The following is a 70,141-nucleotide window of genomic DNA, read 5'->3' as shown; positions in this document are numbered from 1 at the left end:
CTAGGAGTGACGTATTTAAAGTTTGGACCCTGTTCTACACATTATCTGTGAGGTATGGTGCTAGGGCATTTGTGTTTATTTTTTATTTTTTGCCACATTTTGTAGTTTTCACGGTGTCAAATGTCGGTGGCGAAAGGAGGAGAGAATAAAGATACACCAGTCGAAGCTCCGAGCATTGTTTGTGTGATTAATCCAAGTGGTCCGCTACACGGATGACTAAAGCGAACATACCAGAGAACGAGTACAGATAAACACGAAAACACTCAAACTTACCCGTGCACAGTGGCGTGCACAATTAGACCCCAACTCTGCCTTTTATCAACGAAAGTGCCCTTTTGAAACTTCGTTTTTTATTATTATCATTTTACTGAGGTCGGTTTGAAATGATCTTTTGAAAACCTGAGCGATTAAAAACAATGCCCTGAAATGCGCCACCACCTCGCACACACCCGACCTCTCTCTTCCTTTGTCACACCAGATGCGCTGCAGCAGCAGTTCAGTTCAGCGAGTGGAAGGAAGCGTCTTCAGCACAGCACGCACGGTCACAGATAGACTTCTTCTCCCGTCCCCACCAGCCAGGTCACATACAACGTTTTCTGTTGTATACGTTTTGTTAGGCAACATAAATTAACACATTCGTTTGTGAAAGAAGAAACGGGAAGTTCCCCATTACCTGTGAAAAATGTCCATCTGCATTCGTGTAATGACAACAGTCAGTAGCCTATAACTCATTCTCGTACTTTTTTATCTTTTTACTGTCTTAATTGTAGGCCTATATTGATTTACTAATTGCAAAATATATGCAACAATGCCTGCAGACAGTGGAGGGTAAACAGAAGTTAACTGAAGGACAATGACTGTATAGTTAATATTGGATATGGATTTTATCAGTTGGCGGTGTGACTTTTTCCATTGAAAACTCACGTTTAGAGAATGTTACTAATAAAAGTCAAATTTCATTCAACATGCGCTTGTAATTTTTTTTATAATGAATTGTTCCACGTGCGCTAAAAAGTGCCCCCCCTTCCCCCCAGCACTTGCCCCCCAAAATGTCTGTGCACGCCACTGCCCATGCACACACCACATACTCTCATACAGAACACATACTCTTTAACGATAATGTCGAATTTAGATTAGTGGTAGACAATGAGTGGCAGTAGCCGCTCGGTGGTTGATGGCTGATGCTGCGGTGTTACGTGAACTGTGGATTTTGGGGAGGTTATTTTCTCTTTCGGTTAATTTTGGTTTAACAGGTGGATTGCCTCGGTACGGGTGGATTCTGTCGGCCAATCGAAGATCGTGATTTGGATGAGGGGGAGGATATTCGGCTTCATAATCTGCATGACGGAGTTGCTGGAAGTTGCCGGGAGGCGACGCGAGCATTTACTGCCTTTACGGTTGTGTGTGTGACTTTTGAGAAACTGTAGCTCATGATTCTCATGTGAGAGGTGAGGGTTTGTGCGATAGCTTTTGTCATGAATTGTCATGAATAGCGTTGTGAAAATCGCCACCATGTAGTAAGAACGTAGTAGCATGTGCACAATTATAGACACCCATGCAGGGATGTTTTATAAGAAACACCAGTATAGAGGCGGGCACCGTGTATGTATATTTGTTTGAGATTATCGTCGTAGATATATTTTCTTTATTTATGTTAGTAAGGTGTGAGTCTTGCTTTGTTAACTTAGTGTAGTATATTTTGTTTGTTTCTTTTCTTTGGTTCCGTCTACTGCTCCTTTCCTTGGTTGGTTTATGGTCAATCGTGTATTTTTGTACGTACGTGTCTGTTCAGTGTTTTGCTGCGTAGAAAAGGCTCTTCTACCCATTACCACTCTGCAGTAAAGAGTTTTCTTACGTATCCGTCTGGTTTTCGCGTTCTTCTTTAATTTCATCTTGTCCACTATGCACATGCTACTACCCCACACACCCCAAACCTAGACCCATGACATCGTGGGGTTGTAACAGACGCAATCTAGACTAACAATAGAAACCAATACAAAGCGAAATATACTACAAATTGCATAAATACTAAATGCGATGCCATTCGCTCGCAGAGGTTTAAATGACGCTGATGGCGTGTAGGAACATTCACTGATAACCATACATCTATAATAATAAACCCTTTAAATTTAGTGCCGTCGTTAACGGTCTACCACTGTAGATTCACGTACCCTCCTATAATAGACGTTATCGCTAAACAGTATTCTGAACTAGTAATATAGAGCTGTCTAGCTGGATGTCGGCTAGTATTTCACTCAACATAATTTTTAAACAAAAGTTATGAACCATCTTCATTTCAACAAATGGCGATTCGGAGCTCGTCGGGATGATTTTAAGCGAGTGGCCGATACGCAGAGTCACCCAAGAGTCTTTAGATGTCTGTCAGCAGAGGCAGGCGGCGTTTCTGGACAACGGAGACCACAGTCACGCAGCACTGGTCACACTAAGTGCCACGATTATGTGGCAGCTGCCACAAGGTGCCATTTCTGGGTGGCACAGTGGTCACTTTCGTGCTGCTTACATGCTACTTACACGCCAAACAGGGACCGCACTCTTACAGGAAATTTAGCAGAAAGACGCGCCTCTTAATGACCTCTGATATGTTTTGTGATTGGCTAAATGCAGTTCGATTAGCTCTGAGTTTGTTTGCTCATCCTACGTATCCCGGATGAACCGCATTTCAACCTGAACCTGAATTTCAACCTGAACCTGAATTTCGACCCGAACCTGAATTACGACCCGAACCTGAATTTCGACCCGAACCTGAATTACGACCCGAACCTGAATTTTGACCCGAACCTGAATTGCGACCCGAACCTGAATTGCGACCCGAACCTGAATTTCGACCTGAACCTGAATTTTAACTCGAATTTTTGCATACCTGCGAGGATTTTACAGACTGTTTTTTCAAGTAATAATGATTTCAGGTTCAGGTTCTGGTGACACTATAATAGCTCCATACGGGTAGTTTGCGCCCGTGTTAAACGCGAGGTCAGTGATAAGAGCAATGAATAGCCAACCATATGACCATAAAATAGCTTTATTGCAATGTGCTGTTATGGTACCAGACTAGGAGGGTTTGGGTTAGCTAACGTTTATATTAAAACTTGTCAGAAAGCTCCCTGAAACATAAAGTTACATTACTCTCTGGCCACGTCCAAAACTGCTACTACACTGAATGTGTAAAAAATAAAATATAATGAATAAAACAAATAAACGAATAAATAAAAGGACACCATGGTTTGAAGTGTTTTCAGTAGTGCAGTATGTAATGTTCCAGAGTGTGCTGTTTGGGACACGGACTGTCCAACATTAACGTTAGTCTTGTCTAGTCAGGAAACCTTAACATACATTTTTTGTCATTTCATTTCAGCATGCCACCAAAGAAACAAATAAAACCACAGGACACAACACTCCTGAGTTTTTTTTTTTAAGAGCGGAAATAGTTTAAGTAAATAATAATAATCAAACCTGTTATATTATTTTAAATATTATGTATCACCTTATTAGGAGAGTACTGGTACAAAGATACAGTAACAGTGCAGAAGCTGCAGAGATCATTCATGCTTTGCCTTCAGAGGTACATGGATTATTTGGGCAAGTGGAAGCTCTGGTTGCTTTTAGTAGTCCATGTTTCATCCTCTGAGGCAGAGAGAAGTTTTTTGGTTATATCTGAATATAATCCATACATTGCATGCATAATTTATTTAAAGTTTGTGGACAACAGTCATGTTGTATTTTGTTTATTATTTGCAATTTACCGTAATTCCACAAATGTTCTATGTCACTATACATACAGTGATTAACTACCTTACCTACAGTGGAATCAGTTTATATTAATATTTTAGAGGATAGGGTGGGCTTTGATTTGACAGCAAATGTATGTCTGTCTGTGGGTTAGGAGGCGCCGAGGCCGCTGGAGCATCTGGGGAGGAACATGGACATGCCCTTGCGCCGCCCCTCAGTCCCCTCTTCCTCCCCACATTGCCAATGGGGTCGGTCTGATGAGACATGAGGGCCCGACGCATAGGCTCATAGCACCCCCCCCAAAAAAGTCTTAGGAAAATCCACCATACTGGTGGAGAAGACCACTCCAGGAAGAGGTGTAGTAGCACCTACAGTCTCAGACATGCTGTAGGGCTGGGGGGCAACACCGGAGAACCTAGCCTGTAAGAGTTTGAAAAACCCCTCCACAGTCCAGGCTTCCCCCGTCCGGTGCGCAAGGATGAGGTTTGCCCACTGAAGCGCCTTTCCCTGTAGTCTTGCCCTCATAAAGAGCACCAGAGCCTTTTCCGGTGGCATAGGGCATGTCAGGAACTGAAAATACAGGCTACATTGTAGAACAAAGGCATCAGCATTACGCTCCTCTCCATCGTACATGTCTGGGGAGTCAGTTAAAGAGGGCATTGCAACAGGTTTACCTGCAGTGTCCAAAATGAAACATGACTGCAAATAGTCCAGCTGTACCTGAAAGTCCTCATCATCTTTGGGAGGAGGCAAGCAAGCAACATGCCTCACTCCACTGTCCGCTGCGTTCATTGTAGGTCGGTTATTCTGTAACAACTAGGAGAGAGGGCTGAACGCAAGTGCGGACTGAACAATGAATTAAATGACAAAACTGATACATATACACAAAGCACACAAAACATACCCCAAGAATAATCAAACACCTAACTTATGAACCAAACAACACTAACAGAAATAGCTGGGTGAACAAGGCTAAATAAAAGCAAAGACATCAACAAGCAAAATCACTAGAGAAACCAAAGTCACACAAAGTACATCTAATAGGGAATACAAAATACAAGGAGTACATACAGACTAGTATTACAGACACAAAAGACCAAGATACCAAATCGCATACAAACAAGAGATTAAACACAAGACTTAAATACACTAACCAACCAAGGGACTCAACAAGACACAGCAGAAAGCAATAACGAGGGGGCAGGGGAGTGAAGACAGACACAACTAGGAAATTTCAAAATAAAAGACAAACAGAAGACATGACCGACAGGAGGGAGGCAGGACTGACACTGACCCATTTTCATGCCTGTTTAAAGACTGGTTTAGGCCAGTGGTTAGCAACAACCGAGAGGCCACTTCAGTCGCCGCTTTAAGTCATGCTGGTATTAAAAAATATTTTGTAGGTATTAAAAAGGTATTAAATTCAACTTAAGAATCTTTGTATATACCCTGATGTATTAAATCTGTATTTATATTACCAGCCTGTTACCTTAATTAATGAAATATGCAAACATTGTGTAGAAAAGGAACATTTAATAAACATTAATCATCAAATGAAATGTATTTATATAGTGGTTTTTACACAAAGCACCCTTATAGAAGTCCAGAATCATCAACAACAAAAAAAAAACCCTGGTGAGCAAGCCAAAGGCAACAGTGGTCAAGGAAAATCTCCTTCAAAAACTATAGGAAGAAACCTTGGGAGGAACCAAGACTCACAAGAGGAAACATCATCCTGGTGCCCTTAATACAGGTAATGAGTGGAGGACAGAGAAGCCTCTTAAAGAAGTTGTTACAGGTCTGTAACAAAAAAAAAAAAAAACATAATATAAACAAAAAACCTTCATTCCATCATTAAACATGAATAGAACTATAAATAATTTTGTATCTTTGTTTCTTCCAGTGTTACAAGAATAATTTAGACAGGTACATCACTGTTTAAATCTAAGGGATCTTGGTAGTTGGTCATTACAACAACCGGTAGTCCACAGCAGATTCACTGAGCCTGAAAGGGTAAGAGGAATGGTTGTGTGCCAGATGTGGTATTCTTTGACTCTTCTGATAGCTCTCTCCACCAGGATTCAGAGACGAGCTATGGCTTGTGTTTTCTCCATGTCCTCCTTGCTGAAGCAGGTGGATTTCTTGAAGGGGGGGATGATGAGTGTTGCACCAACATCAGACAGCATCTGGTCAATGACAAAGCCCTTGTCTGCCATGCATGCATCTCCTGGTTCCAGTAGGCTGAGAATTCCAGACTGTCTTGTTATTTCCAGTCTTGTTGTGCCAGTCTTTGGCTTGGACTTGGTTTCTCAATTTCCATCACACCCTCGTTCCTCTGTGCTTTACTCCAGTACACCAACCTGGATGCTGAGGGAGCAACCGACTCCCAAAAGATCAAAAATACCTTCTCTGATGGAAAACGGGTGTAGAATCTGAACTTCTCATCAGTTGCACAAAATCTGTTGATTTGCAGGCCCCTGAGCTGAGATTCTAATTCTCTGACCTTGGCCTCCAATTCTCTGATTTTTTCAGCAGCAGCATCCAGGGCACCTGAAAAATGCCGACAAAAGCATCAGGGTAAAATGTCGTCTTTACAATACAGACATTTATATGGAAGCCCATTCCCACCACCTAAAGTAAAAAAAAACAGCACATATATTTTTTTCTCATTATTAAGTAAATTGCTATCTCATTATTTCGAGATACTAAGTCATTATTTTGAGATACTATAGTATATAATGACTTAGTATCTCAAAATAATGAGATAGCAATTTTTATTTTTTATTTTAGGTGACGGAAATGGGCTTCCATACATTCCATTTATCTTCTTTATCAGAGCACTGTGTTTTAGAGCAGTATTGTGTAGCTCTTGTCGTGATAAAACGTTTAAAACGTGAGTCAGCTGCCCTCTAGTGGCTGGCTGCAGTACAACTTTTAACCCCGCCCATTCCCATGTTGGTGAACGGGCCGGACGACAAACTTTGAATTTTTATTACACGTAAAATAAGTTTTTTGAGCAATTATATTTTGTCAATTCTGTAAGACCCCATTGCGTTAGTATCTCTTCCAGTGTTTTTCTCTATGATAAACAGATTTTATAGAAGTTATTAAGTGTTACTTAAAGGGGTGTGGCGATAAGGTGATTGACAGTTAATAGCTGCGTTGGTTGACATCTAATACCAGACGCTCAAACGTGAACGCGAAACTCTCGACAGCAAAACTCTCGACAGCAATATTAAAACCTTTTACCTTTGTTTATTTTGTAAAACGTCAAAAGTGTCTATACTGGTGGGCGTATCCTAACAAATGTCGGAGCGGAGATAGGTCTCTGGCGGAGATACTGTCCTGCCTACCGGTTCTAATGCGCATGCTCTGGCTGCAATTTTCAAGATGGCAGCGTCCTTGTGGCCATCTTGGTGGCTTCAAAAACTCACAATGGGAGTCAACGGTGACGTACCGTCCATTATATATACAGTCAATGTCACTGACCCGAGCTCTCGCCTCGCTGGAGCGGCGGGTAGTTTGCGCCCGTGTTAAACGCGAGGTCAGTGATAAGAGCAATGAATAGCCAACCATATGACCATAAAATAGCTTTATTGCAATGTGCTGTTATGGTACCAGACTAGGAGGGTTTGGGTTAGCTAACGTTTATATTAAAACTTGTCAGAAAGCTCCCTGAAACATAAAGTTACATTACTCTCTGGCCACGTCCAAAACTGCTACTACACTGAATGTGTAAAAAATAAAATATAATGAATAAAACAAATAAACGAATAAATAAAAGGACACCATGGTTTGAAGTGTTTTCAGTAGTGCAGTATGTAATGTTCCAGAGTGTGCTGTTTGGGACACGGACTGTCCAACATTAACGTTAGTCTTGTCTAGTCAGGAAACCTTAACATACATTTTTTGTCATTTCATTTCAGCATGCCACCAAAGAAACAAATAAAACCACAGGACACAACACTCCTGAGTTTTTTTTTTTAAGAGCGGAAATAGTTTAAGTAAATAATAATAATCAAACCTGTTATATTATTTTAAATATTATGTATCACCTTATTAGGAGAGTACTGGTACAAAGATACAGTAACAGTGCAGAAGCTGCAGAGATCATTCATGCTTTGCCTTCAGAGGTACATGGATTATTTGGGCAAGTGGAAGCTCTGGTTGCTTTTAGTAGTCCATGTTTCATCCTCTGAGGCAGAGAGAAGTTTTTTGGTTATATCTGAATATAATCCATACATTGCATGCATAATTTATTTAAAGTTTGTGGACAACAGTCATGTTGTATTTTGTTTATTATTTGCAATTTACCGTAATTCCACAAATGTTCTATGTCACTATACATACAGTGATTAACTACCTTACCTACAGTGGAATCAGTTTATATTAATATTTTAGAGGATAGGGTGGGCTTTGATTTGACAGCAAATGTATGTCTGTCTGTGGGTTAGGAGGCGCCGAGGCCGCTGGAGCATCTGGGGAGGAACATGGACATGCCCTTGCGCCGCCCCTCAGTCCCCTCTTCCTCCCCACATTGCCAATGGGGTCGGTCTGATGAGACATGAGGGCCCGACGCATAGGCTCATAGCACCCCCCCCAAAAAAGTCTTAGGAAAATCCACCATACTGGTGGAGAAGACCACTCCAGGAAGAGGTGTAGTAGCACCTACAGTCTCAGACATGCTGTAGGGCTGGGGGGCAACACCGGAGAACCTAGCCTGTAAGAGTTTGAAAAACCCCTCCACAGTCCAGGCTTCCCCCGTCCGGTGCGCAAGGATGAGGTTTGCCCACTGAAGCGCCTTTCCCTGTAGTCTTGCCCTCATAAAGAGCACCAGAGCCTTTTCCGGTGGCATAGGGCATGTCAGGAACTGAAAATACAGGCTACATTGTAGAACAAAGGCATCAGCATTACGCTCCTCTCCATCGTACATGTCTGGGGAGTCAGTTAAAGAGGGCATTGCAACAGGTTTACCTGCAGTGTCCAAAATGAAACATGACTGCAAATAGTCCAGCTGTACCTGAAAGTCCTCATCATCTTTGGGAGGAGGCAAGCAAGCAACATGCCTCACTCCACTGTCCGCTGCGTTCATTGTAGGTCGGTTATTCTGTAACAACTAGGAGAGAGGGCTGAACGCAAGTGCGGACTGAACAATGAATTTAATGACAAAACTGATACATATACACAAAGCACACAAAACATACCCCAAGAATAATCAAACACCTAACTTATGAACCAAACAACACTAACAGAAATAGCTGGGTGAACAAGGCTAAATAAAAGCAAAGACATCAACAAGCAAAATCACTAGAGAAACCAAAGTCACACAAAATACAAGGAGTACATACAGACTAGTATTACAGACACAAAAGACCAAGATACCAAATCGCATACAAACAAGAGATTAAACACAAGACTTAAATACACTAACCAACCAAGGGACTCAACAAGACACAGCAGAAAGCAATAACGAGGGGGCAGGGGAGTGAAGACAGACACAACTAGGAAATTTCAAAATAAAAGACAAACAGAAGACATGACCGACAGGAGGGAGGCAGGACTGACACTGACCCATTTTCATGCCTGTTTAAAGACTGGTTTAGGCCAGTGGTTAGCAACAACCGAGAGGCCACTTCAGTCGCCGCTTTAAGTCATGCTGGTATTAAAAAATATTTTGTAGGTATTAAAAAGGTATTAAATTCAACTTAAGAATCTTTGTATATACCCTGATGTATTAAATCTGTATTTATATTACCAGCCTGTTACCTTAATTAATGAAATATGCAAACATTGTGTAGAAAAGGAACATTTAATAAACATTAATCATCAAATGAAATGTATTTATATAGTGGTTTTTACACAAAGCACCCTTATAGAAGTCCAGAATCATCAACAACAAAAAAAAAAACCTGGTGAGCAAGCCAAAGGCAACAGTGGTCAAGGAAAATCTCCTTCAAAAACTATAGGAAGAAACCTTGGGAGGAACCAAGACTCACAAGAGGAAACATCATCCTGGTGCCATTAATACAGGTAATGAGTGGAGGACAGAGAAGCCTCTTAAAGAAGTTGTTACAGGTCTGTAACAAAAAAAAAACATAATATAAACAAAAAACCTTCATTCCATCATTAAACATGAATAGAACTATAAATAATTTTGTATCTTTGTTTCTTCCAGTGTTAGAAGAATAATTTAGACAGGTACATCACTGTTTAAATCTAAGGGACCTTGGTAGTTGGTCATTACAACAACCGGTAGTCCACAGCAGATTCACTGAGCCTGAAAGGGTAAGAGGAATGGTTGTGTCCCAGATGTGGTATTCTTTGACTCTTCTGATAGCTCTCTCCACCAGGATTCAGAGACGAGCTATGGCTTGTGTTTTCTCCGTGTCCTCCTTGCTGAAGCAGGTGGATTTCTTGAAGGGGGGGATGATGAGTGTTGCACCAACATCAGACAGCATCTGGTCAATGATAAAGCCCTTGTCTGCCCTTGTCTCCTGGTTCCAGTAGGCTGAGAATTCCAGACTGTCTTGTTATTTCTTTGTCAGACACTGCCCCTGTGAAGAGCTTTGAAACAAAGGTGATTACACCACATAGGGCAACACCTATCAGTGCTCTAAAAGTTGTGTGATTCTTGTACACTGAAAATGTTTCAGACTGGAGTGTAAGCGATGATGGAGTTTTGCATCTGATTTCTGTACAGTCCAGGATCACTCTTAACGTTTGAACAGTACTGTTTAAACTTCTCTGGCATGGTTGCTTGGACCTGTTTCCTTTACATCCAGGTTGGCACTGACCCCAAGACCAGGTATAAATAGTTGGCCCATGTGATGAGAACTCTGCTTACAGTTGTTGTGCTGACCCCAAAGATGTCTGCAAGAACCTTCTCTTTCAGGCCAACTGCAACACAGCAGCAGTACATGAACAATTCATCCACAAGTGCCAGTCTTTGGTTTGGACTTGGTTTCTCAATTTCCATCACACCCTCGTTCAATACTGTTCATTTGTTAAAAAACATCTGCAATACATTAGCGTATACCCGATTATTGGTTATGATTTTTTAAATTCCTGTTTGATTTTTGGGTCTGGGGTAAAAAGTAAAAAAAAAAAACATAAACATTTTAGGTTTATATACTATATGTATTTTATACACACACTATGTTTTATACACGCACTCCTTTATAATCGTGTGTCCTGTAATCAATAGATTAACATAAATACTGCGTCCTGCTTTAAAAATGTGATTTGCATATCTGTCACGTGCTGCATGCCGGCGTGATGTTTGTTGGACACGCCCCCACGCGATGCGATGCTGGCGACTCGGCGACTGAGAGCGATTTTATCGCTTTCGGTGTGAACGCACAGTTAAATGCGAGGTCAGTGATAAGAGCAATGAATAGCCAACCATATGACCATAAAATAGCTTTATTGTAATGTGCTGTTATGGTACCAGACTAGGAGGGTTTGGGTTAGCTAACGTTTATATTAAAACTTGTCAGAAAGCTCTCTGAAACATAAAGTTACATTACTCTCTGGCCACGTCCAAAACTGCTACTACACTGAATGTGTAAAAAATAAAATATAATGAATAAAACAAATAAACGAATAAATAAAAGGACACCATGGTTTGAAGTGTTTTCAGTAGTGCAGTATGTAATGTTCCAGAGTGTGCTGTTTGGGACACGGACTGTCCAACATTAACGTTAGTCTTGTCTAGTCAGGAAACCTTAACATACATTTTTTGTCATTTCATTTCAGCATGCCACCAAAGAAACAAATAAAACCACAGGACACAACACTCCTGAGTTTTTTTTTTTAAGAGCGGAAATAGTTTAAGTAAATAATAATAATCAAACCTGTTATATTATTTTAAATATTATGTATCACCTTATTAGGAGAGCACTGGTACAAAGATACAGTAACAGTGCAGAAGCTGCAGAGATCATTCATGCTTTGCCTTCAGAGGTACATGGATTATTTGGGCAAGTGGAAGCTCTGGTCAGGTTGCTTTTAGTAGTCCATGTTTCATCCTCTGAGGCAGAGAGAAGTTTTTTGGTTATATCTGAATATAATCCATACATTGCATGCATAATTTATTTAAAGTTTGTGGACAACAGTCATGTTGTATTTTGTTTATTATTTGCAATTTACCGTAATTCCACAAATGTTCTATGTCACTATACATACAGTGATTAACTACCTTACCTACAGTGGAATCAGTTTATATTAATATTTTAGAGGATAGGGTGGGCTTTGATTTGATAGCAAATGTATGTCTGTCTGCGGGTTAGGAGGCGCCGAGGCCGCTGGAGCATCTGGGGAGGAACATGGACATGCCCTTGCGCCGCCCCTCAGTCCCCTCTTCCTCCCCACATTGCCAATGGGGTCGGTCTGATGAGACATGAGGGCCCGACGCATAGGCTCATAGCACCCCCCCCAAAAAAGTCTTAGGAAAATCCACCATACTGGTGGAGAAGACCACTCCAGGAAGAGGTGTAGTAGCACCTACAGTCTCAGACATGCTGTAGGGCTGGGGGGCAACACCGGAGAACCTAGCCTGTAAGAGTTTGAAAAACCCCTCCACAGTCCAGGCTTCCCCCGTCCGGTGCGCAAGGATGAGGTTTGCCCACTGAAGCGCCTTTCCCTGTAGTCTTGCCCTCATAAAGAGCACCAGAGCCTTTTCCGGTGGCATAGGGCATGTCAGGAACTGAAAATACAGGCTACATTGTAGAACAAAGGCATCAGCATTACGCTCCTCTCCATCGTACATGTCTGGGGAGTCAGTTAAAGAGGGCATTGCAACAGGTTTACCTGCAGTGTCCAAAATGAAACATGACTGCAAATAGTCCAGCTGTACCTGAAAGTCCTCATCATCTTTGGGAGGAGGCAAGCAAGCAACATGCCTCACTCCACTGTCCGCTGCGTTCATTGTAGGTCGGTTATTCTGTAACAACTAGGAGAGAGGGCTGAACGCAAGTGCGGACTGAACAATGAATTTAATGACAAAACTGATACATATACACAAAGCACACAAAACATACCCCAAGAATAATCAAACACCTAACTTATGAACCAAACAACACTAACAGGAATAGCTGGGTGGACAAGGCTAAATAAAAGCAAAGACATCAACAAGCAATACCCCTAGAGAAACCAAAGTCACACAAAGTACATCTAATAGGGAATACAAAATACAAGGAGTACATACAGACTAGTATTACAGACACAAAAGACCAAGATACCAAATCGCATACAAACAAGAGATTAAACACAAGACTTAAATACACTAACCAACCAAGGGACTCAACAAGACACAGCAGAAAGCAATAACGAGGGGGCAGGGGAGTGAAGACAGACACAACTAAGAAATTTCAAAATAAAAGACAAACAGAAGACATGACCGACAGGAGGGAGGCAGGACTGACACTGACCCATTTTCATGCCTGTTTAAAGACTGGTTTAGGCCAGTGGTTAGCAACAACCGAGAGGCCACTTCAGTCGCCGCTTTAAGTCATGCTGGTATTAAAAAATATTTTGTAGGTATTAAAAAGGTATTAAATTCAACTTAAGAATCTCTGTATATACCCTGATGTATTAAATCTGTATTTATATTACCAGCCTGTTACCTTAATTAATGAAATATGCAAACATTGTGTAGAAAAGGAACATTTAATAAACATTAATCATCAAATGAAATGTATTTATATAGTGGTTTTTACACAAAGCACCCTTATAGAAGTCCAGAATCATCAACAACAAAAAAAAACCCTGGTGAGCAAGCCAAAGGCAACAGTGGTCAAGGAAAATCTCCTTCAAAAACTATAGGAAGAAACCTTGGGAGGAACCAAGACTCACAAGAGGAAACATCATCCTGGTGCCATTAATACAGGTAATGAGTGGAGGACAGAGAAGCCTCTTAAAGAAGTTGTTACAGGTCTGTAACAAAAAAAAAAAAACATAATATAAACAAAAAACCTTCATTCCATCATTAAACATGAATAGAACTATAAATAATTTTGTATCTTTGTTTCTTCCAGTGTTACAAGAATAATTTAGACAGGTACATCACTGTTTAAATCTAAGGGACCTTGGTAGTTGGTCATTACAACAACCGGTAGTCCACAGCAGATTCACTGAGCCTGAAAGGGTAAGAGGAATGGTTGTGTCCCAGATGTGGTATTCTTTGACTCTTCTGATAGCTCTCTCCACCAGGATTCAGAGACGAGCTATGGCTTGTGTTTTCTCCGTGTCCTCCTTGCTGAAGCAGGTGGATTTCTTGAAGGGGGGGATGATGAGTGTTGCACCAACATCAGACAGCATCTGGTCAATGACAAAGCCCTTGTCTGCCATGCATGCATCTCCTGGTTCCAGTAGGCTGAGAATTCCAGACTGTCTTGTTATTTCCAGTCTTGTTGTGCCAGTCTTTGACTTGGACTTGGTTTCTCAATTTCCATCACACCCTCGTTCCTCTGTGCTTTACTCCAGTACACCAACCTGGATGCTGAGGGAGCAACCGACTCCCAAAAGATCAAAAATACCTTCTCTGATGGAAAACGGGTGTAGAATCTGAACTTCTCATCAGTTGCACAAAATCTGTTGATTTGCAGGCCCCTGAGCTGAGATTCTAATTCTCTGACCTTGACCTCCAATTCTCTGATTTTTTCAGCAGCAGCATCCAGGGCACCTGAAAAATGCCGACAAAAGCATCAGGGTAAAATGTCGTCTTTACAATACAGACATTTATATGGAAGCCCATTCCCACCACCTAAAGTAAAAAAAAAAAAAAACAGCACATATTTTTTTTTCTCATTATTAAGTAAATTGCTATCTCATTATTTCGAGATACTAAGTCATTATTTTGAGATACTATAGTATATAATGACTTAGTATCTCAAAATAATGAGATAGCAATTTTTTTTTTATTTTACGTGGCGGAAATGGGCTTCCATACATTCCATTTATCTTCTTTATCAGAGCACTGTGTTTTAGAGCAGTATCGCGTAGCTCTTGTCGTGATAAAACGTTTAAAACGTTAAGTCAGTGCTTAATTTGTAAATCAAACGATGCCAGAACGCAAACAGCGGCATGAGACAAGGGGTCACTGATGCCAACAATGTCACCGGCACGCACACAAAACACAACGCTTAGGCACACAAATGTCAAAATAGCAAGCCAATTCGTATATATAAATGACTTTTAAATGATTTACGTGTGTTTTATAAGTGTTTTAAGTGCAGAAGTGCATTTAAGTGCATTTTCAAGTACTTTAGCCTAAATTCCAGCAATTTACAAATCTGAAACACAAAGCAACATTAAAATTAGTCAGGTAAATATTCCTTCCCCTGTTTTTGAGGGGTGTTTCTTTATACTACTAACTAGCACACTAAATAATGTGACGCGGCAAGTATAAACGCCTCCTCCTCCTCCGGAGGTTCGCGCGATGTGTGCGGAGTCGCGCGCTACGGTCACTCGCTAAAGTATAACTAGCTTTATAGGGGAGACGCCTAAAGGCATCGCTAAAAAGGAGGGCTCTTATGTGATTTAGGAAGCCTGAATGTGGCTCTTGTGTTTAAAAAATGTATTTTATAGAATTATTTGTTCAATTAATTGGTTTAACACAGACAGATTTCTTCATAACTTATAATTAGTAGGCTTGAAAGTTACCGGATCGAGGCAGACAGTTCCCGGAACGCACCCTTCAAAATGAAAGAGTTCCCGGATCCTGTTCCGGCAGGATCCGGCTCAAATTAAGCCCTGGTTTTAGTGTACTAATGTGCTAATATACTAATGTACTGAATGTGGTTATCTTGTTTTATCTGTGGCTAATTCCTTGCTGTCAGTTGCACCCAGTGGTGAAAAAAAAAATTACATGTAATCAGTTGAACTCCCATTTCAGCTAAAGGTATGCTTACGGGAGTAATCACCACACCTTACAAATCTGTTTAGATGATTTTGTTCTTTCAAATTATAACCAAACATCACAAGCTTTTTGCTAATATCAAAACCTTTTTACTCTCCTTGTTTCCAACCACAATTCCCAGCAGGGCCGGAGTGGGCCACTTTTTCAGCCCGGGAGTTTCATGCCCAAATCCGGCCCAAAATTATTTTTCCCTCCTAATCGGCCCAAACTAGAGATTGACATGAGCCGGCCCATCGGGAATCCTCCCGAATCTCCCGATTAGCCACTCCGGCACTGATTCCCAGCAGCTATAGTTGTGTGAAGTTGATCAGCACATTTCTGGCTTCTCAGGATGTACCACAGCACTAATCAATTTTTGTGGAAGGCATATGACCTCTTTCAGGTACCAGACACTAGGTGGATGAGAGCCCATTTTGAAGATATCCCATTTTGTTTTAAAACAGGTGAAAATACCATATCTTGGCTGTCTAAATGGGCATAATGGCAGGTTGTACAATTTTACTGTTGGCATTTACCATGTCAATGGATGTGTTTATTTTGGCTTTTAAGGGGGTTGTTGGTGGAAAGAAGTTGCAGGATGGCACTCAAATCCCTTCTTTCAGAGAATACATGTATGATATGACACCACTCACAACTCATCTTCAATATACTCATTGGTTGCTTGACTGATAATTTAAAGCTAGGTGTCATGCACAAAACCAAATTACACAGTGGACAGGGAGTCAGGTGATGGGAAAAAAACAGTTTATTTTTTTACACCAACAGGGTATGCAATAACAAAGTCGTTGAGAACAACATAAAACCTTAATTTTGGAGTGTTGGATGTGAATCCTCCATTCGTGTCCCTTTCTCTTACCTTCAAGCTCCTCCCTCTCTTACACCTGGTAGCTGAACTGTCATGATGTAATTGTCCTTCATTCATCAGCTTTGACCCAAGTATGATGCTAGTAGGAAGCAGTTGAAGCAGGCTTTGACCCAACTATGACCTATGACCTCTCAAAGACTGTGGGTTGATGCTGAGGCCTCAGGCCCATTTAATGCTTTACATGGTTCCTTACAGTACACAATAAGGTGATGGAGGGATTCTGCATCTCAGATGCAAAAACCTAACTGTATCAGTCCCCTGATAGAAGTTTGTCATGACACTTGTCAGAAGAAATCTGACAACATGGATGAAGAACAGGATGATGTTCTTGATGACGGTTTCAGTGAAAGTGAACAAGCTCACTCTGGTCAGGATCAAAAGGATATTTACACAGATTCAGCCTATTTGATATGAGTGCTTTAATTCACCTAAATGCAGTATGAACCTAAAATGGATTTATGAGGAAATGGTACAGTGAAATATGCAAAAACTTACTGTTATGATAGTTAAGGGTTCATACTCTCATGCAGCAGAGGAATTCTTTTGGCATTATGGGAGACTTCTGAGAAACTGATAACCAATTTCTGAGAAATGTATCTCCAAGCCCTAACAAAATTAAGACTTCAGTGTGGATTTTTGAAAAATGGTACAGCAGAATCTGTCTACATTTGCCCTGGGGGATAAACAAAGGCTACCAATTCTTGGGTGGTAGTAGAATTTTTTTGGCATTATGGGAAAATTCAGACAAATAGGAAACCACAGTCTCAGAATTAAACAAGCATTTAAGCAGAGATGCTAGGTGAGGGAGTGCAGTTATGACTGACACAGTCCCCAAACGACCGGGGCCCATTTGGTTTTTTCAAGCGGCCAAAATCCCTAGAACTGGAAACTGCTAATATTTAAGATGAGTTTTCTCCTAAGCACATCCCACATTAACCCCATACTTCTGTTTTCCATTCTAGAATTATCCATTACAAATTATTTTGTTCATAACTTTATTGTGTCATTTAAATCAGCAGGACTGGTTGTGTAAAGATCATGGACATGTAAAGGTATAGAATCTAGTAAATTATCAAGAAAATCTCATTTACAGTTTTTAATGGTCAGGTTGAATTTCAGTGTTCCTTTACATTTTGTGTGCACTGAGAAACCAAGTTATTGCTTAGGTAACATGCTATTATACTTTATTTGTTATATGAGCATATGGAAGCATTTCTTTTGTCTTGTCTTTAACACTTCCGCTCCTCACGCGCTCGTCTGCCTTCTCTAGAGCCTGGCGCACCAGACAGAGACGCTGCCGCATCTTCCCTGCAGTCATCGCCGTTGGGCTCAAAGGCGTCCGCGGTTGCCACGGGCCTCTCTAAAGCCACGTGCCCGTCGCCCCCCTGTGAGCAGAGGTCGTGGTTGGCCTCTGGGGGCGCCGTGGTGCCTTTCGTCACATGGGTGTCGTAGCAGTAGATGGGCTCCTCAGCCGAGGCCGTCTGGGTGCGAGGCGTGGTGTCGGTTGGCTTAGCTGGCGTCTCGGGGGCTGAATGGGGCCTGTGCGGAGGCGGGGACAGCGGGGACATGTTGAGTGAGAGGCTCGGACATCGCTTTTGTCCGTCCAGAGGAAGGCGAAGGAGGGAGCGTGGCATCAGAGCACGATGGCTTGGAGCTGAACAGAGAAGAAAAAGGCAGCAGTGTTACTCACTTCATCTACCTGCAGTGTTTCCTTTCTATTCGCTGAATGAGTGAATCTGAAAGATGACCAGAGCGGCTTGTGTACCTGTATGCGTTCTTTCTGAGCTGGGAGTCCAACCCGCTGGTGGGGCTCACCAGGGAAGATAAAGATGCTCCAATTTCTGTAGCCTGAACAACGCAAGCAACAAAAAGCTGTTAACGGCCATTTGATGGCTTCAGTTTACCGATTATATTACTTAATGGGTTCACAATTCCTCTGTCTAATTCCTCTTGTCTAATAGTATTATCTGAATACTGAAGCTGATGGAACTACACAGCTATAGCATTTCAGGAGTAGAACCAGGAAACCATGTGCTGTTTGCAAATATTCAAATGAAAGCATTTTTGGTCTTTAAATGTTAAAGTAATATAAAACATACATATGCAGAATTTAAAAAATACTGTGATAAAAAAGGTACCCCACCGAAAACACCATCGCTTAATCAGCTTTGACTGATCAATTTATACCTTATCACATGGTTTGAAGCCATTGACTTTATGGTGGCCATTTTGGGCACTGTGAACAAGTCCCGATCCGTTTTCTCGTGGGAGAATTCCGGGGAAGCAACTGGAACCGTTGGTCTTGGGCGTGAGGGAGCTTGAGCTGTGGAAGAGGGGACCATCCATCCCACCTTTCCCGTCGGATGCCTTGGCACCAGGGTAAGACTTCCCTGTGCCATTATCCAAGGCTCCGCCTTCCTGGTCGGACTCGTCGGATGACTCTTGGCCATACGGAACCAGGAAAGCTGCTCTATTGTGAGCGGCGGCGCCACCGTTCACCTGCACAGGCCAACTGAGGTCTGAGGTAGACTGTGGTGCGCTGGAGGAAGAGGACGAGGGCAGCGGGCGCAGGTGGGATGCGGCAGCCGAAGAACTGCAGGGGCTGGGCCGGCTCTTCGGGACGCTGCTGCTGTTGCTGCCGCCAGGCTTTGAGCCACCTTGGTCCTCCTTCATGGGAGAGTTATTCTGCAAAGTGAACAGCGGTCAGTTATGGGAAATCTGAATATAAGGAACAGAAAGTAAGAGTTTAACAGTGTAAACAAACAAAACACAGCCCTCTCAATTATACTAGTGAACAATAACAACCAGTTCCCAGTCAGATTTCCTGGCATGGTGCAGTGGTGTGGTGATACCTTTGCCATGTGAGGAGGAAGCTGTGGACTGATGAAGGAGGTGGAGGTGAACTGAGGCCCGTTCACCTTGGCCGTGCTGACCGGGCGAGGGGAGCAATGACCGGGACCATGGGTCACAGAGTTACATAAGATCTGTTGACCTAAAAATGATGCATTGGGGGGGGGATAAAAGTGTATAAAATGCCTTTCATACCACTGCTCATTACTAGTTTGTAATGGATAATTGAAACTTGGAAAGAAAGTTGACCCTTATGCACCTGAGTGACGTTAAGTTGGTATTAGTCCTCAGTAGTACAGTTGTGGTCAAAAGTTTACATACACTTGTAAAAAACATAATGTTATGGCTGTCTTGAGTTTTCAATAAGTTCTACAACTCTTATTTTTCTGTGATAGAGTGATCGGAACACATACATGTTTGTCACAAAAAACAGTCATAAAATTTGGTTCTTTCATAAATTTATTATGGGTCTGCTGAAAATGTCACCAAATCTGCTGGGTCAAAAATATACATACAGCAACAAAATTTGTCAATTTTGGTGATGTAGCGAGTTGTGTCAATCAAATTAGCTTCATGTCATGGCCTCTTCACTTCTTGTAAGTGATTCTGATTGACTACAGCTGTTGACTTCTCATGAGCCCATTTAAATAGGGCTCATTTGACCCAGTGATTAGACTCAGCTACAAAAGCTACAATGGGAAAGTCAAAGGAACTCAGTGTGGATCTGAAAAAGCGAATTATTGACTTGAACAAGTCAGGGAAGTCACTTGGAGCCATTTCAAAGCAGCTACAGGTCCCAAGAGCAACTGTGCAGACAATTATACGCAAGTACAAAGTGCATGGAACAGTTGTGTCACTGCCACGATCAGGAAGAAAACGCAAGCTATCACATGCTGCCGAGAGGAGATTGGTCAGGATGGTCAAGAGTCAACCAAGAATCACCAAGAAGCAGGTCTGCAAGGATTTGGAAGCTGATGGAACACAGGTGTCAGTCTCCACAGTCAAGCGTGTTTTACATCGCCATGGACTGAGAGGCTGCCGTGCAAGAAAGAAGCCCTTGCTCCAGAAAAGGCACCTTAAGACTCGGCTGAAGTTTGCTGCTGATCACATGGACGAAGATAAAACCTTCTGGAGGAAAGTTCTCTGGTCAGACGAAACAAAAATTGAGCTGTTTGGCCACAACACCCAGCAATATGTTTGGAGGAGAAAAGGTGAGGCCTTTAATCCCAGGAACACCATGCCTACTGTCAAGCATGGTGGTGGTAGTATTATGCTCTGGGGATGTTTTGCTGCCAGTGGAACTGGTTCTTTGCAGAAAGTAAATGGGATAATGAAGAAGGAGGATTACCTCCAAATTCTGCAGGAAAACTTAAAACCATCAGCCCGAAGGTTGGGTCTTGGGCGCAGTTGGGTGTTCCAACAAGACAATGACCCAAAACACACATCAAAAGTGGTAAAGGAATGGCTAAACCAGGCTAGAATTAAGGTTTTAGAATGGCCTTCCCAAAGTCCTGACTTAAACCCCATTGAGAACATGTGGACAGTGCTAAAGAAACAGGTTCATGCAAGAAAACCATCACATTTAGCTGAACTGCACCAATTCTGTCAAGAAGAGTGGTCAAACATTCGACCTGAAGCTTGCCAGGAGCTTGTGGATGGCTACCAAAAGCGCCTAGTTGCCGTGAAAATGGCCAAGGGACATGTAACCAAATACTAATGTTGCTGTATGTATATTTTTGACCCAGCAGATTTGGTGACATTTTCAGCAGACCCATAATAAATTTATGAAAGAACCAAATTTTATGACTGTTTTTTGTGACAAACATGTATGTGTTCCGATCACTCTATCACAGAAAAATAAGAGTTGTAGAACTTATTGAAAACTCAAGACAGCCATAACATTATGTTTTTTACAAGTGTATGTAAACTTTTGACCACAACTGTAGGTGGCTTGGCGCTGGGTGAAGACCCGTCTGGGTCGCAGCTGAGGCGGCGCACACACTTCCGCTCCTCGCGCGCTCGTCTGCCTTCTCTAGAGCCTGGCGCACCAGACAGAGACGCCACCGCATCTTCCCTGCAGTCATCGCCGTTGGGCACAAAGGCGTCCGCGGTTGCCACGGGCCTCTCTAAAGCCACGTGCCCGTCGCCCCCCTGTGAGCAGAGGTCGTGGTTGGCCTCTGGGGGCGCCGTGGTGCCTTTCGTCACATGGGTGTCGTGGCAGTAGATGGGTCCTCAGCCGAGGCCGTCTGGGTGCGAGGCGTGGTGTCGGTTGGCTTAGCTGGCGTCTCGGGGGCTGAATGGGGCCTGTGCGGAGGCGGGGACAGCAGGGGAGCGATATCCTGAGTAAGAGGCTCGGACATCGCTTTTGTCTGTCCAGAGGAAGGCGAAGGAGGGAGCGTGGCATCAGAGCACGATCTACTGAGTCTGGTAATAGTCCTCAGTAGTAGGTCGCTTGGCGCTGGGTGAAGACTCGTCTGGGTCGGAGCTGAGGCAGCGCTTACGTTTGTCTAAGCTGTGGCCAGAGCGACACTCCATTCGAGGCTCCTCCTCCAAGTTGTGCCTCCTCCTCTTCTTTTTCATCTTTTTGTGTCGGAAGGAGCTGCTGTCCCCATTCCTGTCTGATGGGTCCCTCTCAGAACTCCTGCAGATTGAAAATGATTTGCTTAAGGAAACTGTAGTACACTTTCTGGCTTATGGTTGCTAGATTTTCTACAACAGTAACAGTTCTGTTTGCTGACCCCTCCTGGTCACACACAGTATAGCAATGGCCGTTCTCATGCAACATAAATAGCTCCTTACCTCCGCTTGTCCTTCTTCTTCTTCTTGGATTTCTTATGTTTTTTGACAGGCCGCTCTTCACATGGATCCTCCCTGTCCGACAGGCTACGCTTTTGTGCCTGGGGCCGCGGGGCAGGGCTGGCGGGGCGTGGTGCTTTAGCCCGCTTGTGTCCCGAGTCTTTCTTCCCAACATAGTACTCAAATGAGCGAGGGAAGTCACCTTGACCATTCTCCACATCCCGGTCTCGTTCGTCCTTGCTGCTGTGATGGCGCCGGTGGTGGTAGTGGTCTCGGCGGTGGTGGGTGTGCCCGTCCCGGTGGCGATCTCCCTCTCGCTCTCCAGGGATCCTCTCTCGACTGGCCGAGCGATCCTTATCAGTATGGTGGTCTCTGTTGGAACGATGGCGATGGCGATGGCGGTGCCCGTAGCGCTCCCGACTCCGGTTTTCCCGCTCGCGATAATGTCCCTGCCTGGATCTGCCTCGCTCCTTCAGGGTGGAGGAAAGGTGTGGCTGCCCAGAGTCTTTATCACACTTCCGCTCCTCACGCGCTCGTCTGCCTTCACTAGAGCCTGGCGCACCAGACAGAGATGCTGCTCTATTGTGAGCGGCGGCGCCACCGTTCACCTGCACAGGCCGTCTGAGGTCAGAGGTCGGGGATGCGGCAGCCGAAGAACTGCAGGGGCTGGGCTGGCTCTTCGGGACGCTGCCGCTGTTGCTGCCGCCAGGCTTTGAGCCACCTTGGTCCTCCTTCACGGGAGAGTTATTCTGCAAAGTGAACAGCGGTCAGTTATGGGAAATCTGAATATCAGGAACAGAAAGTAAGAGTTTAACAGTGTAAACAAACAAAACACAGCCCTCTCAATTATACTAGTGAACAATAACAACCAGTTCCCAGTCAGATTTCCTGGCATGGTGCAGTGGTGCGGTGATACCTTTGCCATGTGAGGAGGAAGCTGTGGACCGATGAAGGAGGTGGAGGTGAACTGAGGCCCGTTCACCTTGGCCGTGCTGACCGGGCGAGGGGAGCAATGACCGGGACCACGGGTCACAGAGTTACAGTCAATAAAAGTGTATAAAATACCTTTCTAAATATTCCACTATTCAAAAATCTGGAGCTGGTTTAAACATTAGGTTGAACTTACCGGATGTAGAACAGTAAATACGCTTGTTGGTTCAGCACTGATTGTATGTCGCTTACAGTTACTGATGCGTCGTTCATCTTATACCACTGCCCATTACCAGACTGAAATAAAAACATTATTCCATCCATTAGCTAGAGCAGAAACTCAGTGCAAAAACGCAGAGAATGCTGAAACCGCGCAGCACATCAAACCTTCACATAGCAGTAGTAGTGTCCGGCGTGGCAGCTAATCCCGGAGTGGACCAGCACAGCGTACAGGCCGTAGAGCTGTGGCTCTCCGTGGGACTGCGACATGAACGGACGCATGTCCAGATACTCTGGATACCTCACGTCCTGCACAGGGGGACAGAGAACAGTTGTGCAACGGCATAGATCACGTGCAACGACTAAGGAAAGTGTACAACAGTGCGGCAGAATTAAGTACGGTGGTCAAACCTTTGCAATTTTGCTTCCGTTGAAGTCGAAGCGCTTTAAAACAATGGTGAGCACATTCGAGCTACGGTGGACGGTAAATCTTTTTCAGGCATGAACCATTTTCTTACATCTACAAACACAACCAAATTCACAATGAGGACAGAAAAGATAATAGGCAACACAGACCACAGTAAATTCACCACTAGTGGTCCCATGACAACAAATAGAGCTTGGTTTATCTCCAGAGATAAACTGGTGTGCCTCAGACTTATCCAAGATAGACTTGCCGTGTGTTAAGGGACAGAAGTAAAGAGCACCTTTATCCCAGTCATCATCGTTGGGCACAAAGGCGTCTGCGGTTGCCACGGGCCTCTCTCCGTTGGTCTTGGGCGTGAGGGAGCTTGAGCTGTGGAAGAGGGGACCATCCATCCCACCTTTCCCGTCGGATGCCTTGGCACCAGGGTAAGACTTCCCTGTGCCATTATCCAAGGCTCCGCCTTCCTGGTCGGACTCGTCGGATGACTCTTGGCCATACGGAACCAGGAAAGCTGCTCTATTGTGAGCGGTGGCGCCACCGTTCACCTGCACAGGCCAACTGAGGTCTGAGGTAGACTGTGGTGCGCTGGAGGAAGAGGACGAGGGCAGCGGGCGCAGGTGGGATGCGGCAGCCGAAGAACTGCAGGGGCTGGGCCGGCTCTTCGGGACGCTGCTGCTGTTGCTGCCGCCAGGCTTTGAGCCACCATGGTCCTCCTTCATGGGAGAGTTATTCTGCAAAGTGAACAGCGGTCAGTTATGGGAAATCTGAATATAAGGAACAGAAAGTAAGAGTTTAACAGTGTAAACTAACAAAACACAGCCCTCTCAATTATACTAGTGAACAATAACAACCAGTTCCCAGTCAGATTTCCTGGCATGGTGCAGTGGTGTGGTGATACCTTTGCCATGTGAGGAGGAAGCTGTAGACCGATGAAGGAGGTGGAGGTGAACTGAGGCCCGTTCACCTTGGCCGTGCTGACCGGGCGAGGGGAGCAATGACCGGGACCACGGGTCACAGAGTTACAGTCTCAGTTTAAGATCTGTTGACCTAAAAATAATGGATTGGGGGGGGGGAATAAAAGTGTATAAAATGCCTTTCTAAATATTCTAAATATAATGGTTTAAACATTAGATTGAAATGACTGGATGTAGAACAGTAAGTACGCCTGTTGGTTCAGCACTGATCGTATGTCACTTAGAGATACTGATGCATCGTTCATCTCATACCACTGCTCATTACTAGTTTGTAATGGATAATTGAAACTTGGAAAGAAAGTTGACCCTTATGCACCTGAGTGACGTTAAGTTGGTAATAGTCCTCAGTAGTAGGTCGCTTGGCGCTGGGTGAAGACCCGTCTGGGTCGCAGCTGAGGCGGCGCACACACTTCCGCTCCTCACGCGCTCGTCTGCCTTCTCTAGAGCCTGGCGCACCAGACAGAGACGCCACCGCATCTTCCCTGCAGTCATCCTCGTTGGGCACAAAGGCGTCCGCGGTTGCCACGGGCCTCTCTAAAGCCACGTGCCCGTCGCCCCCCTGTGAGCAGAGGTCGTGGTTGGCCTCTGGGGGCGCCGTGGTGCCTTTCGTCACATGGGTGTCGTGGCAGTAGATGGGCTCCTCAGCCGAGGCCATCTGGGTGCGAGGCGTGGTGTCGGTTGGCTTAGCTGGCGTCTCGGGGGCTGAATGGGGCCTGTGAGGAGGCGGGGACAGCGGGGGAGCGACATCCTGAGTGAGAGGCTCGGACATCGCTTTTGTCCGTCCAGAGGAAGGCGAAGGAGGGAGCGTGGCATCAGAGCACGATCTACTGAGTCTGGTAATAGTCCTCAGTAGTAGGTCGCTTGGCGCTGGGTGAAGACTCGTCTGGGTCGGAGCTGAGGCGGCGCTTACGTTTGTCTAAGCTGTGGCCAGAGCGACACTCCATACGAGGCTCCTCCTCCAAGTTGTGCCTCCTCCTCTTCTTTTTCATCTTTTTGTGTCGGAAGGAGCTGCTGTCCCCATTCCTGTCTGATGGGTCCCTCTCAGAACTCCTGCAGATTGAAAATGATTTGCTTAAGGAAACTGTAGTACACTTTCTGGCTTATGGTTGCTAGATTTTCTACAACAGTAACAGTTCTGTTTGCTGACCCCTCCTGGTCACACACAGTATAGCAATGGCCGTTCTCATGCAACATAAATAGCTCCTTACCTCCGCTTGTCCTTCTTCTTCTTCTTGGATTTCTTATGTTTTTTGACAGGCCGCTCTTCACATGGATCCTCCCTGTCCGACAGGCTACGCTTTTGTGCCTGGGGCCGCGGGGCAGGGCTGGCGGGGCGTGGTGCTTTAGCCCGCTTGTGTCCCGAGTCTTTCTTCCCAACATAGTACTCAAATGAGCGAGGGAAGTCACCTTGACCATTCTCCACATCCCGGTCTCGTTCGTCCTTGCTGCTGTGATGGCGCCGGTGGTGGTAGTGGTCTCGGCGGTGGTGGGTGTGCCCGTCCCGGTGGCGATCTCCCTCTCGCTCTCCAGGGATCCTCTCTCGACTGGCCGAGCGATCCTTATCAGTATGGTGGTCTCTGTTGGGACGATGGCGATGGCGATGGCGGTGCCCGTAGCGCTCCCGACTCCGGGTTTCCCGCTCTCGATAATGTCCCTGCCTGGATCTGCCTCGCTCCTTCAGGGTGGAGGAAAGGTGTGGCTGCTCAGAGTCTTTATCACACTTCCGCTCCTCACGCGCTCGTTTGCCTTCACTAGAGCCTGGCGCACCAGACAGAGATGCTGCTCTATTGTGAGCGGCGGCGCCGCCGTTCACCTGCACAGGCCGTCTGAGGTCAGAGGTCGGGGATGCGGCAGCCGAAGAAATGCAGTGACTGGGCTGGCTCTTCGGGACACTGCTGCCAGGCTTTGAGCCACCTTGGTCCTCCTTCATGGGAGAGTTATTCTGCAAAGTGAACAGCGGTCAGTTATGGGAAATCTGAATATAAGGAACAGAAAGTAAGAGTTTAACAGTGTAAACAAACAAAACACAGCCCTCTCAATTATACTAGTGAACAATAACAACCAGTTCCAAGTCAGATTTCCTGGCATGGTGCAGTGGTGTAGTGATACCTTTGCCATGTGAGGAGAAAGCTGTGGACTGATGACGGAGGTGGAGGTGAACTGAGGCCCGTTCACCTTGGCCGTGCTGACCGGGCGAGGGGAGCAATGACCGGGACCACGGGTCACAGAGTTACAGTCAATAAAAGTGTATAAAATGCCTTTCTAAATATTCCACTATTCAAAAATCTGGAGCTGGTTTAAACATTAGGTTGAACTTACCGGATGTAGAACAGTAAATACGCTTGTTGGTTCAGCACTGATTGTATGTCGCTTACAGTTACTGATGCGTCGTTCATCTTATACCACTGCCCATTACCAGACTGAAATAAAAACATTATTCCATCCATTAGCTAGAGCAGAAACTCAGTGCAAAAACGCAGAGAATGCTGAAACCGCGCAGCACATCAAACCTTCACATAGCAGTAGTAGTGTCCGGCGTGGCAGCTAAACCTGGAGTGGACGAGCACAGCGTACAGGCCGTAGAGCTGTGGCTCTCCGTGGGACTGCGACATGAACGGACGCATGTCCAGATACTCTGGATACCTCACGTCCTGCACAGGGGGACAGAGAACAGTTGTGCAACGGCATAGATCACGTGAAACGACTAAGGAAAGTGTACAACAGTGCGGCAGAATTAAGTACGGTGGTCAAACCTTTGCAATTTTGCTTCCGTTGAAGTCGAAGCGCTTTAAAGCAATGGTGAGCACATTCGAGCTACGGCGGACGGTAAATCTTTTTGAGGCATGAACCATTTTCTTACATCTACAAACACAACCAAATTCACAATGAGGACAGAAAAGATAATAGGCAACACAGACCACAGTAAATTCACCACTAGTGGTCCCATGACAACAAATAGAGCTTGGTTTATCTCCAGAGATAAACCGGTGTGCCTCAGACTTATCCAAGATAGTCTTGCCGTGTGTTAAGGGACAGAAGTAAAGAGCACCTTTATCCCAGTCATCGTCGTTGGGCACAAAGGCGTCCGCGGTTGCCACGGGCCTCTCTCCGTTGGTCTTGGGCGTGAGGCAGCTTGAGCTGTGGAAGAGGGGACCATCCATCCCACCTTTCCCGTCGGATGCCTTGGCACCAGGGTAAGACTTCCCTGTGCCATTATCCAAGGCTCCGCCTTCCTGGTCGGACTCGTCGGATGACTCTTGGCCATACGGAACCAGGAAAGCTGCTCTATTGTGAGCGGCGGCACCACCGTTCACCTGCACAGGCCAACTGAGGTCTGAGGTAGACTGTGGTGCGCTGGAGGAAGAGGACGAGGGCAGCGGGCGCAGGTGGGATGCGGCAGCCGAAGAACTGCAGGTGCTGGGCCGGCTCTTCGGGACGCTGCCGCTGTTGCTGCTGCCAGGCTTTGAGCCACCTTGGTCCTCCTTCATGGGAGAGTTATTCTGCAAAGTGAACAGCGGTCAGTTATGGGAAATCTGAATATCAGGAACAGAAAGTAAGAGTTTAACAGTGTAAACACACAAAACACAGCCCTCTCAATTATACTAGTGAACAATAACAACCAGTTCCCAGTCAGATGTCCTGGCATGGTGCAGTGGTGTGGTGATACCTTTGCCATGTGAGGAGGAAGCTGTGGACTGATGAAGGAGGTGGAGGTGAACTGAGGCCCGTTCACCTTGGCCGTGCTGACCGGGCGAGGGGAGCAATGACCGGGACCATGGGTCACAGAGTTACAGTCTCAGTTTAAGATCTGTTGACCTAAAAATGATGGATGGGGGGGGGGGGGGGGGGGGGGGGGAATAAAAGTGTATAAAATGCCTTTCTAAATATTCTAAATATAATGGTTTAAACATTAGATTGAAATGACTGGATGAAGAACAGTAAGTACGCCTGTTGGTTCAGCACTGATCGTATGTCACTTACAGATACTGATGCATCGTTCATCTCATACCACTGCTCATTACTAGTTTGTAATGGATAATTGAAACTTGGAAAGAAAGTTGACCCTTATGCACCTGAGTGACGTTAACTTGGTATTAGTCCTCAGTAGTAGGTCGCTTGGCGCTGGGTGAAGACCCGTCTGGGTCGCAGCTGAGGCGGCGCACACACTTCCGCTCCTCACGCGCTCGTCTGCCTTCTCTAGAGCCTGGCGCACCAGACAGAGACGCCGCCGCATCTTCCCTGCAGTCATCGCCGTTGGGCACAAAGGCGTCCGCGGTTGCCACGGGCCTCTCTAAAGCCACGTGCCCGTCGCCCCCCTGTGAGCAGAGGTCGTGGTTGGCCTCTGGGGGCGCCGTGGTGCCTTTCGTCACATGGGTGTCGTGGCAGTAGATGGGCTCCTCAGCCGAGGCCGTCTGGGTGCGAGGCGTGGTGTCGGTTGGCTTAGCTGGCGTCTCGGGGGCTGAATGGGGCCTGTGAGGAGGCGGGGACAGCAGGGGAGCGACATCCTGAGTAAGAGGCTCGGACATCGCTTTTGTCTGTCCAGAGGAAGGCGAAGGAGGGAGCGTGGCATCAGAGCACGATCTACTGAGTCTGGTAATAGTCCTCAGTAGTAGGTCGCTTGGCGCTGGGTGAAGACTCGTCTGGGTCGGAGCTGAGGCGGCGCTTACGTTTGTCTAAGCTGTGGCCAGAGCGACACTCCATACGAGGCTCCTCCTCCAAGTTGTGCCTCCTCCTCTTCTTTTTCATCTTTTTGTGTCGGAAGGAGCTGCTGTCCCCATTCCTGTCTGATGGGTCCCTCTCAGAACTCCTGCAGATTGAAAATGATTTGCTTAAGGAAACTGTAGTACACTTTCTGGCTTATGGTTGCTAGATTTTCTACAACAGTAACAGTTCTGTTTGCTGACCCCTCCTGGTCACACACAGTATAGCAATGGCCGTTCTCATGCAACATAAATAGCTCCTTACCTCCGCTTGTCCTTGTTCTTCTTCTTGGATTTCTTATGTTTTTTGACAGGCCGCTCTTCACATGGATCCTCCCTGTCCGACAGGCTACGCTTTTGTGCCTGGGGCCGCGGGGCAGGGCTGGCGGGGCGTGGTGCTTTAGCCCGCTTGTGTCCCGAGTCTTTCTTCCCAACATAGTACTCAAATGAGCGAGGGAAGTCACCTTGACCATTCTCCACATCCCGGTCTCGTTCGTCCTTGCTGCTGTGATGGCGCCGGTGGTGGTAGTGGTCTCGGCGGTGGTGGGTGTGCCCGTCCCGGTGGCGATCTCCCTCTCGCTCTCCAGGGATCCTCTCTCGACTGGCCGAGCGATCCTTATCAGTATGGTGGTCTCTGTTGGGACGATGGCGATGGCGATGGCGGTGCCCGTAGCGCTCCCGACTCCGGTTTTCCCGCTCGCGATAATGTCCCTGCCTGGATCTGCCTCGCTCCTTCAGTGTGGAGGAAAGGTGTGGCTGCTCAGAATCTTTATCACACTTCCGCTCCTCACGCGCTCGTCTGCCTTCACTAGAGCCTGGCGCACCAGACAGAGATGCTGCTCTATTGTGAGCGGTGGTGCCACCGTTCACCTGCACAGGCCGTCTGAGGTCTGAGGTCGGGGATGCGGCAGCCGAAGAACTGCAGGGGCTGGGCTGGCTCTTCGGGACGCTGCTGCTGTTGCTCCCGCCAGGCTTTGAGCCACCTTGGTCCTCCTTCATGGGAGAGTTATTCTGCAAAGTGAACAGCGGTCAGTTATGGGAAATCTGAATATCAGGAACAGAAAGTAAGAGTTTAACAGTGTAAACAAACAAAACACAGCCCTCTCAATTATACTAGTGAACAATAACAACCAGTTCCCAGTCAGATTTCCTGGCATGGTGCAGTGGTGCGGTGATACCTTTGCCATGTGAGGAGAAAGCTGTGGACTGATGACGGAGGTGGAGGTGAACTGAGGCCCGTTCACCTTGGCCGTGCTGACCGGGCGAGGGGAGCAATGACCGGGACCACGGGTCACAGAGTTACAGTCAATAAAAGTGTATAAAATGCCTTTCTAAATATTCCACTATTCAAAAATCTGGAGTTGGTTTAAACATTAAGTTGAACTTACCGGATGTAGAACAGTAAATATGCTTGTTGATTCAGCACTGATTGTATGTCGCTTACAGTTACTGATGCGTCGTTCATCTTATACCACTGCTCATTACCAGACTGAAATAAAAACATTATTCCATCCATTAGCTAGAGCAGAAACTCAGTGCAAAAACACAGAGAATGCTGAAACCGCGCAGCACATCAAACCTTCACATAGCAGTAGTAGTGTCCGGCGTGGCAGCTAATCCCGGAGTGGACCAGCACAGCGTACAGGCCATAGAGCTGTGGCTCTCCGTGGGACTGCGACATGAACGGACGCATGTCCAGATACTCTGGATACCTCACGTCCTGCACAGGGGGACAGAGAACAGTTGTGCAACGGCATAGATCACGTGAAACGACTAAGGAAAGTGTACAACAGTGCGGCAGAATTAAGTACGGTGGTCAAACCTTTGCAATTTTGCTTCCGTTGAAGTCGAAGCGCTTTAAAGCAATGGTGAGCACATTCGAGCTACGGTGGACTGTAAATCTTTTTGAGGCATGAACCATTTTCTTACATCTACAAACACAACCAAATTCACAATGAGGACAGAAAAGATAATAGGCAACACAGACCACAGTAAATTCACCACTAGTGGTCCCATGACAACAAATAGAGCTTGGTTTATCTCCAGAGATAAACCGGTGTGCCTCAGACTTATCCAAAATAGACTGTAAAGAGCACCTTTATCCCTCTTATCCATTGGTTTCAAAGCCCTCTGTAGTACGTGGCCGAAGACGGCTTTTTGAGTTTTATGTGAAAATATTTTGAAAATGAGGCTGGCAGTTTGTATCCGCCTTCCTGAGTCTAAAGTTACTGGTCATGCTACTTTTGGAAAAAACACATGGTTACCCTGTTGGACAGCATGGTGGAGCAGATCTGAGCTGGGACACTTACTTGGTGCACTTGTAGGCATTGTCTCCATCAAGCTGCTCAGGCTTAACAAACTGCTCAAGAGCTTTGGTGATGGTTGGAGCAGTCTACAAAACACATGTAAACACGCTTAGGCACAGACACAGGGCTAAAGAAAATCTTGTCAAACTGATCCCATGATGCTTTACATCTCAGACACCAGTTTGGGACAAGCAATTATCAATTCACTGAGTAATCATTAATTCACTAAGACAGCAACTCTCATACAAGACTAAATTGTAAGCCAGACATGCCATGATTAGCAGACCTAATTAATAATCTAAACAAATGTCCACCTCACACATGTACACATGCACGCACACACTTTAACAAACTGATAGAATCAATTTCAAAGCCCAGATCATTTCTATGGACATCTTTATAAAAGATACAACAGAGTGACTGATGGCTACCTCAATGTCCAGTGCAATGTCCAAATACTGATCAAACGTATCAGATACTCCATTGCAGTTCAAACACTCCACTGTGAAATCAGAAAGAATATAATCAATTTAACTGATCAAAAACATCTCAAATAGCATTGCCAGTCATACACATTGAACACTTATGAAATAAATAATTTATAGTAACATTTTACAGTAAATACCATTTTACCATTTGATGTTCACAAATTGAAATGAAGTATGACTGACAAACTCACATCTTGACCTCAGGTAACCTCCAAATATCTGATGGATCAGAGTGGTTGCCTGTGTTTCCCTGTCCAGTCTGATTAAATAAAAACATCAGACAAGGCAGAAAATGTAATTTATTCAGATAGAAACTAAAACAAGAAATTAAAAAGAGAATATAAACAAACATGCAATTGTAAGAGTACAACCTTTAAGTGTATCTAAACGCCTTTCTGAATAACGCTTTCTAAAAGCACAAAGCAGAACAGAAATGAGGTCTGACGTGAAAATTGCCAGAAACTAGAACGACGCAGCGATTCCCTGATGGATTCATCTCCACACGTAACTGGTAAAGTCAAACGCTTCGTTCTGAATGTAGGCTGCTGGCTGGCCAGTAGTGGAGAGATGTTGAGAAGCAGCAGCTGGCACCGCATCAAAGCAACTTGGGAGAGAGCGCACAGCCCACATACAGAGCGCTGGTGGACTAACGTGTTAGCCACACATAAACAAGCTGTCGACTGTGGTATGGAAGAGAGGGGTGAGAGTAAACCACCCTGTATGCCTGTGCAGTTTCTGCACAAATGCAGAACTACTTCTATTTTCTTAGACCAACCTGGCCTCATTTAGATACAGGACAATCTTAATAACTGGTGGATACATCAGCAATTTTCTTCACACCGGTATCAAGCACCAGTCTCCGCTCTTTTTTCAGTCAGTGAAATGGAAAGCACAAAAAACGCCAAAAAAGGACCCTTGGATCCACGTATTTACTCTCCAAATAATATTAATAATAATAATAATAATAATAATAATACTAATAATACACCTGACTAACAGCCACAGCTGCACCTGCTAGAAGTGACATTTTTAAATATCTGTCTGCAAGAAGAGTCAAGTAACAATTCTGCGACCCACAGATATCCAACAAACATGCTAAGAAATAGATGAATGCTAAAATTCAATAATTTAGCAACTTGAGCAATAATATAGGGTGTGGTCCAAGTAAACATACATGCTCCAAAACAGGCAGGACTCTTGCATAGTGTCCACTGTGTACCGCAAGAACTCATGAGCGTCTTCTTGACTCCCAAAACAGAAATGACTTGCAATACCTTTGAAAAAGAAAAGGAGATGGACCACAATTAGAAATGTTCATATTTAACGGTGCTCAAAGGAATATGATGTTGCTTTTGTCCATCACCATTTGCATACTCACATTTTAGTTCATTCAGCACACTGATGGGTTTAATGACTTTTCCTGAATTGGCAAACACCTGGGTGATGTGATTCTCCATGATGCACATCATGCAAAATCCAGGTTCATGACCTTCGGGGGAAAAAGAGGACTCAGAATTAAGGCATAATAAATATACAGATGGTATCACTAAATACCAGTAGATAATCTTGAAAGTTAATAAGCAGTTAATAAGCAGGTAATTAACACAGCCATGTTTCCAACCAAATGTTTTCTATGTATATCAATTAGAAAACCTTTACGGAAGCAAATAACATTGACAAACTCACAATAATGTTAAATAGTTTGTACAAAGGACAACTGCACCCCTTGGTTGATAAAGACTTCATTCAACAGATGGGAAAACATACAATAAACCCAAAACATCATAGCAAATGTTCATCAGATCTGCGTTTTGTCTTACAGCATTACATAGAAACTCTGAACACATTGTGAAATTAAGGACTGTGTGTAGATCATCCTGAGATGATCGAGATACTGAATGAACTGTTGCAGCCAATGGGAAGAAGCACACTCTGCTCCCAACAAAGACACCTGCTGGTTCATGCAAAACAGAGGCCTGCTGACACCTCTGTTAACACCTTTTATTGAACAGCCCTAAATATCGTCTCATACCAGTGGACACTCCATTCTTTACCCAACATTGGTCTAGACAACCAAGCTTAATTTCTGCTCCTCTCTTGTGATATTAGAAATGTTAGACAATTTACTCTTGTTCAACTTGCAGTCAGCTCATATAAGGCTGATTACATAATGATGCAAGAACTAAAACAGGCTACGTTGGATATGTTAAATACTTTAGAACCAAGATGTGTGGCAGGAGGAGAAGGATGGGGAGTGACTCACATGTTGTGGAATGCTCTCTGGACAGCATGTAGTTGGCGAGAGGAGCAGTGTAGGAGAGACACTGAAGGGCAGAGTTTAAAAAACACGTGTTGCCCAGGTTCTGTAGACCTGCTCCAATACGATGGACCTGGTTCCAATTTAAACAGAGGTGTTCTGCTGGGAACAGGACCATCTGGGGTAGAGGGATGCCATCGCCACTGGCAAGCACCACTACATGGACAAACAGAGGCATTCGTTACGGCTTTCGTACAGCAACACGGTTGCTTCAGAAATGCTTGCAGGACACAGAACCGGTGCATCCCTGGAACATGGAGTAAACGGTAAAGTACTCACCAGTCTCCTTGGGCTTATCTTCTCCATGGTCACTATTCATTCCTGCCAGATAGAATCAGATCGTTGAAGTTAGATGCACTTTTCAAGAACTCACCTGTGGTAATTGCTCAGAATGACACAAACAGAACATACATGCTGGCTGGGGGGGGGGGGGGGGGGGGTCACATTGTTACAACTATTACTTGAGGTCTACTGCCTCAAGCTTGTACGATAACCTGTTTTGTTACTCAAAATCAAACAGTAAAATGCCCTCAAATTGGATACTCCAACCATTTTTTGGTACAGTTCACTGTTGAGAAATTAGTTACAGGTACATGCAGACATGGACGTAATTTTGTAATAAAAAGTGGGGGGGGTATTTAAATATTTGGTTTTAACCGTAAAAACTGGGGGGGTCCAAAACTGGCTTTTGAAAAAGTGGGGGTGACATGACCCCCCCTCCCCCCCCAAATTACGTCCGTGCATGCAGATACACAGGGTTGCCAACTCTCACGCATTGAGCGTGAGACACACGCATTAGACCGTCTTCACACGCTCTCACGCCACACATACGATTTCTCAAGCCGGAAAAAAAATCTAGTTTATTTACCTCTGATTCACATCTATGATTCAATGAGTTACTAGTTCGCTCTGGTGCCAACCACTGGCGATCGATCGCGATATAATACTTAATTTGTGTCCATTTTACACCCCGGCCGGTGACAACTTACGTTCGCAACCCCCCCACCCACCCACTGCGTGAGAAATCGGAAGTGTGGCGTGAGAGCGAGTGAAGACGGTCAAATGCGTGTGTCATTTGGCAACCCTGTTTTAAATGCAAAACACCAACCCAGGGCACAGAGGAAGCATGAGTCTATAAGATCATCAGGTCTATAAGAAAAAAAATAGAGATAAAAGCTATCACAAATAATTAAATACAATTGATTTAAATAGAACAAAAATTCAATAATGAAATGTTAGAAATAAATTTATAGAGGAAAACACATTATTAAATTTTAAATTAAATGTAGACATTTAAATAAAACGTTTGACATAAAAGATATAAAGTGCATCAAATCAAAGCTACAGAATAGCTGTGCTTTTCACTTGAGAGCTAAAACAGCTGAATAAATCTGTAAGGCATGGGAGCACATTTTTTCTGTTTCTGAAAGTGACTATAATCTGTGCAGATCTCATGACTTCAAGAAGTTTATTCCTCTTATATTCCTTTATTCTTATTGTAAGTGATTATGAACAAGTGATTATAAGAAGGGCTATGGTGCCATGTGATGTCATTAGAATGTGGGGAGAATGCATAAGAATTTGTGATGTCATGTCATGAAACCCGTTTCTTTTTAAAAATGTTTATTTGTATTTGCATTTTCCATGGCAACATGGAGAATGTTAACATGGTGGGATTTATGAAAATTGTGCTGAGTCAAAGAAATAACCCATGCTCCATTAATTATAATAATCAAAATGTCCTGTACACATGAAATAAAGAGCTTGAAAGTCACCAGTAGAATACATATATATATATATATATATAGGTTATTTTTCTAAACCTTAGAAAACTACATACATGTGTATATTACATTTTTAATATAAATAAGCCTATGGAAATCAATACTCATAAGCAATGTTCACTAAATGTACTGTCTTATATAGAAGTATACAGGGTTGCCAACTTTTGAAGATCGCTTGGAGTGAGATTTGAACCTGGAGGAGGTGGCGAGTGTAAATTGGTGGCGAACGTAAGTTGTCGACGGGGGGTGAACATAAAATGGACACAAATTAAGTGTTATATCGCGATCTATCGATAAAATGGACACAAATTAAGTATTATATCGATCGCCGGTGGTTGGCGCCAGAGCGAACTAGTAACTAATTGAATCATAGATGTAGATCAGAGATAAATAAACCGGATTTTTTTTTTCGCCGTGAGATATCGCAAGTGTGGCGTGAGAGCGTGTGAAGACGGTCAAATGTGTGTGTCTCACGCTCAATGCGTGAGAGTTGGCAACCCTGAGTATAAAGTTATGTACAGTATATGAACATTTTTTTCTCACCATGAGTGGTAAAATCTGGCGTGTCCATGACGTGGTTCTGTTCCTGCCCAGGCAGGTCAGTTATCAGAGGGTAAAAACTCATTCTCAAAGTGAAGATTAGAAAATCGCATTAGATTGTAAATCGCAGAGCAAAATCTCATACGACCGGTTTTGAGCTTTTCAGCATCGAAACTGAAATCCAAACATTCCACCTTCCCAATCAAACATTCAAAACCAAACATTCTAAGTGGCTTAGCACGCGCGATGTCACGAAATCAGCCAGGCTGCTACAATAACCTGATGAATATGGAGCTAAAAATATGGAGCATAAATATTTGAATCTGAATTTTGTATATTTGTATTATATTTACATTACATTTAATACACTTGAAATATTTAATGGCGTAATTCATACATTTGAATTTTAACAATGCTTTTTTATGTTTTGAACTTGCGAGATGGTGAAATTTGCTGTTGGAAAAAAATAAATTTCAATATTACAACTTGCATTTTTCACATGAAAAAAAATTAGATCCTTAAATTCAAATCGCTATGATTCAAAACTCAGAAATACAGATTCAGACCCGCGATGAAACATCCGGGCTTCTCAGGAAAAGTAAACCTTAGAGCAATCCAACGCATTAAACCAATCACAGCGGTGCCTCACTCTCGGTCGCGTCTGTGGGTGAAGATCAGTCGCGTTTGTGGCGGAGACAACTAATGGAGCACCACAACGAGGTAAGTGCATCCAAAGTTATTCAGATTCAACGCGGCAAGTTTGATGTGTTGCGTTACGTAACGGTGGTTGCGTTATAACGCGGGGGAACTTTAGCTAGTTAGCTAGCTTGTTAGTAGAGGTTAACTAAGAGCTTTGGTTGGTATGAGCTGCTCTCATATAAAGAGTTTGAAGTGTACTGATTAACATTATCGTTTAAGTATGTGTTTCCCTGACGTAGTAACATTCATTTGTCAGAATGGTTGTAGGATAGAAAATAGTTAATTTTAGGGCATAAAACAATCAGGGTCTTGCTGGTTCTAGTTATCAGAACTAGCTACAGGCTGTAAAACGGGCAATACGTTTAAACTTCGCGTTTGGACCGTTCAAAAGTATCGTAGTAAATGGTTTGCTATTGGCAGTTAATGTTTTAAATGCATATAAAAAACAAAGGCATAGCAGAGTGTTTCAGAAGTTGTTCATGCCGCCATTTTATACATGTTTATTCATTCTTGTTAAACCCTTTATTTTCTTTCCACGATTGGCAGCATGGCGGGAATGCGTAGGATGCAAGAAAGGGTACAAATATTAGTTGTGTTTTCTTTGTGCTTGTAGGGAAATGCAAATGTTATCAGGTCCACAAGGAACCTGTTGTCCTTGTTGACCTCGCAGTCAGGAAGTGCAGCTGGCCCTAGTCAAGATAATGTCAGGTCTCTTATATATTTTAATGTAGTGAGCTAAATATTTTGTACTATGTGCTACAATACAAATAATATGTTGTGGTCAAATTTGTGAATAATGGAAATAATGAAGATAATGAAATGAAATTTTCAAGGAAGGAATAAAATACAATTGGCCTACAGGATATGGAACCACATCAACATTACTTTGATCAATACAGGTCAAATGTCAAGGTCAAAGATTAAGGGAGGAATTACTGGTTATCCTTTCTGTGGAGCGTCTAAGCTACATGTACTCGACCTGCAGGATGCGCGTTTTTGTACTGAACAAATTCACTCATTGCCGGTTCTCGGATGGTTATGAAATTTCACATGGTAGCAGTTAAGAGTTTATAAAATCTTCCTAACCATGAATTAATTCTGCCTTCGAACAGGAAGTTACTTTATTTAGCGCTTACAAATCACCTTAATCTTCAAAACTCCAGAACTTTTGATCTACTGAACGGAATATAACAGAACAAACACGAACATGTTCAACAAGATTTGATATGTTCGAAATTACGTAAATCACATAAAATTAGCCACTAATTCATTCATTTTAAGTGCGAGTCCAGCGAGACCACGAAAAAGTGGTCTGAAATTGCTGTTTAACAGATTTCTTCTTGAATGGGATACCAACCATAGACAGTTATTTCTGTTTCACTTATTATTGGCATCTAGACTAAATAATGCTCAACTGAATCTGAACTCTGTAGAGAAAACATATTTACCTTCCTTAAAGTGCTTTCAGTGCACCTTCCTGATCATGTTTCAACAGTTATACAGAAATAACTTCTGGTTCATTTGCAGCAAGTATAGCCATTATCAGTAAATATTCATATCAGTAATTTTTTCATCACCACCTAAATAACTAGCCCATAGTTAGTTCATTGATCTGATCTAAGAAGTACCATGCTCAGTTATTTATCAATTGAATCTTCAAAATCATGTCTAGCTTGCAAGATTTAGGCTGCAGGTGTTGGGCTAGACGTTTCTGTACCTTTTCAAGTCAAAAATTGTAAAGCATTGTAAAGCTTTTTGTATGAAAGAACAGTAGGAAATGTCTAGTCAATACAGCAAAAATATAGTCTGTAGTATTAATAATTTTAACCCCAAGAATTTGAGCCAAGATCTTTATTGTGGATGATAATAGAATGACCCTAATTCAGTTTCTGATATTGGAGGACTAAGTCCAGCACACCACCTTCAACTTGTTAATTGTTAATTCATTTACACAACTTGTTAATTTCTGTGTTTTTATCTTTTAAATTGTGTTTACCATATTAGGAGATGTTGCTGTTGGTGAAGGAGTGACAAGATACTTCTTTTCAGCAATTATTCAAAGGCTTAAAGCTGGCTTCAGTATTAATCTAGGTATGATGATCATTGTTACATATGTTTATTACTTTTTCTTGGAATTAGAAATGTTGACATTTGTGTCCATCTTTCAATTACAGGAAATACCGAAAGGACATGCCTATTTGAAGGTGAACCTGATCATCTGGTCCCTTCATCATCCCAGTTCCTCATTGAGGGTGACATGTTTCTAGTAGCTGGACGGATGCTGGGACATTCTTACATGGGGGGCCTCGGCTGCCTGGACTCAGCAGAGCAATTGTCCATGATTCACCTGAGACAGCCACAGTGCAAATAGAAGATTGTCCTGACCATGATATACGAGAAATCATCAAATTGGTATGTACATCATGTGTTTTTTTTTTCTTTCTATTTTTATTGAAAAAGTTGTTGCAGCCATTTATGTCCAGGTTGATGGAGATGATGAACTCAGTGAAGATGAATGCCAGGCTGTCCTTGAATCTTTCTTGGGATCTACCTGGCCCAACCAATACAAACAGAAGGTGGCTCTTTGAACGCCTTTTGTCACATGCGGTAACATGCCCTATCTACACATTCCATTTCACTGCAAATTTTAATACATTACATGAAATTAAGCAGTATTGTATTGTGACTTTTGCCAAATCTGCAGGTAATTGGTAGACGATTGCGTCAGTTGAAACAAATTTGGAAAGGACTAAAGGAAACCAAGGTGTGGTCACTGTTGATTGAAAGGAAAGATGTGCAGGTTTTTCCAAAGGAAAGTGAATATTCACTTATGCCACAGGTATGTTTATGTACATATTTTTTAAAGAAAACAATTTTCGATAACACATTTATGTGGTGTACATGACCTAGACATATACAAACGGCAGGAGTCTTGAGTGCTTTTGTTTTTAAGATATTGCTCCCATACATACGCTGGCCCACTGAAAGCAGTGCAGATGATGATGATGACGACTGACCACTGGAAAACAAGTGTCGCATCTCGGGATATTTTCAGCAGTTCATTGAGACTGGTATGAGTTTCTTTCAATTATTATTGTGCTGTTAGCTTGTGCTGTTAGTGTTGTAAGTGTAGCTTTAGCACCTCCTATTAGTGATTTTGTAAATAGTCAGTAACATCACAGGAAGTAGAAAGTTCATGGATGTTTTACATGTGTTTGATGACTGACAGATAATCCACATGCATCTGCCTTCATCCTTCGTCTTTCGTGGTATCGTCTGTATGTATATTGTTTATTTACTTATATTTAGTTCTATCATGATATATTGCAATATCAGATAAATTTATTCTGTAGCTGTCATATATTATTGAAGCCAAATGTTTATAGTGCACTAATACAGTGTCAATGTATGCTATGTTACACTGTAGGGACCGTGTATTATTACAATAGTATATGTTGTAATTGTATTTTGTTGTAGTTTTTATTCAGTTTCACACTGATGATGATCATTGTTACACATGTTTATTACTTTTTCTTGGAATTAGAAATGTTGACATTCGTGTCCATCTTTCAATTACAGGAAATACCGAAAGGACATGCCTATTTGAAGGTGAACCTGATCATCTGGTCCCTTCATCATCCCAGTTCCTCATTGAGGGTGACATGTTTCTAGTAGCTGGACGGATGCTGGGACATTCTTACATGGGGGGCCTCGGCTGCCTGGACTCAGCAGAGCAATTGTCCATGATTCACCTGAGACAGCCACAGTGCAAATAGAAGATTGTCCTGACCATGATATACGAGAAATCATCAAATTGGTATGTACATCATGTGTTTAATTTTTTTTTCTTTCTATTTTTATTGAAAAAGTTGTTGCAGCCATTTATGTCCAGGTTGATGGAGATGATGAACTCAGTGAAGATGAATGCCAGGCTGTCCTTGAATCTTTCTTGGGATCTACCTGGCCCAACCAATACAAACAGAAGGTGGCTCTTTGAACGCCTTTTGTCACATGCGGTAACATGCCCTATCTACACATTCCATTTCACTGCAAATTTTAATACATTACATGAAATTAAGCAGTATTGTATTGTGACTTTTGCCAAATCTACAGGTAATTGGTAGACGATTGCGTCAGTTGAAACAAATTTGGAAAGGACTAAAGGAAACCAAGGTGTGGTCACTGTTGATTGAAAGGAAAGATGTGCAGGTTTTTCCAAAGGAAAGTGAATATTCACTTATGCCACAGGTATGTTTATGTACATATTTTTTAAAGAAAACAATTTTCGATAACACATTTATGTGGTGTACATGACCTAGACATATACAAACGGCAGGAGTCTTGAGTGCTTTTGTTTTTAAGATATTGCTCCCATACATACGCTGGCCCACTGAAAGCAGTGCAGATGATGATGATGACGACTGACCACTGGAAAACAAGTGTCGCATCTCGGGATATTTTCAGCAGTTCATTGAGACTGGTATGAGTTTCTTTCAATTATTATTGTGCTGTTAGCTTGTGCTGTTAGTGTTGTAAGTGTAGCTTTAGCACCTCCTATTAGTGATTTTGTAAATAGTCAGTAACATCACAGGAAGTAGAAAGTTCATGGATGTTTTACATGTGTTTGATGACTGACAGATAATCCACATGCATCTGCCTTCATCCTTCGTCTTTCGTGGTATCGTCTGTATGTATATTGTTTATTTACTTATATTTAGTTCTATCATGATATATTGCAATATCAGATAAATTTATTCTGTAGCTGTCATATATTATTGAAGCCAAATGTTTATAGTGCACTAATACAGTGTCAATGTATGCTATGTTACACTGTAGGGACCGTGTATTATTACAATAGTATATGTTGTAATTGTATTTTGTTGTAGTTTTTATTCAGTTTCACACTGATGATGATCATTGTTACACATGTTTATTACTTTTTCTTGGAATTAGAAATGTTGACATTCGTGTCCATCTTTCAATTACAGGAAATACCGAAAGGACATGCCTATTTGAAGGTGAACCTGATCATCTGGTCCCTTCATCATCCCAGTTCCTCATTGAGGGTGACATGTTTCTAGTAGCTGGACGGATGCTGGGACATTCTTACATGGGGGGCCTCGGCTGCCTGGACTCAGCAGAGCAATTGTCCATGATTCACCTGAGACAGCCACAGTGCAAATAGAAGATTGTCCTGACCATGATATACGAGAAATCATCAAATTGGTATGTACATCATGTGTTTAATTTTTTTTTCTTTCTATTTTTATTGAAAAAGTTGTTGCAGCCATTTATGTCCAGGTTGATGGAGATGATGAACTCAGTGAAGATGAATGCCAGACTGTCCTTGAATCTTTCTTGGGATCTACCTGGCCCAACCAATACAAACAGAAGGTGGCTCTTTGAACGCCTTTTGTCACATGCGGTAACATGCCCTATCTACACATTCCATTTCACTGCAAATTTTAATACATTACATGAAATTAAGCAGTATTGTATTGTGACTTTTGCCAAATCTGCAGGTAATTGGTAGACGATTGCGTCAGTTGAAACAAATTTGGAAAGGACTAAAGGAAACCAAGGTGTGGTCACTGTTGATTGAAAGGAAAGATGTGCAGGTTTTTCCAAAGGAAAGTGAATATTCACTTATGCCACAGGTATGTTTATGTACATATTTTTTAAAGAAAACAATTTTCGATAACACATTTATGTGGTGTACATGACCTAGACATATACAAACAGCAGGAGTCTTGAGTGCTTTTGTTTTTAAGATATTGCTCCCATACATACGCTGGCCCACTGAAAGCAGTGCAGATGATGATGATGACGACTGACCACTGGAAAACAAGTGTCGCATCTCGGGATATTTTCAGCAGTTCATTGAGACTGGTATGAGTTTCTTTCAATTATTATTGTGCTGTTAGCTTGTGCTGTTAGTGTTGTAAGTGTAGCTTTAGCACCTCCTATTAGTGATTTTGTAAATAGTCAGTAACATCACAGGAAGTAGAAAGTTCATGGATGTTTTACATGTGTTTGATGACTGACAGATAATCCACATGCATCTGCCTTCATCCTTCGTCTTTCGTGGTATCGTCTGTATGTATATTGTTTATTTACTTATATTTAGTTCTATCATGATATATTGCAATATCAGATAAATTTATTCTGTAGCTGTCATATATTATTGAAGCCAAATGTTTATAGTGCACTAATACAGTGTCAATGTATGCTATGTTACACTGTAGGGACCGTGTATTATTACAATAGTATATGTTGTAATTGTATTTTGTTGTAGTTTTTATTCAGTTTCACACTTTCTACGTTATTAAACCTGTGGACAACCTGTGGTCTTCAGAGTATTAATGGAAGAGAAGTGTTCAACCTTGCTGCCAGTTCCTCCTCTGCACAGTGCAAAGTTGGAAGGACAGTACAATTATGGTGATTGCGTTACATTTTGCTATTGTTTGTTGGTTGGCGAGTACATTATTTACATAGCCCGCTAGCTAGTAGCCACACGGCAATCGCGGACAATCTCTAATAGTAGCAAAAAAAAAAAGATGCAGCTCATTGTGAGCTATTTTTAGAACAGGCCCGCGGGCGACTCATGACGTCCTTGCGGGCGCCATGTTGGTGACCCCTGCTCTAGAGGATCTGTTGATTTTCTACGTGGAAAAAATTTTCTTTGACCATGGTTACATTTTACCATATATATATCCTATATAGACATAAATATATATATATTAGTGGTGGGCCGTTATCGGCGTTAATGCCGTTAACGGCCCACCACTAATTTTTATTATTACTTTTATTAACATGCTGACTGTGCAAGCATTGTTACAATTGTGCATGTCTTTGAATGTCTGTTTACATTCTGCAGAGAAGTGTTTCTCTACTGTAATGCATAAACCCTTTTTTGTTACCATACACCACCTTTCATTAACAAAATATTGGTCACAAGTGACAATCTTGGAAGTACATAAACTTTTATTTGTGTTCTACTTGACATTGTGAATTACAAATAAAATTGTAATGAATACATTTAAGCTTTTATGGGATATCTTTATACTTCCTATTAGGAAACTACTAGTTTTAAGACATTGATGAAAACTTAAATGTTTAAGGCAATAGTGTCTTAACATTTCCAGTCTTTTCTATTTGAAAACGATCCACTGCAGCAGTTTTCTTGCCTTCACCCCCATCATCCTCCAAAACACATTCATAAACCTCTCACTCAAAGAGTCTGGTAGAACTGCACAGCAGCCATGTAGATGTCAGCACCACGTGACTGTGATGTTGCTCTGGGGTCAATGAGGTCTCTGAGTGCTGTAAACTGCTCTGCTGTAAGTGGACAGCCTGTTGCAGCAACATGAATTCCAGCATTTCTAATGTGAGGTAACCCACTGCTCTCCCAGTCAATCTCTGGGATGTCCAATGCCTAGATAAAAAATAAAAAAGCAAAAATCAAGGAAGTGCGTTGTACCAACCAATAGTTTGAGATTTCTTATAGTACTTAAACCTGACCTGGCTTAAACCAGGGGTTCTAAACCCTGGTCCTGGAGTACCTCATGCCCTACATGTTACTATTTACCCTGCATCCATACCACCAAATACGTTCATTAACAAACCCTCTATTAGGTTAAGGAGGTGTGTTAGAGGAAGAAATACACAAAAATATGCAGGACTGGGTAATCCAGGGTCAGTGTTGAATCAAAAAAACTTCCAAGTGTTTTAGAGTAAATACAGACATGTGATGGGTAACAACATACCCACCTCCTCATTTTGGGGCTCCTGAACTGGCTGATAAACGTGTCCTATTGCCCACAGTTGGTTTGGAGTCCTGTTGCCTTCTGGTGATTGTCCCAGCCATCTTGAAAAATGTCTAGGTCATCTTGAAGTCTTGGTACAAAGGTATAATGGCAACAGAAAATGTATGTTTGGTCTGCCATGTCAAGATAGTTGCCTTCCTCAAGATAGTGGAGGACATCATAGTACACGCTGGTCACTGCAGTCCACACATCTCTCCATAATCTCTCGATACTAAAAAGTAAAAGTACTGCACCTCAGAAGACAGTAAGTACTGCTGTAGTAGCCTCCATTTACAATATGGAATGGTCCTGTTTCGAAATAATTACTTATAGAAAGCATGTTAGAATTCCTGAATAACATTAAAATTTGGGTTAAGGCCAAAACACAGGTAAAAGCATGTAATTTTTAATCAACTAAAAGCGTTAATTGTTACATTAAGAGCAGAAAAATCATCAAAGCCTACAATGTTACTTGAAAACAAGACTACAGTTTGTGTATCCTTAATCTCAGAGATCTTCACAGGATTAAAGAGAATATGAGAATGTCTGATACATATTTTGGTTTAAACGCACCGCTGGTTGTGGACACTTTTTCCAGAAATGAAACTGCTCCTCCCAGTACCACGGACTGAACATGAAGCGTGCTATCTGGACATTCTCAACTCCCTGATCCCCCCTTACTCTAGAATGTTGCAGAATATATAAAAATAAAAAATATGTGAATGGCACAATTATTAACTTAATGGTACATATTTGCTACTAAGCAAAGCACTAGCAATGGCAAGGTCATGGGTTTGGCTGAAACAATTGTGAAAATTTTGTAATTAAAAGAGCATTTAAAAAATATGTAAAATATTACAATATGCTCAACATTTATTGGAAAAAAAAATTAAAAGCTTAAAACAGTGTAATTGTCATTATGTGCACATTTTATAGAGTACTGTAACATACCTAAGAGGGAAGCCAAATAATAACAGTTTTCACATTGACAAGGAGTTAATGCTGGTAATGTAAGAAATAAAAACAAAATTTAAAAAGGTACTGCAATTCAATATATATATATATATATATATATATATGTATGTGTGTGTGTGTGTGTGTGTGTGTGTACAAAAACGAAAACAGTAAACACTTATCAAATATACAGAGAAGTATACAGATGCTGTTTGAAAACAACCCCCCCCCCCCCCCCCCCCGGACACCATCTTGTCAGCTACAGCGCTGCCCTATTACACCGTATCATCTGCCACAGCGAGACCTGTTCCAGAGGCCCGCCTGGGGCCTGCACCCGTTCCAGAGGCCCGCCTGGGGCCTGCACCCGTTCCAGAGGCCCGCCTGGGGCCTGCACTCGTCCAGCCATGCAGCTGTCCATCTGGTCCCTGTGCATGTTTGTCTTACCATTGTGTTAACCTCTTCCCCTACTCCCAGACCGCTCTCTTCTTGACTTCCATCTGTCTTCCTCCGTTATCCGCTCTGTCTCCCCCAGGCTCATTCCTATGTCTCAACCAGACCCCCCACGTTTGCTCTACTCCTCAATCCTGTTCCCTTGCCCCAACCAGTTTCCTGTCCTGGCTGCCCATTTGGGTCAGAGCACTCCGCGGGGTGAGACACTTCTCACCCTCAGTGTTCCCCTTCCTTGTATTGTTTACCTGTTCCATGCCTGTTCAGCCCCTCGTTTGTCATGTTTCATCTGTGTCATGTTCCTGTCTTCAATTAGTTTACTCTAGTCTTTGCCAAGTCTGCAGCCATCTTTAAAATGAATGGTTCATAACAAAATGGCAGTGGATTCTGTATATTAATACAAGCTTTTCATGTGTACAAAATTGTATGCGTTTATGGTAGCTTATGTTTGTTGAGGGTTTTCTCTTAACCCTCATGTTGTCTTAATATTCTGTATATACCCCGTAAAAAATGACCATGGCAAGGAAAAACTCCAGGAAGAACCCATTCTCCATTGGGCGCCCAAGGTAAGTGACTTGCAAACATTAGTTAGCTAACTAAGTTAGCCTACTCTGTACTAGCTAGTAGCTAACAAACCTGTTAACTAGTGGTAATTATAGCAAGTAGCTGTTAACGGAGGGCTATTTATCTAACGTTAATGTAACAAAGTAGTACAGCATATTTTCAGTTTTAAATGAGAATGTCAAGATGTGTCTGTAACAAGCCTTTAGCTCTCCACAGGTGAAGTTGTCAGTAAGCTAATCAAGCTAACTCTCCCCCTTTCAAATGCAGTGTCAGATATAGTGAATGAGGAAGTAGTGGTGCAGGCAAGGTGTTACCGGTCGATGAGAAAAAACGAGGAGCCCCATACACTACAGGTTTCTCAATGTTCAGGAGTCCGAAACGATGCCCTACTCCGTATTCCTTAGAAACATCCACATGCATTAGCCGGTGCCCTCTAGTGCATTATATTTTATTTCTTCTTACACACCTGATAACGTGACCAGTGAAGGTAGCTACAGGGCAAGTGTTCTAATAAACTGGCAACTCTTTGTATATCACAAATGAGTAGAATCAGGTTCACTAAATGAGGGCAAATGCAGAAATGTTAATGCTGTGGGGCAGGGGCGATTTTAGGATCTGGTCTTTAGGGGTGCCCAGCCCCCAGTGCTCACAGAGGCACAATACCAAAGTATTGCGCAGGTACAGAGCAAGGTTTTTGCATAATATAATATTTAAAAAATGTGTTGAGCCAGGGGGTGCTGAGCAACTTCACGGTGGTGCTTTAGCACCACTAAAAATACCCTAGCCTCGCCCCTGCTGTGGGGTCCTCAGGACTGCTGTAAGGATTGCCACATCATTGGACACCTAAGTCTAATGCAGTGCATGGTAGGATTTAAACTGTTCCTCAGTTTAATTTCAGGCACACAAAAAAAACAAATCTCAAAACTATGTAGTGAATAGGGTGCAGTTTTGGACAGTTTAAAGTTTATAATTTGTTCCTTTCAGTTACATTGATCAGCCAATACATGTTGGGTTTCCAAATTTTGCTTTAGTTTTAAACTGAAGCTGCAATACTAATGTGGCTATTAATTACTGAAAGTCAAGAGTCACCTGAATCCTTAAGTTCTATGTCTTGAATCATATCGACTAGTCTGAACTCCCTACAGATCTTGTATGCTGTTTTAGTGGATTGAGGTAAGTTTTGGGCTTGTAGTTATGGAAACGGTTTGGGTGATAATTGGCATCCAGTGATTCAAAGTCTTTTAAGCTTTGCGGCTCCATTTTTTTCACTGAAATAGGGGAAAATGTTTTTGCCAATCTGCTACACTTAAGTGGAAAATTGTGAGAATTAGATTTTTTTAACTTAACCATTCCTTATGAGTGAGTGTATTCTTATAGTGTAACATCTGCATCTTTTATTCTAATGTTGTTGTTCTTTCTTTCAAGGTTGTACTGCAAGCAGTTATGAAGCCTGTGGTGTTAAACAGCTTCGGCTTTGTGTAACCATTTGGTTGCACTGCTTTTTCAAGCTGCACACTACAGCACAATGGGGGCAAAAACAGTGCCACCACCACTATCATGCACTAGTGTCCTTCAAACATGGCACAGACCAAGGAACCAGGTAAGATGTCTGAACCAGTTTGATAGTTTAAAGTTTGCAGGTTCAAATTGTTGGTAAACAGTTGCATCCTGCAGTCAAGCAGTTGGTCTTCACAGTATATTAGTGCCCGTGTACGCCCCATGCTATATACTTATACTATATATGACATTCCCATACTTGCATGGGACTGTTATGTCTGATATACCAAACAATGTCAGTGTCACTGCTGTGAATGTGGTACAGAGGGGGTATTTTGCAGATCAGCTGCGGCTCTGCAGACAGTAATTGTACACTTAAGGTCACTGTGATGTATTGACCTGATAAAATGGCCAGTGAAGGTAGCTACAGGGCAGGTGTTTTAATTAACTGGTAACTCTTCTGGTGACTGTTTCTGCATTTGTTAAAGGGGATTCGTCCAGAACCCATAGATGAACTTGTGGTACGGAAGCCAAAGGCACCAGGACGAAGCTGTGTTAAGTCTACATTCTATCGAGCATACCCAGGTGAGTATTTTAATAATATAATTTGGTATAATTAAGCAATAGAGAGGGACTGTGTTATTCATGATAACATAACACACAACCTCGAGAGTTGCTTTTATACAACAGTTTTTACAAAATAAAGAAAGAAAATAAGTCATAGAAGCCCTAAATGTCATACTGAATATGTCTTAATATTGACAATACTTTATAACGAGAGACAGCACTCGTTATACATGTGGAACTAGTTTTTGGTGGAAGATATTGTCAATATTAAAGCATATTCAATATGAAATTCAGGGCTTCTTTGATTTATCCTCTTTATTTTGTAAAAATTGTTGTATGAAAGCAATAGAACACTTGAGGGCATGTGTTATCGCGAATAACATCACGTCTGTGATGATGATATTCGAAATAACACACTCCCTCTCATGTTCTGTTGTTTTAACATCGCCCACGCCTTTTTAGCGGTTGGTAGGACTGATAGTTTTTGTTTTTTAGGACCCCTTCCTGACCCAGCAGTTTTATCAGCTGGAGCCCTGTTAAGAGACCTTAGACCGATTTCTTCCGTTACCTTCAAGTGCGCAGTTTTGCTAACTCAATGAACCCCCAGTTTCCACTAACTCCACAGTCTACACCATTCGATGAGTTTTTAAGACCGCAAACTACATTTAAGAAAATTATTTCTCATCTATACAACTTAATTAGCTCGGTCCAAACTACACCCTTACTGAATCTTAAAGAACAATGGGAGAAGGATCTAGGTGTGCCCCTGCCCGATGATGACTGGCAGCAAATATTGTATAGGATCCATTCATCATCCTATTGTGCCAGACATGGAATGATCCAATGTAAAGTCTTTCATCGGGTATATTGGACTAAAGTTAGACTTAACAAAATTTACCCAGATGTGGACCCAAAATGTGATCGCTGCCACCAAAGTCCCGCCTCCCTAATACACATGCTCTGGCAGTGCCCATCACTGTTCACGTTCTGGACTGAAATCTTTTCAACACTATCAGAGGTTTTGGAGCTACAGTTTGATCCTAACCCTGTCACAGCCGTATTCGGTGTTACACCACCTGAACTGTTCTTGCCAAAATATCGCTCTGATTTTGTGGCCTTTGTGACCTTATTAGCAAGACGTCTAATTTTATTAAAATGGAAGCTCCCTGCTCCACCCACATATCCCGAGTGGATCAGAGATGTCCTTCTGTATTGTACTCTGGAACGAATTCGATGCACTCTGAACGGTTCTCTCTCCAAATTTGAAAGATCATGGAAGCCTTTTTTTGCTTTTATGGAAAAGCTTTTACTTACAGCAATTCCAGAATAACGATATGACCTCTCTCCCTGTCTTCAAGGCCTGATATGCTGTTGTTGTTCAGAATCGTGTAAAAGCCTGATACAGAGTAAGATATGGAGTGACGAGCTCCTTGCTTAGCGCCTAGGGACTATGTCTATGTAAGGAGGGGTTGGGGTGTTCTTTTATTTTATTTTATTTTTTATTTTATTCTCCTCTCTCTTATTAGTTCACTCACTCTGTGAGATGAATGTGTATGTGTTGTCTTATGAACCTGTGCAATGGAAATCTCTGTAATATATGTACTCTGCTCCCCTATGTTCAGTGTTAAAATTAAAACTGACAATAAAAAGATTTACTCAAAAAAAAAAGAGACCTTAGACCACAACCAGGAATTTGCAAGGTCTTGTGCGGCTTATCTGATATGAGAGAACTGAACCATGTGGGACAGGTCCAAATTTTGAGTCCACTAAAGTCATATCAGTGTCCACCAGTGGTAACACAAGAAATCAGTAAGCATGGTAATGCCCCCTTATTCCCACAGCTTCCAGTACATGGCTAAAATTTGGAACAACATCTTCATTTTGTTCCAAATTACCATCACTTTTACCATTTAGAGAGTTTAGAGATCACTAGTGAGTTATCCAGCATCATTGAGAAGAACACAAGGGGCCTGTCAGAAAATCCACTGTGGAAGCAAGTGCGTCAGCCACGATTGACCTCCAGCAGATTTGGGGAAGTTTGCAATGTTCAGGGGGAGTCATCTAGTCAGGCTTTAGCAGTCAGGATCCTAAAGGGGGTGCGGCAGACGTCAGCCATGAAGAGGGGTATTGACCTAGAGCCAGAGGTCTTGCAGCAGTATAGTGACCTGTGTAATGTAGATGTGTTACTGTCTGGATTTTTAATACATCCTGATGCACCTTACCTTGGTACCAGCCCTGATGCTAAGGTATATGATCCTTCTGCACATCTTCCCTTTGGGCTTGCTGAAGTCAAATGCCCAAACATTGACTGTATATCGGACGCCACACACATCAGGTTCATCAATGGTCAGGCCAAACTGAAAAGGAACCACAAGTACTTTTGGCAGGTTCAAGGCCAGTTGGTAGTAACTGGTTTGCTCTGGTGTGATTTTATCACATCTACCAAAAGCGACCTCACAGTTGAGAGTTTGGCGAGATGACTCTGTGCTCAGGGAAATGAAGATGAAACTTGACCTTTTCTTTTTCAACACCTATATGGAAACCTATCTGAATGTGCAGTGATGGGCCAGCATTTTAGTATTAAAGGGGCTCATATCCTACATTTTTATGTAACATTCTTGTACATAATTCATTGTTTTTGTTATTGTGACTTTATTTTGCCTGCCAGTACAGTGGTACCTCGAGATACGAGCTGCTCTATATACGAGCGATCCAAGATGCGAGCACCGAGACGAGCAAAATTTCTGTTCGACACCCGAGTGCACGCTCGAGATACGAGCATGAACCACTAGGTGGCAGTACAGTACTATATGGAAAAAAAGATTTTTTACAGTTGAAACATGTTCTCTGTTAATTTCTATTGTTCAGCATGTACGTACGTGTGTCCGGTGCATCGATCAGGTTCCTCACCCCCCGTACTCCCTCCCCCCTCCCTTTTGTCTTCTCAGCTTTAATTCGCCTGTCTCGTTTAGACTGTGAAAGTGTTTCTATTGTTAAGCATATGTGTGGTATGTCCGGTGAAGTAGACTCGTACAACACCCCCCACTCCCCCCACCCCCCGCAGCGCCATTTAAGGATTACAGTACGTACTTACTGTACTGTACCATGTTTATTGATACTACTGTACTGTAATAACTATTTCTCCTACATTTATTTTATTGTTTAATTATACATGTTGCGTGTGCCTTTATTAATAAAGAACATGTCTTTTTTCCCCACATTTACGCTAGTTTTGTGACTTTTTTAAGGACCGGAACCAATTACAATACTTTACATTGTTAAATTGCTTCCAGAACCGAGCAGTTCGAGATACGAGCACGGGTCTGGAACGGATTAAACTCGTATCTCGAGGTACCACTGTATACTCAATGTTTTTGTGCAGTGGTTCCCTACCCTAGTCCTGGAGTAACCTAGAAGTTGTGCTTTATGCCCCCATGCTAATATGTATTAAATCTGTATTTATATTACCAGCCTGTTACCTTAATTAATGAAATATGCAAACATTGTGTAGAAAAGGAACATTTAATAAACATTAATCATCAAATGAAATGTATTTATATAGTGGTTTTTACACAAAGCACCCTTATAGAAGTCCAGAATCATCAACAACAAAAAAAATTCTGGTGAGCAAGCCAAAGGCAACAGTGGTCAAGGAAAATCTCCTTCAAAAACTATAGGAAGAAACCTTGGGAGGAACCAAGACTCACAAGAGGAAACATCATCCTGGTGCCATTAATACAGGTAATGAGTGGAGGACAGAGAAGCCTCTTAAAGAAGTTGTTACAGGTCTGTAACAAAAAAAAAAACATAATATAAACAAAAAACCTTCATTCCATCATTAAACATGAATAGAACTATAAATAATTTTGTATCTTTGTTTCTTCCAGTGTTAGAAGAATAATTTAGACAGGTACATCACTGTTTAAATCTAAGGGACCTTGGTAGTTGGTCATTACAACAACCGGTAGTCCACAGCAGATTCACTGAGCCTGAAAGGGTAAGAGGAATGGTTGTGTCCCAGATGTGGTATTCTTTGACTCTTCTGATAGCTCTCTCCACCAGGATTCAGAGACGAGCTATGGCTTGTGTTTTCTCCGTGTCCTCCTTGCTGAAGCAGGTGGATTTCTTGAAGGGGGGATGATGAGTGTTGCACCAACATCAGACAGCATCTGGTCAATGATAAAGCCCTTGTCTGCCCTTGTCTCCTGGTTCCAGTAGGCTGAGAATTCCAGACTGTCTTGTTATTTCTTTGTCAGACACTGCCCCTGTGAAGAGCTTTGAAACAAAGGTGATTACACCACATAGGGCAACACCTATCAGTGCTCTAAAAGTTGTGTGATTCTTGTACACTGAAAATGTTTCAGACTGGAGTGTAAGCGATGATGGAGTTTTGCATCTGATTTCTGTACAGTCCAGGATCACTCTAACGTTTGAACAGTACTGTTTAAACTTCTCTGGCATGGTTGCTTGGACCTGTTCCCTTTACATCCAGGTTGGCACTGAAACCAAGACCAGGTATAAATAGTTGGCCCATGTGATGAGAACTCTGCTTACAGTTGTTGTGCTGACCCCAAAGATGTCTGCAAGAACCTTCTCTTTCAGGCCAACTGCAACACGGCAGCAGTACATGAACAATTCATCCACAAGTGCCAGTCTTTGGTTTGGACTTGGTTTCTCAATTTCCATCACACCCTCGTTTCTCTGTGCTTTACTCCAGTACACCAACCTGGATGCTGAGGGAGCAACCGACTCCCAAAAGATCAAAAATACCTTCTCTGATGGAAAACGGGTGTAGAATCTGAACTTCTCATCAGTTGCACAAAATCTGTTGATTTGCAGGCCCCTGAGCTGAGATTCTAATTCTCTGACCTTGGCCTCCAATTCTCTGATTTTTTCAGCAGCAGCATCCAGGGCACCTGAAAAATGCCGACAAAAGCATCAGGGTAAAATGTCGTCTTTACAATACAGACATTTATATGGAAGCCCATTCCCACCACCTAAAGTAAAAAAAAACAGCACATATATTTTTTTCTCATTATTAAGTAAATTGCTATCTCATTATTTCGAGATACTAAGTCATTATTTTGAGATACTATAGTATATAATGACTTAGTATCTCAAAATAATGAGATAGCAATTTTTATTTTTTATTTTAGGTGGCGGAAATGGGCTTCCATACATTCCATTTATCTTCTTTATCAGAGCACTGTGTTTTAGAGCAGTATTGTGTAGCTCTTGTCGTGATAAAACGTTTAAAACGTGAGTCAGCTGCCCTCTAGTGGCTGGCTGCAGTACAACTTTTAACCCCGCCCATTCCCATGTTGGTGAACGGGCCGGACGACAAACTTTGAATTTTTATTACACGTAAAATAAGTTTTTTGAGCAATTATATTTTGTCAATTCTGTAAGACCCCATTGCGTTAGTATCTCTTCCAGTGTTTTTCTCTATGATAAACAGATTTTATAGAAGTTATTAAGTGTTACTTAAAGGGGTGTGGCGATAAGGTGATTGACAGTTAATAGCTGCGTTGGTTGACATCTAATACCAGACGCTCAAACGTGAACGCGAAACTCTCGACAGCAAAACTCTCGACAGCAATATTAAAACCTTTTACCTTTGTTTATTTTGTAAAACGTCAAAAGTGTCTATACTGGTGGGCGTATCCTAACAAATGTCGGAGCGGAGATAGGTCTCTGGCGGAGATACTGTCCTGCCTACCGGTTCTAATGCGCATGCTCTGGCTGCAATTTTCAAGATGGCAGCGTCCTTGTGGCCATCTTGGTGGCTTCAAAAACTCACAATGGGAGTCAACGGTGACGTACCGTCCATTATATATACAGTCAATGTCACTGACCCGAGCTCTCGCCTCGCTGGAGCGGCGGGTAGTTTGCGCCCGTGTTAAACGCGAGGTCAGTGATAAGAGCAATGAATAGCCAACCATATGACCATAAAATAGCTTTATTGCAATGTGCTGTTATGGTACCAGACTAGGAGGGTTTGGGTTAGCTAACGTTTATATTAAAACTTGTCAGAAAGCTCCCTGAAACATAAAGTTACATTACTCTCTGGCCACGTCCAAAACTGCTACTACACTGAATGTGTAAAAAATAAAATATAATGAATAAAACAAATAAACGAATAAATAAATGGACACCATGGTTTGAAGTGTTTTCAGTAGTGCAGTATGTAATGTTCCAGAGTGTGCTGTTTGGGACACGGACTGTCCAACATTAACGTTAGTCTTGTCTAGTCAGGAAACCTTAACATACATTTTTTGTCATTTCATTTCAGCATGCCACCAAAGAAACAAATAAAACCACAGGACACAACACTCCTGAGTTTTTTTTTTAAGAGCGGAAATAGTTTAAGTAAATAATAATAATCAAACCTGTTATATTATTTTAAATATTATGTATCACCTTATTAGGAGAGTACTGGTACAAAGATACAGTAACAGTGCAGAAGCTGCAGAGATCATTCATGCTTTGCCTTCAGAGGTACATGGATTATTTGGGCAAGTGGAAGCTCTGGTCAGGTTGCTTTTAGTAGTCCATGTTTCATCCTCTGAGGCAGAGAGAAGTTTTTTGGTTATATCTGAATATAATCCATACATTGCATGCATAATTTATTTAAAGTTTGTGGACAACAGTCATGTTGTATTTTGTTTATTATTTGCAATTTACCGTAATTCCACAAATGTTCTATGTCACTATACATACAGTGATTAACTACCTTACCTACAGTGGAATCAGTTTATATTAATATTTTAGAGGATAGGGTGGGCTTTGATTTGATAGCAAATGTATGTCTGTCTGCGGGTTAGGAGGCGCCGAGGCCGCTGGAGCATCTGGGGAGGAACATGGACATGCCCTTGCGCCGCCCCTCAGTCCCCTCTTCCTCCCCACATTGCCAATGGGGTCGGTCTGATGAGACATGAGGGCCCGACGCATAGGCTCATAGCACCCCCCCCAAAAAAGTCTTAGGAAAATCCACCATACTGGTGGAGAAGACCACTCCAGGAAGAGGTGTAGTAGCACCTACAGTCTCAGACATGCTGTAGGGCTGGGGGGCAACACCGGAGAACCTAGCCTGTAAGAGTTTGAAAAACCCCTCCACAGTCCAGGCTTCCCCCGTCCGGTGCGCAAGGATGAGGTTTGCCCACTGAAGCGCCTTTCCCTGTAGTCTTGCCCTCATAAAGAGCACCAGAGCCTTTTCCGGTGGCATAGGGCATGTCAGGAACTGAAAATACAGGCTACATTGTAGAACAAAGGCATCAGCATTACGCTCCTCTCCATCGTACATGTCTGGGGAGTCAGTTAAAGAGGGCATTGCAACAGGTTTACCTGCAGTGTCCAAAATGAAACATGACTGCAAATAGTCCAGCTGTACCTGAAAGTCCTCATCATCTTTGGGAGGAGGCAAGCAAGCAACATGCCTCACTCCACTGTCCGCTGCGTTCATTGTAGGTCGGTTATTCTGTAACAACTAGGAGAGAGGGCTGAACGCAAGTGCGGACTGAACAATGAATTAAATGACAAAACTGATACATATACACAAAGCACACAAAACATACCCCAAGAATAATCAAACACCTAACTTATGAACCAAACAACACTAACAGAAATAGCTGGGTGAACAAGGCTAAATAAAAGCAAAGACATCAACAAGCAAAATCACTAGAGAAACCAAAGTCACACAAAGTACATCTAATAGGGAATACAAAATACAAGGAGTACATACAGACTAGTATTACAGACACAAAAGACCAAGATACCAAATCGCATACAAACAAGAGATTAAACACAAGACTTAAATACACTAACCAACCAAGGGACTCAACAAGACACAGCAGAAAGCAATAACGAGGGGGCAGGGGAGTGAAGACAGACACAACTAGGAAATTTCAAAATAAAAGACAAACAGAAGACATGACCGACAGGAGGGAGGCAGGACTGACACTGACCCATTTTCATGCCTGTTTAAAGACTGGTTTAGGCCAGTGGTTAGCAACAACCGAGAGGCCACTTCAGTCGCCGCTTTAAGTCATGCTGGTATTAAAAAATATTTTGTAGGTATTAAAAAGGTATTAAATTCAACTTAAGAATCTTTGTATATACCCTGATGTATTAAATCTGTATTTATATTACCAGCCTGTTACCTTAATTAATGAAATATGCAAACATTGTGTAGAAAAGGAACATTTAATAAACATTAATCATCAAATGAAATGTATTTATATAGTGGTTTTTACACAAAGCACCCTTATAGAAGTCCAGAATCATCAACAACAAAAAAAATTCTGGTGAGCAAGCCAAAGGCAACAGTGGTCAAGGAAAATCTCCTTCAAAAACTATAGGAAGAAACCTTGGGAGGAACCAAGACTCACAAGAGGAAACATCATCCTGGTGCCATTAATACAGGTAATGAGTGGAGGACAGAGAAGCCTCTTAAAGAAGTTGTTACAGGTCTGTAACAAAAAAAAAAACATAATATAAACAAAAAACCTTCATTCCATCATTAAACATGAATAGAACTATAAATAATTTTGTATCTTTGTTTCTTCCAGTGTTAGAAGAATAATTTAGACAGGTACATCACTGTTTAAATCTAAGGGACCTTGGTAGTTGGTCATTACAACAACCGGTAGTCCACAGCAGATTCACTGAGCCTGAAAGGGTAAGAGGAATGGTTGTGTCCCAGATGTGGTATTCTTTGACTCTTCTGATAGCTCTCTCCACCAGGATTCAGAGACGAGCTATGGCTTGTGTTTTCTCCGTGTCCTCCTTGCTGAAGCAGGTGGATTTCTTGAAGGGGGGATGATGAGTGTTGCACCAACATCAGACAGCATCTGGTCAATGATAAAGCCCTTGTCTGCCCTTGTCTCCTGGTTCCAGTAGGCTGAGAATTCCAGACTGTCTTGTTATTTCTTTGTCAGACACTGCCCCTGTGAAGAGCTTTGAAACAAAGGTGATTACACCACATAGGGCAACACCTATCAGTGCTCTAAAAGTTGTGTGATTCTTGTACACTGAAAATGTTTCAGACTGGAGTGTAAGCGATGATGGAGTTTTGCATCTGATTTCTGTACAGTCCAGGATCACTCTAACGTTTGAACAGTACTGTTTAAACTTCTCTGGCATGGTTGCTTGGACCTGTTCCCTTTACATCCAGGTTGGCACTGAAACCAAGACCAGGTATAAATAGTTGGCCCATGTGATGAGAACTCTGCTTACAGTTGTTGTGCTGACCCCAAAGATGTCTGCAAGAACCTTCTCTTTCAGGCCAACTGCAACACGGCAGCAGTACATGAACAATTCATCCACAAGTGCCAGTCTTTGGTTTGGACTTGGTTTCTCAATTTCCATCACACCCTCGTTTCTCTGTGCTTTACTCCAGTACACCAACCTGGATGCTGAGGGAGCAACCGACTCCCAAAAGATCAAAAATACCTTCTCTGATGGAAAACGGGTGTAGAATCTGAACTTCTCATCAGTTGCACAAAATCTGTTGATTTGCAGGCCCCTGAGCTGAGATTCTAATTCTCTGACCTTGGCCTCCAATTCTCTGATTTTTTCAGCAGCAGCATCCAGGGCACCTGAAAAATGCCGACAAAAGCATCAGGGTAAAATGTCGTCTTTACAATACAGACATTTATATGGAAGCCCATTCCCACCACCTAAAGTAAAAAAAAACAGCACATATATTTTTTTCTCATTATTAAGTAAATTGCTATCTCATTATTTCGAGATACTAAGTCATTATTTTGAGATACTATAGTATATAATGACTTAGTATCTCAAAATAATGAGATAGCAATTTTTATTTTTTATTTTAGGTGGCGGAAATGGGCTTCCATACATTCCATTTATCTTCTTTATCAGAGCACTGTGTTTTAGAGCAGTATTGTGTAGCTCTTGTCGTGATAAAACGTTTAAAACGTGAGTCAGCTGCCCTCTAGTGGCTGGCTGCAGTACAACTTTTAACCCCGCCCATTCCCATGTTGGTGAACGGGCCGGACGACAAACTTTGAATTTTTATTACACGTAAAATAAGTTTTTTGAGCAATTATATTTTGTCAATTCTGTAAGACCCCATTGCGTTAGTATCTCTTCCAGTGTTTTTCTCTATGATAAACAGATTTTATAGAAGTTATTAAGTGTTACTTAAAGGGGTGTGGCGATAAGGTGATTGACAGTTAATAGCTGCGTTGGTTGACATCTAATACCAGACGCTCAAACGTGAACGCGAAACTCTCGACAGCAAAACTCTCGACAGCAATATTAAAACCTTTTACCTTTGTTTATTTTGTAAAACGTCAAAAGTGTCTATACTGGTGGGCGTATCCTAACAAATGTCGGAGCGGAGATAGGTCTCTGGCGGAGATACTGTCCTGCCTACCGGTTCTAATGCGCATGCTCTGGCTGCAATTTTCAAGATGGCAGCGTCCTTGTGGCCATCTTGGTGGCTTCAAAAACTCACAATGGGAGTCAACGGTGACGTACCGTCCATTATATATACAGTCAATGTCACTGACCCGAGCTCTCGCCTCGCTGGAGCGGCGGGTAGTTTGCGCCCGTGTTAAACGCGAGGTCAGTGATAAGAGCAATGAATAGCCAACCATATGACCATAAAATAGCTTTATTGCAATGTGCTGTTATGGTACCAGACTAGGAGGGTTTGGGTTAGCTAACGTTTATATTAAAACTTGTCAGAAAGCTCCCTGAAACATAAAGTTACATTACTCTCTGGCCACGTCCAAAACTGCTACTACACTGAATGTGTAAAAAATAAAATATAAATATAGCCGCAAGCGGCGATTGGCGGGTTCACACACAAATAGGCATATTTTGGCCTCAATAGGCAAAAGGAAGCCCAAAAGGTCCTTTAGACCTAAAAGTGAAAAGAAGCTGTTTGGGTTTGGCCAGTGTGTGCTCTACAGATAGTGTGTGATGACATCTGCGTGTGTCAGAAAGGGAGACACAGAAATACCACATCTGGCTAGGGCTGCATCTATGTGAACAATATAGGAAGGCCTATATTGTGTCTATACATGATTGGGCCTGTATATTACAGACAGAGAGAGATTGAGGGTGCCAGAGACTATGCTTTGTTAATTCACTCCTTGCACACCTTGCACGCCTAACATGACTGCCCGTGTATTCAAAGTATGAATGTAGTCTGCAAAGCCTGGCATTACATGACTGACATGACTGGCATGACTGACATAACTGATATGACTGAAATGACATCACTGGCATGATGAACAAAAGTAATATGACTGATATGACTGACATAACTGGAATGAGTGACATGACTGGCATGACTGTAATGACATGACTGATATGACTGACATGACTTATGTCTGACATGACTGGACTGACATGACTGATATGACTGGACTGAAATGACTGACATGACTGGACTGACATGACTGTTATGACTGGACAGATATGCATACAAACTATACATACATTTAGGTAGAAGTGTGTGTGTGTGTGTGTGTGTGTGGTAGTGTATGTACTGAAACTATGACAACATATACTAATACATACATACATAAGTATACATAGAAACTATACATACATATAGGTATAAAGGTGTGTGTGTCTGTGTGTTTGTGTGAGAGAGAGACAAAAAAGAAGCCAAATATCAGTTTGTATGAGCATGTGTTAGTCACTGAGATATGGGTGGGTATGGCTAGGGAAGTGTCATTGTGAATGCTATAGGAAGGCCTGCTTGTGCCTGTATGTGTGTGTGCCTGGTTAATAGACACAGAGAGATCTAGGTAGCCAGAGCAATGTTTACTTAGGGCACAGAGATGGGAGGGGGAATGTGGGTGAGAGTGTGATAGAGACTGAGTGTGTGAGTTTCAGCTTGCGTGCGTGTGAGAAGGAGAAGGTGACAGAGGGACTTTACATGCATTCTTATGCATTGTATATAATACTGCACTGTAGAGCCATACGATAACCGATTTAGATGAAACTTGACAAATTTGTTCAGGATGGGATTCTGAATGGGCTTGTGCATTTTGGTCAGAATTGGGTAAAATATGAAAGAGCTTTAAGAATATGAATATTATATGTATCGATGCTGTCTATTAAAAAAATATTTAGCAGGTATAAGTGTCCTCAAATTCAAAATCTTTGGATTGTTTTTTGATTTCACACTCTGTAGAGTATTATAAGACTTTGCTTGACATGATAGTATGAAAATCCTAGGAGGAGTATGAAAAATGATGATTTCAAACTATTATTAACTGTAAATAAACTGTGCATTTTTTAATAGGACATGTAATGGGAAAGTTGTTCGCACTACTGCAAGGAATCAAAAGAGTCCAATTGCATGTTCCCAAGTGGAATTATGTAGGGGATACACTTGCTTTTTTTGCAATAGCGCCCCCCAGTGGCCAATCGACACCCGGCTGGATTATGTCATAGGGGGCGTGCACTTGTCCACACCCAAGAGGTTTCGTGCAGATCGACCAATGGTAAGCCTGTCAAACGCGTGCCGATCACTGATTGGCCGATTACGTCAGCCATTTTGGAAGTATGGCATGTCTGCTTTAGGACCTGGTTTCCAGAGGCCCATAGATGATGTCTGTCAAGTTTCATGTGGATCGGCCAATCTGAGTGCATGGGGCAAATTTTTGCATGTTATAGCGCCCCCTAGCAGGTGAGGTATGGCAACCACTGCGAGCTGCCCCAGACCCTCACACGGAAGCTGTCTGTGAAGTGCCATCTCATTACATGCAAGTTTTCTTAAGTTAGAGTTCCATTTGTGCAAAATTTACTATTGAATTTACGCCCCCTCATTTGATTGGCTTATACTGACTAGGTAGTGAAGAAATTAGCATTTTTGTTGGATACATTTTAAAGTTCAGACTCTTCTGAACGTTTTGATACCACATATGTGCACGTATGTGAAAAATCCAGGGACTAGTTCGCGCTCAAAGATGTGTGTGATTTTGCACATTATGCAAATTAACTCGAAATCTAAGTGGGCGGAGCTTAATGGTTGTATATTAATTGTCCTATTGAATTTAGTCAAGGAATGCATAGGAACTGGAATTTTGGTTCTAGGACCTACGGTGTAGGAGATATGGACAAAAAGTCAATATGGTCTGCTATAGCGCCACCATCAGGCCAATTTGGGGTCCCTGTATGGGAATCTGGTCCTTGGAGGTAACTGAACCTTTTTGCCAAGATTGGGTTTTCTAGGCATTACGGTCTAGGCTGCACGATGCATTTTATGTCAAAAAATGGGCAAAAGAATAAGAAAAATAAGAAAAATACCAGCAATTACAATAGGGTTCCCACACTATGTGTGTGTGAACCCTAATGAATAAAACAAATAAACGAATAAATAAATGGACACCATGGTTTGAAGTGTTTTCAGTAGTGCAGTATGTAATGTTCCAGAGTGTGCTGTTTGGGACACGGACTGTCCAACATTAACGTTAGTCTTGTCTAGTCAGGAAACCTTAACATACATTTTTTGTCATTTCATTTCAGCATGCCACCAAAGAAACAAATAAAACCACAGGACACAACACTCCTGAGTTTTTTTTTTAAGAGCGGAAATAGTTTAAGTAAATAATAATAATCAAACCTGTTATATTATTTTAAATATTATGTATCACCTTATTAGGAGAGTACTGGTACAAAGATACAGTAACAGTGCAGAAGCTGCAGAGATCATTCATGCTTTGCCTTCAGAGGTACATGGATTATTTGGGCAAGTGGAAGCTCTGGTCAGGTTGCTTTTAGTAGTCCATGTTTCATCCTCTGAGGCAGAGAGAAGTTTTTTGGTTATATCTGAATATAATCCATACATTGCATGCATAATTTATTTAAAGTTTGTGGACAACAGTCATGTTGTATTTTGTTTATTATTTGCAATTTACCGTAATTCCACAAATGTTCTATGTCACTATACATACAGTGATTAACTACCTTACCTACAGTGGAATCAGTTTATATTAATATTTTAGAGGATAGGGTGGGCTTTGATTTGATAGCAAATGTATGTCTGTCTGCGGGTTAGGAGGCGCCGAGGCCGCTGGAGCATCTGGGGAGGAACATGGACATGCCCTTGCGCCGCCCCTCAGTCCCCTCTTCCTCCCCACATTGCCAATGGGGTCGGTCTGATGAGACATGAGGGCCCGACGCATAGGCTCATAGCACCCCCCCCAAAAAAGTCTTAGGAAAATCCACCATACTGGTGGAGAAGACCACTCCAGGAAGAGGTGTAGTAGCACCTACAGTCTCAGACATGCTGTAGGGCTGGGGGGCAACACCGGAGAACCTAGCCTGTAAGAGTTTGAAAAACCCCTCCACAGTCCAGGCTTCCCCCGTCCGGTGCGCAAGGATGAGGTTTGCCCACTGAAGCGCCTTTCCCTGTAGTCTTGCCCTCATAAAGAGCACCAGAGCCTTTTCCGGTGGCATAGGGCATGTCAGGAACTGAAAATACAGGCTACATTGTAGAACAAAGGCATCAGCATTACGCTCCTCTCCATCGTACATGTCTGGGGAGTCAGTTAAAGAGGGCATTGCAACAGGTTTACCTGCAGTGTCCAAAATGAAACATGACTGCAAATAGTCCAGCTGTACCTGAAAGTCCTCATCATCTTTGGGAGGAGGCAAGCAAGCAACATGCCTCACTCCACTGTCCGCTGCGTTCATTGTAGGTCGGTTATTCTGTAACAACTAGGAGAGAGGGCTGAACGCAAGTGCGGACTGAACAATGAATTAAATGACAAAACTGATACATATACACAAAGCACACAAAACATACCCCAAGAATAATCAAACACCTAACTTATGAACCAAACAACACTAACAGAAATAGCTGGGTGAACAAGGCTAAATAAAAGCAAAGACATCAACAAGCAAAATCACTAGAGAAACCAAAGTCACACAAAGTACATCTAATAGGGAATACAAAATACAAGGAGTACATACAGACTAGTATTACAGACACAAAAGACCAAGATACCAAATCGCATACAAACAAGAGATTAAACACAAGACTTAAATACACTAACCAACCAAGGGACTCAACAAGACACAGCAGAAAGCAATAACGAGGGGGCAGGGGAGTGAAGACAGACACAACTAGGAAATTTCAAAATAAAAGACAAACAGAAGACATGACCGACAGGAGGGAGGCAGGACTGACACTGACCCATTTTCATGCCTGTTTAAAGACTGGTTTAGGCCAGTGGTTAGCAACAACCGAGAGGCCACTTCAGTCGCCGCTTTAAGTCATGCTGGTATTAAAAAATATTTTGTAGGTATTAAAAAGGTATTAAATTCAACTTAAGAATCTTTGTATATACCCTGATGTATTAAATCTGTATTTATATTACCAGCCTGTTACCTTAATTAATGAAATATGCAAACATTGTGTAGAAAAGGAACATTTAATAAACATTAATCATCAAATGAAATGTATTTATATAGTGGTTTTTACACAAAGCACCCTTATAGAAGTCCAGAATCATCAACAACAAAAAAAATTCTGGTGAGCAAGCCAAAGGCAACAGTGGTCAAGGAAAATCTCCTTCAAAAACTATAGGAAGAAACCTTGGGAGGAACCAAGACTCACAAGAGGAAACATCATCCTGGTGCCATTAATACAGGTAATGAGTGGAGGACAGAGAAGCCTCTTAAAGAAGTTGTTACAGGTCTGTAACAAAAAAAAAAACATAATATAAACAAAAAACCTTCATTCCATCATTAAACATGAATAGAACTATAAATAATTTTGTATCTTTGTTTCTTCCAGTGTTAGAAGAATAATTTAGACAGGTACATCACTGTTTAAATCTAAGGGACCTTGGTAGTTGGTCATTACAACAACCGGTAGTCCACAGCAGATTCACTGAGCCTGAAAGGGTAAGAGGAATGGTTGTGTCCCAGATGTGGTATTCTTTGACTCTTCTGATAGCTCTCTCCACCAGGATTCAGAGACGAGCTATGGCTTGTGTTTTCTCCGTGTCCTCCTTGCTGAAGCAGGTGGATTTCTTGAAGGGGGGATGATGAGTGTTGCACCAACATCAGACAGCATCTGGTCAATGATAAAGCCCTTGTCTGCCCTTGTCTCCTGGTTCCAGTAGGCTGAGAATTCCAGACTGTCTTGTTATTTCTTTGTCAGACACTGCCCCTGTGAAGAGCTTTGAAACAAAGGTGATTACACCACATAGGGCAACACCTATCAGTGCTCTAAAAGTTGTGTGATTCTTGTACACTGAAAATGTTTCAGACTGGAGTGTAAGCGATGATGGAGTTTTGCATCTGATTTCTGTACAGTCCAGGATCACTCTAACGTTTGAACAGTACTGTTTAAACTTCTCTGGCATGGTTGCTTGGACCTGTTCCCTTTACATCCAGGTTGGCACTGAAACCAAGACCAGGTATAAATAGTTGGCCCATGTGATGAGAACTCTGCTTACAGTTGTTGTGCTGACCCCAAAGATGTCTGCAAGAACCTTCTCTTTCAGGCCAACTGCAACACGGCAGCAGTACATGAACAATTCATCCACAAGTGCCAGTCTTTGGTTTGGACTTGGTTTCTCAATTTCCATCACACCCTCGTTTCTCTGTGCTTTACTCCAGTACACCAACCTGGATGCTGAGGGAGCAACCGACTCCCAAAAGATCAAAAATACCTTCTCTGATGGAAAACGGGTGTAGAATCTGAACTTCTCATCAGTTGCACAAAATCTGTTGATTTGCAGGCCCCTGAGCTGAGATTCTAATTCTCTGACCTTGGCCTCCAATTCTCTGATTTTTTCAGCAGCAGCATCCAGGGCACCTGAAAAATGCCGACAAAAGCATCAGGGTAAAATGTCGTCTTTACAATACAGACATTTATATGGAAGCCCATTCCCACCACCTAAAGTAAAAAAAAACAGCACATATATTTTTTTCTCATTATTAAGTAAATTGCTATCTCATTATTTCGAGATACTAAGTCATTATTTTGAGATACTATAGTATATAATGACTTAGTATCTCAAAATAATGAGATAGCAATTTTTATTTTTTATTTTAGGTGGCGGAAATGGGCTTCCATACATTCCATTTATCTTCTTTATCAGAGCACTGTGTTTTAGAGCAGTATTGTGTAGCTCTTGTCGTGATAAAACGTTTAAAACGTGAGTCAGCTGCCCTCTAGTGGCTGGCTGCAGTACAACTTTTAACCCCGCCCATTCCCATGTTGGTGAACGGGCCGGACGACAAACTTTGAATTTTTATTACACGTAAAATAAGTTTTTTGAGCAATTATATTTTGTCAATTCTGTAAGACCCCATTGCGTTAGTATCTCTTCCAGTGTTTTTCTCTATGATAAACAGATTTTATAGAAGTTATTAAGTGTTACTTAAAGGGGTGTGGCGATAAGGTGATTGACAGTTAATAGCTGCGTTGGTTGACATCTAATACCAGACGCTCAAACGTGAACGCGAAACTCTCGACAGCAAAACTCTCGACAGCAATATTAAAACCTTTTACCTTTGTTTATTTTGTAAAACGTCAAAAGTGTCTATACTGGTGGGCGTATCCTAACAAATGTCGGAGCGGAGATAGGTCTCTGGCGGAGATACTGTCCTGCCTACCGGTTCTAATGCGCATGCTCTGGCTGCAATTTTCAAGATGGCAGCGTCCTTGTGGCCATCTTGGTGGCTTCAAAAACTCACAATGGGAGTCAACGGTGACGTACCGTCCATTATATATACAGTCAATGTCACTGACCCGAGCTCTCGCCTCGCTGGAGCGGCGGGTAGTTTGCGCCCGTGTTAAACGCGAGGTCAGTGATAAGAGCAATGAATAGCCAACCATATGACCATAAAATAGCTTTATTGCAATGTGCTGTTATGGTACCAGACTAGGAGGGTTTGGGTTAGCTAACGTTTATATTAAAACTTGTCAGAAAGCTCCCTGAAACATAAAGTTACATTACTCTCTGGCCACGTCCAAAACTGCTACTACACTGAATGTGTAAAAAATAAAATATAATGAATAAAACAAATAAACGAATAAATAAATGGACACCATGGTTTGAAGTGTTTTCAGTAGTGCAGTATGTAATGTTCCAGAGTGTGCTGTTTGGGACACGGACTGTCCAACATTAACGTTAGTCTTGTCTAGTCAGGAAACCTTAACATACATTTTTTGTCATTTCATTTCAGCATGCCACCAAAGAAACAAATAAAACCACAGGACACAACACTCCTGAGTTTTTTTTTTAAGAGCGGAAATAGTTTAAGTAAATAATAATAATCAAACCTGTTATATTATTTTAAATATTATGTATCACCTTATTAGGAGAGTACTGGTACAAAGATACAGTAACAGTGCAGAAGCTGCAGAGATCATTCATGCTTTGCCTTCAGAGGTACATGGATTATTTGGGCAAGTGGAAGCTCTGGTCAGGTTGCTTTTAGTAGTCCATGTTTCATCCTCTGAGGCAGAGAGAAGTTTTTTGGTTATATCTGAATATAATCCATACATTGCATGCATAATTTATTTAAAGTTTGTGGACAACAGTCATGTTGTATTTTGTTTATTATTTGCAATTTACCGTAATTCCACAAATGTTCTATGTCACTATACATACAGTGATTAACTACCTTACCTACAGTGGAATCAGTTTATATTAATATTTTAGAGGATAGGGTGGGCTTTGATTTGATAGCAAATGTATGTCTGTCTGCGGGTTAGGAGGCGCCGAGGCCGCTGGAGCATCTGGGGAGGAACATGGACATGCCCTTGCGCCGCCCCTCAGTCCCCTCTTCCTCCCCACATTGCCAATGGGGTCGGTCTGATGAGACATGAGGGCCCGACGCATAGGCTCATAGCACCCCCCCCAAAAAAGTCTTAGGAAAATCCACCATACTGGTGGAGAAGACCACTCCAGGAAGAGGTGTAGTAGCACCTACAGTCTCAGACATGCTGTAGGGCTGGGGGGCAACACCGGAGAACCTAGCCTGTAAGAGTTTGAAAAACCCCTCCACAGTCCAGGCTTCCCCCGTCCGGTGCGCAAGGATGAGGTTTGCCCACTGAAGCGCCTTTCCCTGTAGTCTTGCCCTCATAAAGAGCACCAGAGCCTTTTCCGGTGGCATAGGGCATGTCAGGAACTGAAAATACAGGCTACATTGTAGAACAAAGGCATCAGCATTACGCTCCTCTCCATCGTACATGTCTGGGGAGTCAGTTAAAGAGGGCATTGCAACAGGTTTACCTGCAGTGTCCAAAATGAAACATGACTGCAAATAGTCCAGCTGTACCTGAAAGTCCTCATCATCTTTGGGAGGAGGCAAGCAAGCAACATGCCTCACTCCACTGTCCGCTGCGTTCATTGTAGGTCGGTTATTCTGTAACAACTAGGAGAGAGGGCTGAACGCAAGTGCGGACTGAACAATGAATTTAATGACAAAACTGATACATATACACAAAGCACACAAAACATACCCCAAGAATAATCAAACACCTAACTTATGAACCAAACAACACTAACAGGAATAGCTGGGTGGACAAGGCTAAATAAAAGCAAAGACATCAACAAGCAATACCCCTAGAGAAACCAAAGTCACACAAAGTACATCTAATAGGGAATACAAAATACAAGGAGTACATACAGACTAGTATTACAGACACAAAAGACCAAGATACCAAATCGCATACAAACAAGAGATTAAACACAAGACTTAAATACACTAACCAACCAAGGGACTCAACAAGACACAGCAGAAAGCAATAACGAGGGGGCAGGGGAGTGAAGACAGACACAACTAGGAAATTTCAAAATAAAAGACAAACAGAAGACATGACCGACAGGAGGGAGGCAGGACTGACACTGACCCATTTTCATGCCTGTTTAAAGACTGGTTTAGGCCAGTGGTTAGCAACAACCGAGAGGCCACTTCAGTCGCCGCTTTAAGTCATGCTGGTATTAAAAAATATTTTGTAGGTATTAAAAAGGTATTAAATTCAACTTAAGAATCTTTGTATATACCCTGATGTATTAAATCTGTATTTATATTACCAGCCTGTTACCTTAATTAATGAAATATGCAAACATTGTGTAGAAAAGGAACATTTAATAAACATTAATCATCAAATGAAATGTATTTATATAGTGGTTTTTACACAAAGCACCCTTATAGAAGTCCAGAATCATCAACAACAAAAAAAATTCTGGTGAGCAAGCCAAAGGCAACAGTGGTCAAGGAAAATCTCCTTCAAAAACTATAGGAAGAAACCTTGGGAGGAACCAAGACTCACAAGAGGAAACATCATCCTGGTGCCATTAATACAGGTAATGAGTGGAGGACAGAGAAGCCTCTTAAAGAAGTTGTTACAGGTCTGTAACAAAAAAAAAAACATAATATAAACAAAAAACCTTCATTCCATCATTAAACATGAATAGAACTATAAATAATTTTGTATCTTTGTTTCTTCCAGTGTTAGAAGAATAATTTAGACAGGTACATCACTGTTTAAATCTAAGGGACCTTGGTAGTTGGTCATTACAACAACCGGTAGTCCACAGCAGATTCACTGAGCCTGATAGGGTAAGAGGAATGGTTGTGTCCCAGATGTGGTATTCTTTGACTCTTCTGATAGCTCTCTCCACCAGGATTCAGAGACGAGCTATGGCTTGTGTTTTCTCCGTGTCCTCCTTGCTGAAGCAGGTGGATTTCTTGAAGGGGGGGATGATGAGTGTTGCACCAACATCAGACAGC

At 42.4% G+C, this 70,141-nt stretch overlaps 5 protein-coding genes and 6 long non-coding RNA genes across 13 annotated transcripts; 5 read left to right on the top strand and 6 right to left on the bottom strand.

Moving 5' to 3' along the window:
* Positions 1-17,414: 17,414 nt before the first annotated feature.
* Positions 17,415-19,584, bottom strand: LOC143504284 (uncharacterized). Its single transcript, XM_076995793.1, has 5 exons — positions 19,575-19,584; positions 19,382-19,521; positions 18,717-19,214; positions 18,295-18,377; positions 17,415-18,183 (listed from the first exon to the last, which is right to left on the bottom strand). The coding sequence occupies exons 1-5, from the start codon at positions 19,582-19,584 to the stop codon at positions 18,039-18,041; spliced, it is 876 nt and encodes a 291-aa protein (XP_076851908.1). The 3' UTR covers positions 17,415-18,038.
* A 1,996-nt stretch (positions 19,585-21,580) lies between these two features.
* LOC143504283 (uncharacterized) lies at positions 21,581-23,594 on the bottom strand. Its single transcript, XM_076995792.1, has 4 exons — positions 23,493-23,594; positions 22,179-22,924; positions 21,799-22,020; positions 21,581-21,683 (listed from the first exon to the last, which is right to left on the bottom strand). The coding sequence occupies exons 1-4, from the start codon at positions 23,592-23,594 to the stop codon at positions 21,581-21,583; spliced, it is 1,173 nt and encodes a 390-aa protein (XP_076851907.1).
* Positions 23,595-25,549: 1,955 nt separating this feature from the next.
* LOC143504282 (uncharacterized) lies at positions 25,550-27,904 on the bottom strand. Its single transcript, XM_076995791.1, has 7 exons — positions 27,775-27,904; positions 27,479-27,587; positions 27,236-27,376; positions 27,045-27,145; positions 26,835-26,910; positions 25,934-26,667; positions 25,550-25,775 (listed from the first exon to the last, which is right to left on the bottom strand). The coding sequence occupies exons 2-7, from the start codon at positions 27,575-27,577 to the stop codon at positions 25,550-25,552; spliced, it is 1,377 nt and encodes a 458-aa protein (XP_076851906.1). The 5' UTR covers positions 27,578-27,587; positions 27,775-27,904.
* A 502-nt stretch (positions 27,905-28,406) lies between these two features.
* On the bottom strand, positions 28,407-29,553 carry LOC143504280 (uncharacterized). The gene is made up of 2 exons (XM_076995789.1): positions 28,799-29,553; positions 28,407-28,541 (listed from the first exon to the last, which is right to left on the bottom strand). Exon 1 carries the CDS (start codon positions 29,249-29,251, stop codon positions 28,820-28,822), a length of 432 nt encoding a protein of 143 aa, XP_076851904.1. The 5' UTR covers positions 29,252-29,553; the 3' UTR covers positions 28,407-28,541; positions 28,799-28,819.
* On the bottom strand, positions 29,307-37,054 carry LOC143504273 (ubiquitin carboxyl-terminal hydrolase 42-like). The gene is made up of 14 exons (XM_076995787.1): positions 36,864-37,054; positions 34,816-34,857; positions 34,483-34,692; positions 33,598-33,708; positions 33,394-33,493; positions 32,411-32,478; positions 32,163-32,233; positions 31,735-31,817; positions 31,248-31,356; positions 31,005-31,145; positions 30,814-30,914; positions 30,557-30,575; positions 29,691-30,436; positions 29,307-29,532 (listed from the first exon to the last, which is right to left on the bottom strand). Exons 1-14 carry the CDS (start codon positions 36,943-36,945, stop codon positions 29,307-29,309), a joined length of 2,109 nt encoding a protein of 702 aa, XP_076851902.1. The 5' UTR covers positions 36,946-37,054.
* Positions 37,055-37,154: 100 nt separating this feature from the next.
* LOC143504276 (uncharacterized) lies at positions 37,155-40,361 on the top strand. 2 transcript variants are annotated; one of them, XR_013127516.1, is made up of 5 exons: positions 37,159-37,580; positions 39,564-39,650; positions 39,734-39,971; positions 40,043-40,166; positions 40,264-40,361. It is a non-coding gene; the product is annotated as an uncharacterized LOC143504276 (long non-coding RNA). The 2 variants fall into 2 exon arrangements; XR_013127515.1 differs by having other exon boundaries at positions 37,155-37,580; positions 39,734-40,166.
* A 391-nt stretch (positions 40,362-40,752) lies between these two features.
* Positions 40,753-41,770, top strand: LOC143504272 (uncharacterized). The gene is made up of 3 exons (XR_013127512.1): positions 40,753-41,376; positions 41,452-41,575; positions 41,673-41,770. It is a non-coding gene; the product is annotated as an uncharacterized LOC143504272 (long non-coding RNA).
* A 395-nt stretch (positions 41,771-42,165) lies between these two features.
* LOC143504271 (uncharacterized) lies at positions 42,166-43,216 on the top strand. Its single transcript, XR_013127511.1, has 3 exons — positions 42,166-42,785; positions 42,861-42,984; positions 43,082-43,216. It is a non-coding gene; the product is annotated as an uncharacterized LOC143504271 (long non-coding RNA).
* Positions 43,217-43,601: 385 nt separating this feature from the next.
* Positions 43,602-44,168, top strand: LOC143504281 (uncharacterized). Its single transcript, XR_013127522.1, has 2 exons — positions 43,602-43,655; positions 43,855-44,168. It is a non-coding gene; the product is annotated as an uncharacterized LOC143504281 (long non-coding RNA).
* Positions 44,169-44,439: 271 nt separating this feature from the next.
* Positions 44,440-46,447, bottom strand: LOC143504274 (uncharacterized). The gene is made up of 3 exons (XR_013127513.1): positions 45,938-46,447; positions 45,330-45,596; positions 44,440-44,994 (listed from the first exon to the last, which is right to left on the bottom strand). It is a non-coding gene; the product is annotated as an uncharacterized LOC143504274 (long non-coding RNA).
* Positions 46,448-46,574: 127 nt separating this feature from the next.
* On the top strand, positions 46,575-52,613 carry LOC143504277 (uncharacterized). 2 transcript variants are annotated; one of them, XR_013127518.1, is made up of 4 exons: positions 46,575-47,331; positions 47,597-48,929; positions 49,315-49,411; positions 49,889-52,613. It is a non-coding gene; the product is annotated as an uncharacterized LOC143504277 (long non-coding RNA). The 2 variants fall into 2 exon arrangements; XR_013127517.1 differs by having other exon boundaries at positions 46,575-48,929.
* The last annotated feature ends 17,528 nt before the right edge of the window (positions 52,614-70,141 follow it).

Source organism: Brachyhypopomus gauderio, unplaced genomic scaffold (assembly GCF_052324685.1).
Source record: "Brachyhypopomus gauderio isolate BG-103 unplaced genomic scaffold, BGAUD_0.2 sc250, whole genome shotgun sequence".
Taxonomy (NCBI): Eukaryota; Metazoa; Chordata; class Actinopteri; order Gymnotiformes; family Hypopomidae; genus Brachyhypopomus; species Brachyhypopomus gauderio.
Note: the sequence above shows the minus strand (reverse complement) of the source record. Positions and strands in the feature narration are given on the sequence as shown.

Coding starts and splice junctions, on each gene's coding strand:
- LOC143504284 (XM_076995793.1), bottom strand. Junction 18,378..18,716: donor GCTTCAAACCATGTGATAAG/GTATAAATTGAT, acceptor TGCGTTGTTCAG/GCTACAGAAATTGGAGCATC. Junction 18,184..18,294: donor CTCAGAAAGAACGCATACAG/GTACACAAGCCG, acceptor TTCTCTGTTCAG/CTCCAAGCCATCGTGCTCTG.
- LOC143504283 (XM_076995792.1), bottom strand. CDS start 23,594: ATGTCGCAGTCCCACGGAGAGCCACAGCTCTACGGCCTGTACGCTGTG. Junction 22,021..22,178: donor AAGAAGAAGGACAAGCGGAG/GTAAGGAGCTAT, acceptor TTCAATCTGCAG/GAGTTCTGAGAGGGACCCAT. Junction 21,684..21,798: donor GAGGACTATTACCAGACTCA/GTAGATCGTGCT, acceptor GCCTCCGCACAG/GCCCCATTCAGCCCCCGAGA.
- LOC143504282 (XM_076995791.1), bottom strand. CDS start 27,577: ATGGTTCATGCCTCAAAAAGATTTACCGTCCGCCGTAGCTCGAATGTG. Junction 27,146..27,235: donor ACTACTACTGCTATGTGAAG/GTTTGATGTGCT, acceptor TTTTTATTTCAG/TCTGGTAATGGGCAGTGGTA. Junction 25,776..25,933: donor AAGAAGAAGGACAAGCGGAG/GTAAGGAGCTAT, acceptor TTCAATCTGCAG/GAGTTCTGAGAGGGACCCAT.
- LOC143504280 (XM_076995789.1), bottom strand. CDS start 29,251: ATGTCCGAGCCTCTTACTCAGGATGTCGCTCCCCTGCTGTCCCCGCCT.
- LOC143504273 (XM_076995787.1), bottom strand. CDS start 36,945: ATGAGTTTTTACCCTCTGATAACTGACCTGCCTGGGCAGGAACAGAAC. Junction 33,709..34,482: donor CAGAGAGCATTCCACAACAT/GTGAGTCACTCC, acceptor TTTCCCCCGAAG/GTCATGAACCTGGATTTTGC. Junction 31,818..32,162: donor ACATTGCACTGGACATTGAG/GTAGCCATCAGT, acceptor TGTGTTTTGTAG/ACTGCTCCAACCATCACCAA.